At 43.9% G+C, this 71,922-nt stretch overlaps 2 protein-coding genes and 1 long non-coding RNA gene across 3 annotated transcripts; 1 reads left to right on the top strand and 2 right to left on the bottom strand.

The window, feature by feature from the left end:
- Positions 1-253: 253 nt before the first annotated feature.
- LOC149329993 (uncharacterized) lies at positions 254-17,418 on the bottom strand. The gene is made up of 3 exons (XM_089559703.1): positions 17,033-17,418; positions 2,192-2,357; positions 254-978 (listed from the first exon to the last, which is right to left on the bottom strand). The coding sequence occupies exons 1-3, from the start codon at positions 17,148-17,150 to the stop codon at positions 390-392; spliced, it is 873 nt and encodes a 290-aa protein (XP_089415829.1). The 5' UTR covers positions 17,151-17,418; the 3' UTR covers positions 254-389.
- A 17,899-nt stretch (positions 17,419-35,317) lies between these two features.
- Positions 35,318-68,946, top strand: LOC149329991 (uncharacterized). Its single transcript, XM_089560711.1, has 6 exons — positions 35,318-35,424; positions 44,065-44,214; positions 46,554-46,607; positions 47,313-47,408; positions 66,440-66,493; positions 67,197-68,946. Exons 2-6 carry the CDS (start codon positions 44,154-44,156, stop codon positions 67,835-67,837), a joined length of 906 nt encoding a protein of 301 aa, XP_089416837.1. The 5' UTR covers positions 35,318-35,424; positions 44,065-44,153; the 3' UTR covers positions 67,838-68,946.
- On the bottom strand, positions 51,777-52,751 carry LOC149329992 (uncharacterized). The gene is made up of 2 exons (XR_016285475.1): positions 52,546-52,751; positions 51,777-51,926 (listed from the first exon to the last, which is right to left on the bottom strand). It is a non-coding gene; the product is annotated as an uncharacterized LOC149329992 (long non-coding RNA).
- Positions 68,947-71,922: the final 2,976 nt, after the last annotated feature.

The following is a 71,922-nucleotide window of genomic DNA, read 5'->3' as shown; positions in this document are numbered from 1 at the left end:
CCTCCTCGTGGGATAATGGGATCTAAGTCGAATTGACATGTTCGTGAGTGAATTCTTTTCTCTCAGTTTGTTGATACGAACATGTTGTGTATAAAAGCAAGTGGTCTGGCTATAAAAACCTGAGTTGTTAACGCTCTGCCCTGTAAAGTTCCTTCCTTCTTGTGCTGTCTTTCTGTGCTAAAAGCTACTTTTTGCAATAATTCACGGCTGATAAAAATTTGCGCGAAAAAACACACACAGAACAGGGTCAAGAGCAAGAGCACCTTCGTTTTTGCTGTCCTTGTTTATTTAGACTTCGTTTCCACTGTGGAGGTGTGGCGTGTGCGCATGTGGCTTCTCATATCGGCCATGTCCCGAAAGCCTTCCCCGCAGTGGGGGCAGTGCAGCCTCTATTGGCGGTAATGCACCTCCCGCTCGTGTCTCATGGCGTTGCTGCGTAGTGTGAACAACACCCCGCACTGTGAGCAGGCGTGGGGCCTCTGCCCCGTGTGTGTCAGCAGGTGTCTGTTGAGGTTCCCCTTCTCTTTGAACCCCCTTCCACAGTGGGGACACAGATGCGATTTAGCCCCGCCATCCACAGAGTGCTGCTCCTGGCGGTGACGCGTCAGAATGTACTTTCGATTGAAGCGCTGTCCGCAGTCCGCGCACTGGTGCGGCATCTCCCCAGAGTGCATCAGCAGGTGGCGGGTGAGGTCATGACGGCGTGTAAAGCCCTTCCCACACTCCTGGCACACGAAGGGCCGCTCACCAGTGTGGATACGCACAGAGTGGACCAGCAGGTGGCGGGTGAGGTCATGACGGCGTGTGAAGCCCTTCCCACACTCCTCGCACACGAAGGGCCACTCACCAGTGTGGATCACAGAGTGGACCAGCAGGTGGCGGTTGAGGTCATGACGGCGTGTGAAGCCCTTCCCACACTCCTGACACACGAAGGGCCGCTCACCAGTGTGGATACGCACATGGGCGGTGACATGGGATCTGGGTGTGTGACAACGGAAGAAAATTCCAGTGATGCACTTGTCTGCTAAGGTGCAGCGGTGCGAAAGCATTTCTCTTACTGCTGCTGATTATGTTGCTGCGCGTCAGTTTCTTTATGCCTTTGCCATTTCGAAGTCTTGTTTTCGCTCTGACTCCAGTTCTTCCACTTCCGAGGGCGTAGGTGCCATTGCTAGTGTGTCTAGTATGCACACAAAAGTACTAATTAAATAATTATTTCAATAATTAAGCAATTCATAAATTTGATAAAATTCCCAACAAATGTGCAAAGTGGATTAAATAAGTAATTCGGTCAATTCTATGTGATTAAATTATCAGTGTGATGACAATGCAATTTAATTGTTTCTTTTATCAATTCAATAAATAAATAATTCATCGAGACAATTAATTTTGTTTACATGTTAGGTAATTAACAGAACACCGAAATACTTTGGCCAATTAACTAACCATGAAATTAATCATTTGGTGACGTAATTCATTCTTGCTAATTACATAATTATTGAATCAACTATTCTATTAATTACACCCATAATGGATGATTGACAGTTCGTGCGGACACGCTCTGCGAACAGGCCCTGTACACGACACTCATGAGACAAAAATGCTTTCACATTGAGAGAAGCTAACACAGTAAGCATCCAAGCCTCACTGACGACGCAGAGGATAAAAATTAAGATGCCCACAGCAAGAGTGTTGCCATCTGTGGCCGCGGATCCAGTCCTGCCTTTTCCACATGGCCGTTCCACGCATGCGCACCTCCACCAGCTCCAGCCTGAAAACCAACTGCCAGCTCTCACAGCGTATGCTCAGTTCATGTTAGTGATGGTCGCTTGCGACAGATGACAACTGTGCTCAAACATACTCTTGCCACTTAGCAGGCTCTGTTGGAGCCTCTGAACTGGATTCTCATTTTTTCATCGCCTGTTCTCAACCAGTGGCAATAAAATTTCTGCCTTTCCCCAGAGGGCGCCACGTTATGTCTAAAAAGTGGAGGAGGGCGCAGTATATGTTATATTTTTTCTCTGTAATGCCACAGCATCCTGTTCTAACTCTTGTCAAATCGTGCTATTGCTCCCATCCCCTCCCACCCTTCTTTAATCTAAGTAATGGAGAACACTTATTTGTTGCAAAGTCGTAGGTGTATATATACATATTAGCAGCACCCAAACAAGGCGAGTAGTCAAACCTGTCTTACTTTTTATCGCTGGAGTAGGGGCAGTAGATGCAACAGTGATTTCCCTGTGGCCTCTGCGGGTGCTTGCGCTGCCTGTGTTTCTCGAGGTGGTCTTGCTCGGAAAACAACTTGCCACATGTGTCGCAGGAGAAGACCGATTGCAGATCAAGTTTGTAGTTTCCATCGTCTGAGCGCAGAAAAAACACACAATTAACAGAGAGCTCATGAACGACCTAACATGAGGTTCCAGCATCAATCTCCAGTCGTCAGAAATTCACACATACAGACGCCGCCACAGTGGCACACTGGTTATGGTGCTCAGCTGCTGACCTGAAAGACGCGGGTTCGATCCTGGCTGCGGCGGTTGAATTTCTTTGGAGGAGAAATTCAAGACGCCCATGCACCGTGCGATGTCAGTGCACATTAAGGAACCCCAGGTGGTCGAAATTTCCGGAGCCCTCCAGTACAGCGTCCCTCATAGCCTTAGTCGCTTTGGGACGTTAAACCCCATAAACCAAACCAAACACATACAGATGTGCACAGAAGAGTTGTTATTGCTTTGTTTTCATTGCCTTGTGCAATTTCTTGTGCGAAGTACCACTGGTGCACCTCTGTAGTGGCAAGGACAACTGCATCAATGCCGATCATTCTTATAAGCTACTACCATATCTGGTGCTTGCCTCACGGTTCGGCTTTTCGGAAGGTGACAAAAGAGTGGAGGAAATCGGTGTTTATGCGAGTGACAGCGCCGAGGGGAGGTGAGGGTTGGCGGCTACCACCCCGTAAACCTGGCGGACCTTATTAAACATTTGCCCAGCGCTTCCGAGAGACACTGAATAGGAGGATGTTATTACCTAATGTAGGCCTTGTTAGGCGCTCTCCATGGCAGGCGATATATACCAAGTGTTTCAGGAAAGCATGGCACTGATTAAAAATATAGGTTTCTGAGATAACAGTATGGCTTCTGTGTCATAGTAATAACATGTGTGAATGGACATCAGAACAGTGATGAATTGTTTTAACTAGGGAGTTGATGATTTTAATTGTAACAGTTAATTTTCTATTCCCATGGCCTTCTCTGCCGCGCCTCGATTGGCTCTGCGAAAGCAGCAAGCAGCAGTGAGCGCCACTGACACTTGAGTGTACTCTAAAGAACGGACAAGACAGAAGCCAACAGACACTAAATCCAAGGAGTGTAAGGAAATTTTTTTAATTTGTGATGTTTATCAATGAAAGATTGTTTAAAGATAACATTTTAAAGATAATTCATTACAACACAGAAGAAAAACAACCACACGTCACCGGTTAGATCAGAACACATGGCCTCCGAATTTCATGTCCGGTGCTCTGCCAATTGTAGAACCTTCGTTATCTGTAAATGAAAAACTACTGCCGGTACAGTGCCACACCTAGACAGGTGTTCAGATATGTTTGTAGGCTGGCAGTCCACTGTGTTGCCACATGTTCAATTTTTTTATTTTACCATACAGTGCTCTATTTTGTGCTTTTTGTTCCACAAGGGGGAAGAGAGTTGGCATTTACAATGTATTTTGATGTTCCTTCCCCAACCTTCTGTTAACAAAAAAATATTACCATCGTATAATTTATTCCATTAACAAATACATTGCAAGCAAAGGAGCAAGCCTTGCTGCTATCCACAATTATTTTAAAAAAGAGGGGGATGATGATGTATCGTGGTTTCGATTTTGAGACCAAAAGATTACTCGCCTCAGAGGGCGCTCAATTAGCGGTGCTGAGTCTATTCAAGGGTCCGCGCTCAGAATAAATGAGACTCTCTCAATGGCGGTCAGCATCTGCGTCCCTGTATCTCTCTTGAGGCCGTTGTCCCGGCGTGCCCCAAGCTGCTTCGGGAACTTCGTGGTGGCCACGCCAACACAGTTGCTCCCTTCCCTTACAGTGCGTTTCAGGTGTCCACCGAGATGTGAGACAGATACTGCGTGATTTCCTTTCCTAAAAAACCAATTTTCAATTTGCCAATATTCCAACATTGACAGAGACACGCATTTTCCCTTCTGCATATGAAGCAAGAAAGCGGCGTTAAAAAGAAATTAGAACTATCTCGGCACTTCACAGTATGTGGCAGTTCTTTGCATACTCACGGCAGTTGGACTTTGTTGGAGGTTTAGCTAGAGCCAGTTTCGGTTTCGTGAATTCAGGATGCAGTGGTTTCCGTTCTGCAAAATTACAGTAAAGAGTCGTGTGTGTGTTTTCCGTAATTCTTTTTTTGTTTGTATCTCCATTTATGCTAGCAATCAGTGATGTCTGTTTTTGTGCACGACTGTGTGCCGTTGATTCTGGCCCGAAAAAAGTTTGGAAAGAGATCCTGCCACGTGCATGTCGACAGCGATGTAGGAGGGCTAGATCGCTCGTGACACGCACGGAAGTACATCATAAACACGTGACAACATATTAAACAAAAGGGCGCATACAATCGACATAAACTTTTAGAATATTCATTTACAGCCTAAATACTCCCCTGTAATAATACAACTGTTAAGTTTTGTTCTTATATTTAGTTGAAATGTTTTTAAAACTTTTTTAAAGTGCATGAGTTCAGGCGAGTCGGCGGCCATGGCGTGAGGTGGAGTTCGCACACACGAACGAATTTCGTGCAGGCCGTCGGCTCGAAGGCATTTGGTTCGTCCATACATTTATACTCGATGTTGAGCAAGCGTACACGACAGCATACCCCATGTCGTGCTTTTACCCATGTTTATGTTTTTACCTCCCTGCCTGACTAGGACATGGGGGCTCTTCTGCTGGCCAACATTCTACCGACTGTTGTGTAAATCAGAGAAAATCGAAAAAAAATTCTCTCGTCTTAACCGCACGTTTGTTCGAGTTCAAATTTCGCACAGAGGTTGCATTTGGTGGTCAGTTTTGTTTTATACTACAATTAGATGGGCTACTTGCCTGATTCGGTCAGAATTATTTGGAAATCTCCATCGTCTGTGGCATAGAGTCTGTGGCTTCGCAACCCTGGTACCCGTGGCGCCATCTGGCACCCACCGGAGAAACGAGCCCTCTACCGGGGTGGGCGGCGTAGGGAGTGACTAGATGTGTGTGCATGTGTTTGTGTACTCTGGCTGGGCACCGCACCAGCTGTGCTCATCTGATTCAAAGGACAAGGCCACAGTCATCATCAGGCTGTCTCGACTAACTCGGCTCCCACTGTTACACAGGGGTGAAAGAATTATCATGCAGGATCTCAGAATATTTGGCGTGCATAGCAATTTCATGGAGTGCAATTTCTAACTACATAGAGGGCTTCGATGTCACACTGCGCTCGATGCCGCTGTGATGCTTCAAGCTATTGAAAGGAAAGAAAGTTCCCTGTGCCCGTCTCTCAAAATTGTTTTTTTTTTTTGGGGTGGTTATGAAGATTCCGTGATGCCTTCCAATACGAAAGATCTGAATTGCTCTGGAGCCGGACCGCTTGTCAGGCTTTCATTGGTTACTGTCACATAAAGGAAGGCGCATATCTGCACATGTTGCTGTAAATAGGCTGTCCAGCAGTGCGGCCTGGAATAAAAGCCTCTCTATCCAACTTTTGTTTTTCAAATGGAGGCAGCCTCTGACTGATCCTTTGCGCGTTCTCATGCGCTCACCAACCCCGACCATGAATCTTGTCAACCAATCTTTTGGTCTTGAGCTGTTGCCTAGCAACAGTGACACCACATTCAGTTTGTTGTGTGTGAAATATATAATAAAATAAATATTGCTGCAACTGAAGTTTGAACCTGCAGCGGTGCGAAGAGAGCAGCTTTGCTGGCCAATGCTATAGGGTACTATGCTATCGCCACAGCTGATCATGCCTCATGTTAAATTGCAACACACCCTTGCACTCTGCATTGCACATTGTCGTCTTCGTCAGCCTTCAGGCGCGAATAGATCGGATCACCTTATCCTCGATCAGAGCTTAACCTAGTCTGATATCCTTGCCAGACTTGCTGACGACCCAGCAAAGCAAGACCATGAGCCAATCAGGCTAAACACATGCCTTTGCACGTCTATTCAGGTGAACTATGTGAAAACCCTATCGTTTTTAAGTCTATGTTGATCATTATTTCTTGTCTGACAAAGTGAGAACTGCATTTGGAAATGGTGCATTGCATATCTTGGTTGCACATATGAGGATGTATGCGCTGATGTAAAATATGTAAACTGGGTGCAGATAGCTTTGGGTTCTGTTTTTCGAAATGCTTGAGCAGATTCTTGTAGGGTATTAACAAGGAAAAGCTATGTACCACATTTTCCAAGCTTTGTCTTTGCAAGTTTCTTTTCTTTCTCGAGTCCTTTTCACAAAATTGTTTTTCCTGCTGCTGTTCTATCTACTCCTCCAACCTGAACCACGGGGTAAGCGGCCTTACTGCGGCACCTGGCTAAGTCAGTAGGATTTGAGTCAAGGAGAAATCAAGAAATCCTCAATATCTGTGCATTGCACGTGCACTCTAAAGAGCACCAGCTGGTCTAAATTAATCTGGTGTTCACCGTTATGGTGTTCCTAATAGCTAACATGTCACTGAGGAATTTTAGGTCACATAGTTTACAATTTAATTTTTTTTTTGGCAATTCTAGGGAGCTCAAGTTAGTCTTGCATCTGATGAAGTTAAAGTACAATCCCCCCATAGGAGATTAGGGACGCATTTACACACATTTACGTTTAAGTGTTATGTATGATGGGTGATCAGAGCAGAGCACAGAACTGCATGGGAACACTTAATTTCCTCACCCTCGTTGTCCTTCGAAAGGATAGAGCAGACCAAAGAAAGCTCCTGAAACATCTGTGTTCTAAGACACTTTAGCTGAGTCCCAGAGCCAAAAATTCTGTGCTCATATGACTTATTTTGCAGTTCTTATAGTCACTTCAGTATGCCTGTAGTGCCAAATTTAAGAGAAGAATGTTGCTTGGTTGGCGGAAAGACTCTTCGGAAAGCTGAAGAAAAAAACTAAGGCAGATTACATGCTCTGTAAGAATGATGACACAGGGATGCTATTTGAGTTTGGTTCCACTAAGTTAACCATGATTATACTTGTCATTTATATCTATGTCGTCTATTGTACCGCCCCCCCCCCCCCCAATTTCAATGAACACTCAGTCATCAGTATGTGCAAGTGTTTATTTATGTACCACCCACAGATAGACACTTGACATGCCCTCCCCCCTGAGTCACAACTAATACCACAGTTGTTCTCTGCGTAACACAACACAGCCACCCCTGGTGGCACCATTTGGCACCTCTTTCTCTCTTTCTTCTTTCACTCACACCTTCCTCCCTTCCCTTAGGATGCTTTCAATTTTTCAATTTTCTCTTTCTTCATTTATTCCCTCCCTCTCTCCTTTATCCCTTCTCTTGTGGGGCAGTTCCGGTGTCCCCAGAGATGTGAGCCTACTGCCCATTTTCTTTCCTCAAAAAACAATTTTCAGTTTCCTCTTCATTTCTTCTTTCAATCCCTCCTTTACCTGTTCTCTTGCACTGTTCAGGTGTCCCCAGATATGTGAGCCTACTGACCATTTCCTTTCCTCAAAAACCAATTTTCAATTTCCTGTTTCTTCACTTCTTTCACTCACTCCTTTATCTGTTCTCCTGCGCTGTTCAGGTGTCCCCAGAGATGTGAGTTTACTGCCCATTTCCTTTCCTCAAAAACCAATTTTCAATTTCCTGTTTCTTTACTTCTTTCACTCCCTCCTTTATCTGTTCTCCTGCACTGTTCAGGTGTCCGCAGAGATGTGAGTTTACTGCCATTTTCCTTTCCTCAAAAACCAATTTTCAATTTTCTGTTTCTTCACTTCTTTCACTCCCTCCTTTATCTGTTCTCCTGCACTGTTCAGGTGTCCGCAGAGATGCGAGTTTACTGCCCATTTCCTTTCCTCAAAAACCAATTTTCAATTTCCTGTTTCTTCACTTCTTTCACTCCCTACTTTATCTGTTCTCCTGCACTGTTCAGGTGTCCACAGAGATGTGAGTTTACTGCCATTTTCCTTTCCTCAAAAACCAATTTTCAATTTTCTGTTTCTTCACTTCTTTCACTCCCTCCTTTATCTGTTCTCCTGCACTGTTCAGGTGTCCGCAGAGATGCGAGTTTACTGCCCATTTCCTTTCCTCAAAAACCAATTTTCAATTTCCTGTTTCTTCACTTCTTTCACTCCCTCCTTTATCTGTTCTCCTGCACTGTTCAGGTGTCCGCAGAGATGTGAGTTTACTGCCCATTTCCTTTCCTCAAAAACCAATTTTCAATTTCCTGTTTCTTCACTTCTTTCACTCCCTCCTTTATCTGTTTTCCTGCACTGTTCAGGTGTCCGCAGAGATGTGAGTTTACTGCCATTTTCCTTTCCTCAAAAACCAATTTTCAATTTCCTGTTTCTTCACTTCTTTCACTCCCTCCTTTATCTGTTCTCCTGCACTGTTCAGGTGTCCGCAGAGATGTGAGTTTACTGCCCATTTCCTTTCCTCAAAAACCAATTTTCAATTTCCTGTTTCTTCACTTCTTTCACTCCCTCCTTTATCTGTTCTCCTGCACTGTTCAGGTGTCCGCAGAGATGTGAGTTTACTGCCCATTTTCTTTCCTCAAAAACCAATTTTCAATTTCCTGTTTCTTCACTTCTTTCACTCCCTCCTTTATCTGTTCTCCTGCACTGTTCAGGTGTCCGCAGAGATGTGAGTTTACTGCATGCCCATTTCCTTTCCTCAAAAACCAATTTTCAATTTCCTGTTTCTTCACTTCTTTCACTCCCTCCTTTATCTGTTCTCCTGCACTGTTCAGGTGTCCGCAGAGATGTGAGTTTACTGCCCATTTCCTTTCCTCAAAAACCAATTTTCAATTTCCTGTTCCATCACTTCTTTCACTCCCTCCTTTATCTGTTCTCCTGCACTGTTCAGGTGTCCGCAGAGATGTGAGTTTACTGCCATTTTCCTTTCCTCAAAAACCAATTTTCAATTTCCTGTTTCTTCACTTCTTTCACTCCCGCCTTTATCTGTTCCCCTGCACTGTTCAGGTGTCCGCAGAGATGTGAGTTTACTGCCCATTTCCTTTCCTCAAAAACCAATTTTCAATTTCCTGTTTCTTCACTTCTTTCACTCCCTCCTTTATCTGTTCTCCTGCACTGCTCAGGTGTCCGCAGAGATGCGAGTTTACTGCCATTTTCCTTTCCTCAAAAACCAATTTTCAATTTCCTTTTTCTTCATTTCTTCTTTCACTCCCTCCTTATCTGTTCTCTTGCACTGTTCAGGTGTCCCCTGAGATGTGAGCCTACTGCCACCCATTTCTTTTCCTCAAAAACCAATTTTCAATTTCCTGTTTCTTCATTTTTTCCCTCCCTCCTTTACCTGTTCTCTTGCATGGTTCAGGTGTCCCCAGAGATGTAAGCCTACCATCAGTTATCCATACTCCACATTACTCGCTGTGCACATTTCCTTGATTTTACCTAGAATTTCCTTACCTCTGCTTGCTCACAAAGCGATTAGGATCTCTTCATACCCTTTACTGCTACTCTGGCGTTTTACTTTCCAGGCTACACTGCACTGTCCTTAATTGAAATTCCACCCCCTGCCTCAATTCAGGATATTAGCCAAGTGCGCTTCATCCTACTCATCTCATAAAAGTGCGACTCCCTGTTCCACTTTATTATTCTATACACATCAACACATCACGAGAGGCACGTTTTGAAGACAGTGTCATGTGTCTGCACATGCTTAAGAACAATAAACGTTTTCTCTGACTTTTGGCCTTATTGCATTGTCTTACTTTTTCCACACTAAACATGAACAAGAATAAGCTGGATGGTCCCCGCCAAAGTTCACACCATATGTTTGAAGGTGGAAGTGATCTGGGCTAAATGGTGCTGTTGGTTCCCAAGATTTTCAAATTGCCAGAACACCCTCTGTTCACATAAACTCTGCTCCAGGGGCAGATTTATGCCTGGATAGGGAGGAAACTCTTTCCCAAGCAAAAAGTTTCACACAGGCAATCCAAACTGAACCCAATTTTTTAGACAAAAAAGGCTCATAAATACATTGCCCAAATGGGATTCTCCCCCCAAACCACCTCCTCCAAGAATGACCCATAAGCCTGCCTCTGCTTGGCCCATGCCCATATTCATAACTAATGACAATGGGGTGAGGAGCTCTCTTCATGCCCTATGTTATTTTTTTTGGGAAGGGGCGTGAAACTAAATTTAGAAATCAGCATTTTATTTTTGTCACATCATATGATTATTTTTTACACAGAGATTACAAAATGGTATTGTGATCTTGGACATTTCCCTTTTACAGACATCAACACTTTTTTAGCATATAAATTTGCTCTGTGTTTAGAGACTAGTGCGTTGTAATTGTTTCTCTTACGGTACTGAGTTTCCGTAGATTTGGGCTGAGCCCGACAAAAAAGAGATCGCTTCAGCAACCAAATTGTTCTTGCTTTAAATTTGCCAGCACACTGTATTAGGCAAGTTGGACATAGTTGATCTTGAAGACCAGCCCAAAACAAAGGACCAATGAAAGAGAAGATGACACGGGCACCGCCTAACAAACTGAAGGTTTAGTGGAAAACTCAGGAAATAAATAAGGTGAAAACGCGGGAAACCTAAACCGAAACAAAAAACACAAAAACATCAAGGATTACACTGCAGAGGAAAGACACTTATCAAGGACCACTGTCTGGTTTCTCTGCAATGCAACAGACGGTTTTGCCACACGCATGTTGGAGTTCTTAGCGAAGCAATATGCTCCAAAAAGTTCCCTGTTTATCTGGTTACTACTCTTGCATGCTACTGACAGATTATGCAAATCCGGCAGGCAAGGATGATATTCATGTTCTTTGCATTCATAGCAGTGCTGTGCGAGGTTAAAAGGGCAATTTTTTCTTGTGACGAGAATTTTCGTGCCCTTTCATTCTGACATTTCTGCATGTAGCTATTCGACCATAGTATATCTTTCTGCATGACAAAAGAATCATACACACCACCCTTTGCAACTAATGAACTTGTCTGCATGTGATACAGTGCATTTTGAACGTCCTTTCTGGAATAGGCCGGTTCCAGCTTCTCATTCACTGCAGCACACACTTTCCCAGCTTCATATTCGGTGGAGAACACTGCCTGCACACTGTGTCACACTGCGATTTTTTTTACACGATGAGAAACACTGTGCAGATATCCAGATGGACATGACCTCCTTCTTCTGTGTCTCTTCCTGGTGCCCATGAGGAGAATGTGTAGCCTTTTCAACAGCGGATGCTGTTTAAGCCACAGGTTGTGTGGCTGCCTCCACAGTAATAAGGTCAGGGCTAAAGGAGGGACTGAAAGAAGAAATGAAGAAAGAGGACATTGAAAATTGGTTTTTGAGGAAAGGAAATGGGCAGTAGGCTCTCATCTCTGGGGACACCTGAACAGTGCAAGAGAACAGATAAAGGAGGGAGTGAAAGAATAAAAGAAGAAATTGAAAATTGTTTTTTTTAGGAAAGGAAATGGGCAGTAGGCTCACATCTCTTGGGACACCTGAACAGTGCAAGAGAACAGATACAGGAGGGAAGTGAAAGAAGAAATGAAGAAAGAGGAAATTGAGAATTGGTTTTTAGGGAAAGGAAATGGACAGTAGGCTCTCATCTCTGGGGACACCTGAACAGTGCAAGAGAACAGATACAGGAGGGAGTGAAAGAAGAAATGAAGAAAGAGAAAATTGAGAATTGGTTTTTAGGGAAAGGAGATGGGCAATAGGCTCTCATCTCTGGGGACACCTGAACAGTGCAAGAGAACAGATACAGGAGGGAGTGAAAGAAGAAATGAAGAAAGAGGAAATTGAGAATTGGTTTTTAGGGAAAGGAAATGGACATTAGGCTCTCATCTCTGGGGACACCTGAACAGTGCAAGAGAACAGATACAGGAGGGAGTGAAAGAAGAAATGAAGAAAGAGGAAATTGAAAATTGGTTTTTAGGGAAAGGAAATGGACAGTAGGCTCTCATCTCTGGGGACACCTGAACAGTGCAAGAGAACAGATACAGGAGGGAGTGAAAGAAGAAATGAAGAAAGAGAAAATTGAGAATTGGTTTTTAGGGAAAGGAGATGGGCAATAGGCTCTCATCTCTGGGGACACCTGAACAGTGCAAGAGAACAGATACAGGAGGGAAGTGAAAGAAGAAATGAAGAAAGAGGAAATTGAGAATTGGTTTTTAGGGAAAGGAAATGGACAGTAGGCTCTCATCTCTGGGGACACCTGAACAGTGCAAGAGAACAGATACAGGAGGGAAGTGAAAGAAGAAATGAAGAAAGAGGAAATTGAAAATTGGTTTTTAGGGAAAGGAAATGGACAGTAGGCTCACATCTCTGGTAACACCTGAACTGCCCCATAAGAGAAGGGATAAAGGAGAGAGGGAGGGAATAAATGAAGAAAGAGAAAATTGAAAAATTGGCTTTTGAGGAAAGGACCCTAAGGGAAGGGAGTAAGGTGGGAGTGAAAGAAGAAAGAGACAAAGAGGTGCCATCTGGTGCCAGCAGGTGTGGCTGTGTTGTATTAGTTGTGACAGAGGGGGGAGGGGGATGTGAGGTGTGTGTCTGTGGGTGGTACAGAAATAAACACTTGTACCTACTAATGACTGAGTGGTCATGGATATTGGGGGGGAGGGGGGTGGTACAATAGACAACATAGATATAAATGACAAGTATAATCATGGTTAACTTAGTGGAACCAAACTCAAAATGCATCGCTGTGTCATCAGTCTTACAGAGGGTATAATCTGCTTTAGTTTTTTTGTTCAGCTTTCCGAAGAGTCTTTCCGCCAACCAAGCAACATTCTTCTCTTAAATTTGGCACTACAGGCGTACTGAAGTTTGGTTTGGTTTATGGTGTTTAACGTCCCAAAGCGACTCAGGCTATGAGAGATGCCGTAGTGAAAGGCTCTGGAAATTTTGACCACCTGGGGTTCTTTAATGTGCACTGACATCACACAGGATGCGGGCCTCTAGAACTTTGCCTCCATCGAAATTTGTGCAAAATAAGTCATATGAGCACAGAATTTTTGCCTCTGGGACTCAGCTAAAGTGCCTTAGAACACAGACGTTTCAGGAGCTTTCTTTGGTCTGCTCTATCCTTTCGAAGGACAACGAAGATGTGGAAATTAAGTATTCCCATGCAGTTCTGTGCTCTGCTCATGGCGCTTCTCACCCTCCATACATAACACTTAAACGCGAATGTGTGTAAATGCGTCCCTACTCTCCTATGGGGGGATTGTACTTTAACTTCATCAGACGCAAGACTAACTTGAGCTCCCTAGATGTTGGAAAAAAAAGTGAATTGTGAACTATGTGACTTAACATCCCTCAGTGACACATTAGCTATTAGGAACACCATAGCTGGGGACACCAAATTAATTTAGACCAGCTGGGGTTCTTTAGGGTGCAATTGAGATTTCTGAATTTCTCCTTGACTCAAATCCTACTAACTTAGCCAGGTGCCGCGGTAACGCCGCTGACCCAGTGGTTCAAATTTGAGAAGTAGATAGAACAGCAGCAGGAAAAACAATTTTGCGAAAAGGACTCTAGAAAGAAAAGAAACTTGCAAAGACAAAGCTTGGAAAATGTGGTACATAGCATTTCCTTGTTAATACCCTACAAGAATCTGCTCAAGCATTTCGAAAAACAGAACCCAAAGCTATCTGCACCCAGTTTACACATTTTACATCAGCACATACATCCTGATATGTGCAGCCAAGATACGCAATGCACCATTTCCAACTGCAGTTTTCACTTTGTCAGACAAGAAATAATGATCAACACAGACTTAAGAACGATAGAGTTTTCACATAGTTCACCTGAATAGACATGCAAAGGCATGTGTTTAGCCTGATTGGCTCATGGTCTTGCTTTGCTGGGTCGTCAGCAAGTCTGGCAAGGATATCAGACTAGGTTAAGCTCTGATAGAGGCTTTAGGTGATCCCATCTATGCGCACCTGAAGGCTGACAAAGACGACAATGTGCAATGCAGTGTGCAAGGGTGTGTTGCAATTTAACATGAGGCATGATCGGCTGTGACGATAGCATAGTACCCTAGAGCATTGGCCAGCAAAGCTGATCTGTTCACGCCGCTGCAGGTTCAAATTCCAGTTGCAGCAATATCTATTTTATTATTTATTTGATACACAACAAACTTAGTGTGGTGCCACTGTTGCTAAGCAACAGCTCAAGACCAAAAGATCGGTTGATTCATGGTCGGGGTTGGTGAGCGCATGAGAATGCGCAAAGGATCAGTCAGAGGCTGCCTTCGTTTGAAAAACAAAAGTTGGGTAGAAAGGCTTTCATTCCAGGCCGCACTGCTGGAGAGCTTATTTACAGAAACATGTGCAGATATGCACCTTCCTTTATGTGACAGTAACCAATGAAAGCCAGACAAGCGGTCTGGCTCCAGAGCAATTCAGATCTTTCGTATCGGAAGGCATCACGAAATCTTCATAACCACCCCAAAAAAAAACAATTTTGAGGGACGGTGGCAGGGAACTTTCTCTGCTTTCAATAGCTTGAAGCATCACAGCAGCATCGAGTGCAGTGCGGTAACGAAGCCCTCTATGTAGTTAGAAATTGCACTCCATGAAATTGCTATGCACGCCAAATATTCTGAGATCCTGCATGATAATTCTTTCACTCCTGTGGAACAGTGGGAGTCGAGTTAGTCGAGACAGCCTGATGATGACTGTGGCCTTGTCCTTTGAATCAGAGAAGCACAGATGGTGTGGTGCCCACCCAGAGTACACAAACACATGCACACACATCTAGCCACTCCCTACACAGAATGCATGCACACGCATGAAAACACACATACAACTGGAACAGCAATGACAGCAGCACATCGTAATCTTGCTGGCCATTTCATTGACTGCTTCCTCACGACACCCCAAACCAGTTTTTAGAGGTGCTCCTAGTATCGTCTGTACACAGCACCCACCACCCGGCAAGGTGCTTCTCGATGGTCTCCACTGGGGCTCAGATATTACGCTTGCTGCTGTGATCGCGATCCAGTACCTCTAGCTGGGCGTGAAATGGAGACCCAAACACCTGTAGAATTTGTCATCCGTGGTGGACTAGAAAGGCCTTGGCAGCAGGGAGCCAGTTGTTCCGCAGTTTTGTCTGCTTGCCCACACATTCAGGATAGCGTGCTCTTCACTGTCTGATGAAATCGGCACCGCATCAGGTAAGGGCAGCCTGTCGGTAGCCTTGTGAAGGCCGTAACTGAATTTCAACGAAGATCTCCACTCCCAGACATCGGAACTTTAAACACTGGGCAAAGGTGTTATTTTTCAAGGTTAATTCTTAATCCGCCGTGTTGGATCCAGCCAAACAGATAACCACAGCCTTCTTGGAACTGAGCTGTGGGTTCTGACGAGTAACCATATTCTGGCAGTTGTTTAGCAGCAATTGCAAATCCTTGGGGGGTATTCCACAGGCAGTACTAGATCGTCCGCGAAGGTTTTACCCGGCAGTCAGCAGTCGTCATCCATGCCAGCTGAGGCGGAAACCTACTGCGACCTAAGCAGCTCTCGCTCGATGCTCGCCATATAGAATATACGAGCGGCGACAACAGACACACTTGGTGCCGACCTTTCTTCACTGCGATGGGGCCGATCGAGGACCCGAAGTGCGCGACGACCATGTTTCCTGACAGAGACGTTGAATGTCGGCCAGCAGAAGCTCCGGAGCCCCCAGGTCCGAGTCCAATAGGGAGAAAAGCACGGCATGGGGTATGCTGTCGTGTACGCTTGCTCGACATCGAGTATAACCGTATGGGCGAACTAAATGACTTCGAGCCGACAGCCTGGACGAAATTCGTTCATGTGAGCGAACTTCGCCTCACACCATGGCCGCCGCCTCACCTGAACTCATGCACTTTAAAAACATTTCAACTAAATATAAGAACAAAACCTAGCAGTTGTATTATTACAGGTGAGTATTTAAGCTGTAACTGTATATTCTAAAAGTTTATGTCGATTGTATGCGCACTTTTGTTTAAATATGTTGCCACGTGGTTATGATGTACAGTCTTTTTCAAAAGTTTAGAGCCCAGGGGGTTCACTTCCAAGCTTTATAGTGGGACTCCAGGAGCATTCATGGAAGTCCTACCTACTGCAGGAGGCAGTGCCAGAAATCTTCTCATGTCCAGGAAATTTGGAGCGCTAGAGATCCATTAAAAACGACACAGTGTGGCCCGAAAGAAAACCCCCTGGGCTCCAAACTTTTGACAAAGGCTGTACTTTGCTGCGTGTCACGAGTGATCTAGCCCCCTGTTGACACACGCGTGGCAGGGGCCTCTTTCAATTTATGCACAGCTGTTTTCTTTGAAAATTGCGTCAACCTGGTAGCCACGAAATGTATTAATTGCGGGATAGTACACGCGAGATGTGTTTTCAAACAAACAGCTCAGGAGGAAGGCAGTGAAAAAAAAATTTCAGGGGGCACTTTGGCTTTCTAAAATGGTGCAAGGCGAAGCGTTTCCTGGCGCAGTTCTTTAGTTATTTATTTTTATTTATCATATTTTATTTGTTTTATTTTTCTTCTTTATCTTTTTTATTTCATATTTATTTTTCATATTTGATTTTTACTTGTTTCTTTTTAATTTTTTTTTACTTAAGTGGCAGTGAAAAAAGAAAGAGGGACCGTAATGAAGAAACTGAAAATTGTATTTGAGGAAAGGTAATTTCGCAGAAACTGTCTCACATATCTCGGTGGACACCCGTCAAAACATGGACACATCTGTTGACACGACTGCCGACACGACACACGGACGCAGACACGGCTGCCGACACGGATTGCTGACACCATGAGGCATTAAAGGCTTTCGCCTTAATAGTTCACTCACCCAGCTTCAGCTCGCAGCTATCTTTGATGTTCGCGTACCACGATTTCTCCGAAAGGCTCTGCCATTCTCCGTCCGTGAAATCTTGACGAATTTCTGCAAAGTCGTCTTCGTTCGCCATCTCTATCAAAGCACGACAGTCTCAGCTAAGATCTCCCTCAACTTCCGTGCGTAAACTGACGCTCGGAGAGGCTCTCGGCTGTTTGAACGCAGAGCGGTTTATGCAAGGAGAATACAGCTTAGGCACGCAGAATCAGTTTAGCTTTGCTATCACGCAACTAGTAATTTTTTCTAAAGGTTTTGTGATAAACGTTGCGTACACTGATCGTGTATTATGAGCACACGATTACAAATAATTACAAAGCCATTGCAGTGGTTGTCGAGGTCCTCATCTGGCCACAATGTTACTCAGGCCAACTTGACGAAGGGGAGGTTGGAGGATTGGTGGCGGAAATCAAGGGAGGCGTGAATTTCAAGGGTAATAGGATAGACAGATTAGATATTGTAAGAGCGAAAGGGAAAAGAAAATTAAATTAACAATGGGGGAAGTATAGGCTAGGTGGCGAAAGCTACCGCCCGGTACAAAGGGTAAAGCCATTATCATCCATCCATCTATCCATGTCCAAGAACGTTGACTCAGGCAACAACGGGCAACAACGACAAGATTGATGTAATCAGTCACAGCCTCCTCTATTTTTTAGCCTCCTAAAAAATAGAGGAGGCTATGAATCAGTTTATTTTGGCTTTTTATTACGGTGGTGGGATGAATGTGGGAGGCCCATTTGGTCGCGTTGTTGTGTGGTAGTATGTTGAGTCTCTGGAATCGCGCCTCGATCTTATTTTCACCGCATGAAACATAGCGCGAGCACCAACCGCGCCGTAGCCGCTTGTTTGAACAGCACGCGCATTTTAAGGCGAAAGCCTTTAATGCCTCATGCTGTCCTTAGAAATCCGTGTCGGCAGCCGTGTCTGCGTCCGTGTCGGCAGCCGTGTCCACAGATGTGTCCGCGTTTTGACGGTTGTTCACCGAGATATGGAGACAATTACTGCATAATTTCCTTTCCTCAAATACAATTTTCAGTTTCTTCATTACGGCCTCTCTTTCTTCTTTCACTGCCACTTCCTACCTTCCTGTACGGCGCAGTTAAAGTGTCCACCGAGATGACTGAGAATTACAGCGCCATTTCCTTTCCTCAAAAAGCGGTGCGTTAAAAGGGCAAGGCAGCGCGCTGAACGGCTGGCAGTGCTACAACACGCTGTCTCGTTCCACTCCTAAAGGCAAAGCTTAAGCGCCATTAATTAGCAGTCAATTAGTGCTGAGTGATTAATCAGTAATTAGTCACTAATTAGTAATTTGTAATTACTTCGACATCAATTACGTATTCCAGTGGTGACGTCACCAGTGTCACATAGGCAAAGTGGTGCGGAAAACGCTTTCGCCTCTACGCACTTTAGACAGTCAAAGAGCCCCCTGAATTATTTATCAATGGTACTTAGGTTCGAGATGCGCGGCGGGCACCTTCAAATTCGGCGCACATAATTTTGCGATGACCGATGCAGCGCTGTCAGCCTGATGCATACGATCCGACGTGGGTGAGTGATTTTTTTCTCAAGTCTGTGCCTCAGTGCCTCAGCTTGGCACAGTGGCTACGACATGTTAAGCTGGTGCTGAGTCATGGAGTCAAACTCAGTGTATTAAAGAATCAATATTATGGCAGTTTTTTTTTCTTTTTACTGCACTGTTGAAGAACTATTCAGCTTATATGGCAGTAGCGCTTAAGACAGCTTCGAAAGGTACTGCAGTTTCATGTGTGCAAACTCTTTATTTGTGCATTGCTCTTCAGGTATGTGCGTCGCGAATTGCCAGGTCCCAGTAGGAATTAAGCAGTTCTGTGTGGTCATCTGGTGAGAGGTCTGAATTAACAACTTCACTTCTCAATTGTGTAGAGACGTACGTATTTCCGTGTATTGACTGGAGCAGTATGAACTGCAGCCGCTTTTTTGTTGTTGGTTTGCACTTTCCAAGATCGAAAAATCACTCTGGGTCCAAATTGCGAGACTCATTTCTCTGAGCTAACCATTGCCTATGGCATCTAGCGAAAGGGAGTTGTTTGCATTTTCTCTGCTGTGGATATATTCTTTAAATATGGTTTTACGACTTTCTCAACAGTGTGGACATATTTTCGCTCCCTGAATGCATGCCACTGACATGTGTTGATTTGTGGTGTAGATCATGTAGGCAGCTGCAAGTCTCAATATCAGCTAATGCTTTATTCTTTGTTCACTGACTTTCCAGTTTCTTCTCCTGGACTGGTTTCCTGTTAATCTCTTTTCAGTCTCCTATGCCTTTTCTCTCACGCTGAACACGACGGGAGAGGGATTCATCACTTAGCATAATGGTTGAATCAGAGCGCTGGCCCATCTTCTTGGCGCATTAGAGATGTGTGCGTTTATGAACTTGATCTTGGAGAAGAAGTATTAACCGCTGAGTTCCACATTACTGAAGATTTTAAAAAAGCTTGTGCATGCATAAAAAATAAAGCAAGCCAGAAGACCAGCCTTGCAACAGCAGTGCAGTGTACAAAAACTAACCAATTCTAAACACAGCCCCATACTCTCAACACATGCTGTGGGAAAATGAATCAAGTATGATGTCGGCGCAAAGAATTCGCCGCAACTTTCAGGACAGACATCGCAAGTTGAATACAATCCATTCATAATTCAGCTTCAGCAGTTATGCAAACACTGATGCCACCATACTGTGGGCATTTGGCCCCTCTTTCTCGGCGTATAGGGACACACACGAGGCCCCCACGCGGTGGGTGGTGTTCTGTTGGGGGCGAGTGCACCCTGCTGCACTCAAATGATGGCAACCTTATTGCACATGTCGGGCAGGTCCCAGGACGGCAGCGCATAGAAATCGCACGTGACCAGTCCCACGCTAGATAAGCTGCAAGCAAATGGCCTCTCTCTCTCTCTCTCTCTGGTGCCTCGGCTGCCCTTTTGAGCTGCCTTTCTGCACGTGCAATTGCATGCCTTGCCTTCGCTTGCTCTTTTTTTCTTCTTTACCCAACCGCAGGTTGACAGTGTTTTCCTGATCCGCAAGACTTGGATTCTTCCTTTTGTTGCTGTTTGAATTAAAACAGTTTTTTTTACTGTAGTTGCTGGTGATTCGTCGCACAGAGTGTGGCTCACGAGCCCCCCTGAGCGAAGGCTGAGGTCTTCAATACTTGCCTGAAAAGTACAGATTTTGAACAGCGAAGGCACTGTAAGGACAACTGTGATTGAAGAGGTACAACACAATGATAAGGACAGTCATCGAATTCTTGTTCCTAAACCTATAGCCTTGCAATAGGAGAGATTAGGGGCTAATAGCCCTTGAAGTTGGTCACAGGAAGGCATAATTTTGAATAATGTCCAAGCTGCCTTCACGACGCAGGAAGTGGGCAGAACGAAAACTACCGCATTTATTACTATATGATCGCTTGTGTGGCTGGCTGCACGGAGGCATATTTCTGAACTAAATTCGTTCCATATTTCGGAAATGGATCAAACAGTAAAGAAACACGCACTACACAGATGAGAGATCTGTCAATGCTGATCTTATCCAGACTTTTATTTTTTGTGCTGATTGTTTATTCCTTGTCTCATCAATGTGTTTTTGTTTATTGTTACTCTTGCACTTAATCTTATTCTTTGCTCCTGGCCTGTGTCATGAAAGTAAGGTGAATGCATTTCAAATATTAAACAGCCACTTCACTGAATCTGATCAGGTCATTGATGAACTGTGTGCCCAGGTAACATATTTGTAATGTTACTGTGTCATCATCTTTGACCCAACTATGCCCTCTTCAAAACAATGGCCTCCCCCATATCCGTCTCTATTCAGACCCACCTGTAGCCTCTTCATTCCTGCAAGCACCCCAGTATAATCTCCTGTTTACCTGACTGTTGGTACCCTCTTGTATATCTGCATTCGCCTGTAATCCGCTGTTACCTAAGGAACTGTCGGTTAATGTCACAGCATGATAGACTCCAATTAGAGCTCACTTTTCTTCGAATAGTAAAGAGATGTGGCTGGTCATGATTTGGTATGCCATGCTGAGGGTCAGTGGAGTAAGTATGCGTTGCAAACATATGTGGAAAGAAATATTAGCAGTGAAATATGCATTGCATCCATGAGCAAGTAAAATAACACGAGTCTTTTCAAGCTTTTGCCTTAAACCAAAGCCATCCTTTGTGCTACAAATTTTAGTTTTGCCTCTATATCAATGATTCAAGGCTGATTTTAAGAATCATATTCTAAATAAAGAATAACTGGGGATCGTTTGTAGCGTAAGGTGTTCTTTTTTTCTTTGCTTCTTTTGTTGCCCTGTACTCTGTGTGTTTTCAGTATTAAAGTTCCACTGCTTTCTCCGTAAATCTATATGGCACCATTCAGTTCGAGCAGAAATTCTTCCCTATGCTACTTTACTTTGTGTGCATTGTTCTTGTGTTTTCCGATATGAACTTGAATTTGTTCTTAGCAGGACGAAAAGTAGCCGTGCCTCTGAGCCGGCTTTCTCTATCATACAATGTTTTTCCCCTTCCTCCCTGTTCTTTGCACTGCTTTTCCTCTTTTCAGTCAAGCAGAACCAACAACCTCAATGCTCAACATATGGGAACAAGCCTTAGGAATGTGCCACTGCTCTTGTAGTGTGTAGGTAAGTTGTGAGACCATGGTCCTGAGCATAAATGGGCTGGATCCACACACGCATGCTATTAACCATGCTTAATATGTACTATGTGCACTTTTTCATGTCCACTCTTCACTTCCGTCATCCTTTCCTCCCCCTGGTGTAGTTCAGGCATCCACCCAGGGTGAGGCAGTTTACGTTACCTTTACACTCGTCATAGCTTTCTTCTCCTCACTACAAAGATGACTATAGTTCTTTCAAAATGTCTGCACTGAGCTGAGGGGCCTCCACCACTCTCTTACCCCTGTGCTTTGTTTTTCTCTGTGTTCCTAACATGATTCCTGCAATCTTGTGATCAAGTCAGAAACACTAGCGTTCTGTTGGCAAGTGAAACAGGCTATGTTGTGAGCTTGGCAGTTTACATTAGTGGCTAAAAGAAGGTTGTTTCTTTGGCATTCAGCTTTGGGCTCTGCTTGCTGCTTTCTCGTCCTCTGAACCTGTTAATTAGTTTCTTGATCTGCCATTGTTCTGTGTATGACATGCGTGCTGCCTTCGAGATCTTCAAATGGTATTTGAAGTGGTTTCTGAAATATTTCCCTGGCCATGGCGAAACGAGGTGGGAAACAGAGGCATCTGTGTAAAGCATTGTGCGGAATGTAGTCAACATACTTGACTTCTGATCGAGGACACAGTGCTATCATATATATTCATTTGCAGATACAAAAATTTGGAGATGGCCCCCAACAAGCACTACAGTGCTTTGATGAGACTCTGCGGCTCAAAGTAGGTTCTAGGCTCATTAGCCTTCTTCCTTGCATCCTGTTTGGCTGTGATTCATCTTCCTGCTATTCGTGCATTAGCTACAGCTTGGCCCTTATACCTTTCGAATGGAGCTTGCTAGTTTTGTTTGAAAATAATTTTTGTTATTTTCATTTTAGTCAGCTTTCAAAACAATTGCAGATCTATAGAAGGTAAAATTTTTGATGTTTTGTGAAAAATCTTCAAACGCTCAATTATGTAAAGTGCAAAGTGGCACTTGTCGCACTCTCGACAGCTTTCACTCTTTTAATGCGGAAGTGTTGAGAGTCCCATGTTGCAGAAAAGTTGTCTTCGGCGTCGTTTGCCATGAGCAAGAAATCCACAAAAAAATCCTCAAAGAAGCAACCTCGGTGACATGTGGGCCACCTCTACTCTGTTTCGTGCATAGCAGGCGATGCTGCAGAGGCTGCAAAAGTAGTGCATCCGTGAAACCATATTACTCCACCTTGTACGATTTGTTCTTCTCTAAGCCTCGGTAAGTCTTTAAACTAAAACAAAGAGCGGTATAAAACGAAGTTGTAGCATTGAAAATCAAGGCAAAAGGTGCGAGGCGCTGAGTGTTCGAATCCTCTGGCTATAAATTTCACCGAGTGCGGACTACTTTTTAGGCACAGATGGAGTAAGAGCGATTCGCCCTGTGAGTCGCGTATCACAATATCGGATGTCATTTTTACTTCTTGAAGCCTTGATGAGTCGCAGGCTGAAAATGTGGCAAGAATAAAAGGAAGTGTAGGTGGTAAGCATTCACTGTACTTTTTACAGGCCGTACAAAATACATCATGATCACTGTGGTTGCATGGTGAACTACTTTTTGGGTGCGAGCTTAGCCTGCGCGAATAGGCGCTCTAGTTTTGGCAGCATTGCCTGCTATGTGTGAAAGAGACTATAGGCTATGTCCCCTTATGAAGTCTTCGCAACCTGCCCACGAGAATGTGAGCAAACTGCCCACCGTGGCAGGTGGGAGTTCAATTAATGGTTGTTTGCGAGAGGTTGTTCGAGAAGAGCATGGCCGCCCGGATCAGCGTGCAGCGGAGTTACAACCCTCCTGTGCAATCCGACCCGGGCAGCCGTGAGGAGAGCAACCTGGGTCGCAAAAGCCCCACAGGTGGCAGCACCTGCCATCACATGGCATTGGTGCATCGCTTAAATGCTGCAGCACTGCGTGAGTAGTAGTAGTGGTAGTGGTTTTATTAAAATAATAGTAAGCAGAAGAAAAAGATTTTTGCTAGCTCTGACATCTGCCATCGTTACGGGAAGCATCTGAGCTGGGGCAGCGGAAATAGGAGGGTAGCAGGCACACTGCCATCAGGCCAGCACCTGCCATCATATTGCAGTTACGCATCACTTAAATGCTGCAGCGCTGCATGAGGAGCTGTATGAGGACTCCTGAGATCTGTAGCTAAGAAATTCTGCATATATGGGCATTAACCAATTAATGTTCTCATACTCAGCACTTAAAGGCTTAACATAAGTGCTGCTCCTCCCCTTTTTTTTTCTGGATTTTTGCACGCCAAAGATCTGTAGAAAGCTTTCTGCTGTACGTAATTTCAAAGTATTTGGTGATCAGAATTGGGCCTTTGAAGAGCCTCTAGATGCATTTGGGACAGATCTAGACGTAGTTTCTGGTGTTCTTGTAATGGGGCAACATAGTCATGTCAGCAATTTGTTTAGACGAGATAAACTTATTACTTGGTGTCATAATCATCATCTACCTGACCATGCCAACTGCTGGGAAAAGGCATCTCCCATGCCTCTCCAATTAACCCTGTTCTTTGACAGCTGCAGCTGCCATATCCCCGCAGACTTCTTATTCTCATATGCCCACCTAACTTTCTGCCACCCCCTGCTACACTTGCCTTCTCTTGGAATCCACTCTGTTAGCCTTAAGGACAAGCGGTTCTCTTGCCTTTGCATTATATATACCCTGCCCAAGTCCATTTCTTCCTGTATTTCGACTAGGATGTCATTAATCCACGTTTGTTCCCTCAGCTGAGTCCTTTTTGTTAGCCTCCACGTTTCTTCCCCATAGGTGACTGCCAGTAAGATACAGATGTTCTATATACTTTTGTCTTGAGGGATACTGGTGCACTGATATTAATCACCTGAGAGTGCCTGCCATGTGCACTCCCTCTCATTTCTTATTCTCCTTGTTATTTCACTCTTATGGTGTGGCACTGGAGTCAATGCTTGTTTTAGATAGGAGTATTTTCTTGAACATTGATTAACATCAATTTTGGTAAAACCGGCCTGATGTCTTTCTGTGACAAACGTTTTCCTTTCCTTTCGAGTTACTCTTTCAGTGGCTATGCCGTAGATAAGGTTTCTGAGGAAAGGTTGCCTTGCTGTCATTTTTACGTATAACATGTCATGGTCTAATCACATTGATTACACATGTGGTCATGCTCTAACAAAACTAGATTATCAATGGTGAACACTAAACAAAAGACACAAAGATCATTGTTATGATCGTGACCTATCATCCTCTTGTGCACCTCTTTCCTAGAACTCGTTTTTGCTCTCTTCACGTTTTCACATTTAATGATTAAAAACCTTACTTTTCATTATGAGTCTTTAGGCTATGCTCTCAAATAATCATTATATATGCTTTGTGCCAGAATCATCAGTGAGAAGACATCGTGATCTAAACTTGATACCATACTACACATGTCCAATATACCATATAATATCGTGCAAAGGTTGCACCCCATTTTGGACCAGGTAATTGTGAAAAAAATATGGTATTGTGTTTTTTAAGTTGTGTATGGGTGGTACCTTCAAAATTCACATCAGAATTCAAAAATAAAAGTGCGGCCCTTACCTGAGTTTATACGCTGTGCTTCAATTTAGTTTTCCCCCACTCTATCAAAGTCTGCAATTCATTACCTGGGTCCATTCACCGGAGTTTATCCAAAACTTCTGCATCCGCTATTTGAGATGCATAATCACTGCACATCCGATCCATGGTGTCCAGTTGTAAACTTTCTCTTTTGTTTTCCCTTTCCTTTCCCTGCACTGTATTTCTTGTTTATGAAACCACTCAGTCTTGCATATCTCTGTTTGTTATACTCAAATGTGTACCTTGTACTTTTTCAACCCTTTCCTGCCGTAGCACTCGATGTGTTGTAGTATGTATAAATAAATAACTACATAGAGTAAAAACTTGGAGGACAACCAATTGTCATTGGCTGTGACAATGGGTTAACATAAGAACCTTGTCTATGCACGACCACACATGCCAGAGTGGAGAGTGAGATTCCCCTCTCCACTTCACCTGTGGCAAAGTGTGAGACACCGGTGGTGGGTCCAGATAGACATGAGTCCGTTCCTACGGTATCGCATAATAAATAAATAAAATCGAGGAGAACTCAGTGAAGGGCTATAGTTGGCATCACACAATTTCTTAACATAAAACGTGTGGAAAGTACAATACCTAAAGAGATGCAGACAGGATGGTCACAGACTTTCAGGTAGTTGTATATAAAAACCTGCGTTCTTCCTGTCTGAGTGTTTTCCTTGTCTGATATACCTTGCGTTAAATTTTCGTGTTTTAGAATCAAGTTGGATGGAATTTGACCTGCTCCCCTCTGGCATAAAAGATTCCTTTGATTTTCTTCACTGAGACTAAGCTTTAATCCAAGGATCATATTGCACCTAATGAATACAATTGTGTCTTAGATCATCAGCCTTGCTGCTACTCTGCACTGTGTGGTTGCTTGAACTGGGCCCTTTTTTTGCAGGCATGCCCGTCTGCCACTGCATCGAATTCAGCAGTGGCGGACCGAGGCAGTGAGTTGTGCTTCCAATATGGAAGCTAGTGGAGTGGAATCTCATTAATTTGGACTCACTTTATTCACTTTTCCGGTTCATTCATCAGATACCTCCAGCCACCTTTTTAACTTGCGAAGTTGCAACATAAAGTTCCTTCAACTGATTGATCGATCAATTGATTGACTGACTGGTTGATTGATTGATCAGTTGACCGACCGACTGATTGATTGACTGATCGATCCCATGAGGCTTCTCTCATCGGCTTCTGGTAGGTAGGTTGAAGCCTTTGCTGTGGTAGAGATTGGTGGGAGGATGACTCTACTGGAGGATGGTGGCTTCTGTCCTTTGCCGCTACAAGTCAGTGGTGCTAATTTGTGGAATGGTGCTACTATTACTGTTCCAGTAAAATGCCTTGAGAATTACCCATTTGGTAAACTGGTTAACATTCACAGTGGGCTTTTGAAACACCGAGCAGCATGGAAGCGGTCGTCATTAATGAGCGTAGCACTTGATACACTGATGCCAATAAAATACTTCATAAGTCTCTGCATTCTGGCCCCTTGCTTGATAAATAAACTTTTAGAACTGATCCCTAGATTAAGCCCTGCCATGCATAGTAAGGGTTCGAAGGAGATTTAACCCTTTTGTGACCAGTGTTGCAAATTCATGACACACTAAGTGTACACGACATACTTATTACCAAAAAGAGTATAGATGCGGATGTTGATGTCGATATGTTCCAACTAGCAGTGCTTTCTAGCAAAAACGCTTTGAGCAAGTTGCGTGAAGGAACAAAGCATGCCAATGTACAGCAGCCGGCCAGTTTTCAGTGACTCCTTGTGCCTCATTTTGTGAGAACCATTGCAGGGAAAACAGCCAAGCATTTGTCGCAGAAAAAGTCGGCACAGTATTGGGTCCTTAATTAATGGTTGCCTGTCTTGGAATGCTTTTTTTTTACTAATTATTATATTCCTAGTTCATAACAAATTTATGGCACTGGGAATGGCTGTCACTTTTTGTGAATTTGAGAAAATGTGTCAAAACATGATCCACTCGTGAACATCAAATTTCTCGCATGTGTTTTGTAGCACAAGCTTATATATGAGTGCAGTGCACAGAAGGATGCATGGTTTGTGTGTATATGAACATGTTTTGGATGCATGCTTGATCCTGTCCGGCCATCAAGCCCTGCCTCGTCTTGAACGCACACGGAGGACTTGTGGTACCACGGCAAGGAACTAAAAGCAACATCCAGATATTTTTATCTGGTGATAGTGAATGTCGTTCACTCTAACAAAAATCCTGGTAGAACTAATAGCCTATTTGCTTTTTGACCACTAATAGGCAATTTGACTAATGAAAGGTCCCTCAAAAAGAAAACTGGATGAGCTGTTACATTCCTCGACGCGAAGAAGCAGCATATGGAGGGCTGCCGCCATGCTGCGCTCTCCAATTGGAGCTAGTGTTCACTGACATCCTTTGGGAATGCTTCAACTCCATATAGACAAGCAGAGCATATGCAGGCATATGCATAAGCAGGTTTGCCTGTGACATTATTTGAAGACCGTAATAACTGCAGACGTCTAAGATTTTTGCACTGTTGTTTTTTGATACTGTACATGTTGCTACCCCTTAGACTGATACCATCTCGTATCAGAAATGGGTAACGATATAGCAATTACAAAAATGTATGTAGAATTTTCACTAGTGTTAGTTACTTCCAATGGGCAGAAATGGGGAAAAGTATCCAAATATTTGCTTTAAGCGGCACATTCATTGTGGCCAAATGGCAACTACACTTTAACAGCCACATTTAACAGCCAACATTTCATTCGCCATTTCAGAACTACTATCGAATTTAAAGTTCATAGGGTGCACCTGAAACATTTCCGGATTCATGCCTCGCTGCTTTTAAAGCACACTAGATCTAATTTGTGGCCTCCAGTTCTGTGTTCTATGACTGTCGTGTCCCACCTAAGTGTGTTTGAAACTGTTTTCATCAGCACTTGTTATTCTTCTCTTATTTCCAACCGCAAGTCTCCTCTGGAAATAAAAAGCCTACCATGAGCTGCTGTCTCCATCGATCTGTTCATTCTCTCTGTCCTGAAACTGGACATACAACAAAGCAGGCTCCGTGCCCTTAATTTATGTTCTTTTCGAAAGGGCACGTCGAACACACACATGCTCAAGGTTGTTCTATCTCGATAAGGAAGAAGGGTGCCTAAACGTGCATGGGTGTTATCGACTCTCCATAGGACTTCGAAATCGTCCACCCAGTGTGTATGTAATTTGGTGTGAGTTATTTGAGATTTCCAATAAAAATACTTGCAACTTCATCCGCACTCTTATGGTTGTGATTGCTGTCTACAAAACATCAACGTTATCCAAACTGCCAATCACCTCTTTGGTGAAAAAAATTGCTAGCGATATTGCAGTGCTTACTACGAAATATTGTGCGAAACCAGGTTTTCATTCAGAACACATACGTGGACAGAGGACAGATGTCCTCAGGAATCTGCTCGCAAGGGTGCTGTGCGACAAAATCCTCCAAGTTCGTGCCTACAGACTTTACAAACCATAAAGCACTCTTCTAATCGTCCCATAACGTAAACACATTCGCTGTTCTGTATCGTATGCAGCATTAATGTGTAAATCGTTTCATGAACCAGCTAACACGTATAAGTCGTCCTATACCCTTCTGGTAAGCAGCCATAATTTGTGCTCCAAGTGCACGCTGTTCAACATAATTTTTTTCTTTCACCTGCTGGGAACGCCCATCTTAGCGCCTCCGCTTTACAGCATCGCTGTGCGCTACATGTCTTTGACAAATTACTGCGATGCATCGGAGCCAAGATAACTGGTGCATTGTAACAAACTCCTATTTAACACATATGCAGTTGACGTCTACAGAGACTTCTATATGCTGGATTGAAAAATTCCTGTATGCAAGGTGCTGATCTTATCACAAGCAAACATTGCTCGCAAGGTCGGAAATTATGGTCTATAATCCTTGAGAAATAATTAAACATTGGTGCTTTTCTGCAGTTTCTTTAATTATGAAGAAACTCTTTTTGGTCTCGAGTCAAGTTTTCAGAGATGCGAGCCAAGCGTCTGATCCGACAGGCTGCCTCACCTGCCAGACGAAGAAGCAACCGAAATTCTGACTTGGTGGCTGGGCGAGTTGTGCGTCTGTTTTGAAGGTTACTGTTAGGATTTTCGTTGTGTTTTAGTTGGAGGAGTGGTGGCTCTTTTTTGGCTTTAATTTTAGCAGGAACGGCATCTTCAAGGAACCGCACAACTTGCCCACCCACCGAGCCAAACAATCGCTTGCTTCTCCGACTGGCAGTAGGGCACAGTCCATTGCTTTGGCTCCTCGGACAACCTCTCTGGAAACTGTACGTGTGTGTGGCACAAGTTTTTATCAGTTATAAAAATCCAGCCTAGTGCTGATGTTTCAAATTGCTTCTTAAAGACCATAAATGCGATCTTTTACATACTTCACATTACCACACATTACCACATTTTGAGAAAAAATAAGCAGGGAATGAACATATCAAGTTTTCAGGTTGAAAGCTGTTGAAGTTTGTTATGAAAGTTAATCATTCAAGAAAACTGTGTGAAACATGTACTGAATCCCATTAAATGTAAAGCCTGGAGGAATACACTATCAGATGAACCTGTGCTCACTGCAAAAATGATGCAGACAATGCCAGTGCCAATAGCCCATTGTAGAAGAATTTAAATGCCTATATTACAGTACAAATCAATCATAAATCAACATGTTCAGAACAATGCTCGCAAAGTTTCAAATCAGGTCACTTATTGAGCAGAACAGAATTCTCGGTATTGCACTCGTTCTGTATAGACGCTGATGAAAATGCTCATATGAATGCCTGACAAGTAGCGCTCCTAGTTCTTGCCTATAGTCATTGATTGAAGTCATTTTATGTTGTTTTTGCATATATGGGATGCACACACATCACATTGTTTTATTCTTTCAAAAGAAGAGACATCAACGTGCGAGTAGTGTGGAGAAGTGGTCTCCATAAATCATATTTTATGTTCATTCTCAAAGCTGGACAAAGTGAGGGAAATTCCGGATAAACTGACTAATTACTAAGTAATTATTACAAATGAATGCATGGCTAATTAATTAGCTGTTAAGTAATTACGCTTAAGCTTCGCCTTTAGGAGTGGAAAGCCAGCGTGTTGTAGCGCTGCCAGGGAGTGTTTTAAAGGAAAGGAAGTGGAGCAGTAATTCTCTGCCATCCAATGTCCGGGTTGACACCTGTGCTTTTTAAGGAAAGGAAATAACCCCAGTAATTATCTGCCATCTGGGTGGACACCTGAACTGCACTCTACAAGAAGGGAGGAAGTTGCAGTGAAGGAAGAAAGAGGGTAATGAAGAAAATGAAAATTGTATTTGAGGAAAGGAAATTACACGGTAACTGTCTCATATCTCACCCATCATCCCTTTGTAGAGGAAGGGAGGAGGTGGGAGAGTGAATGAAGAGGGACCATAATGAAGAAAATGAAAATTGTATTTGAGGAGGACATATCTCCGTGGACACCCGTCAAAAGCGTGACACCTCTGCTGACAGCCTTCTGTGGACGAGGATTTAAAAAACCCGCCACAATGAGATGTATCTCCCCTTACAGGTTCCTATTCGCGCAGTACGCAGTGGCGACGACCAAACCATCGCACGTACAAGTTGAGCCACGGATACAATATTTGGATGTAAAATTCAAGCATTGCTCTAAATTGGGTGCGATATTGAAACTCACAGTGTCAAAACTCGGTTTTTCTTTCCGTCATTGACAGTCAGCTTTCAATCAACTATACTTTGTGCACAGATAAAACTTTTCTGCGTCATTATTATTACTTAATTTAAGTTCCCTACATGTTCCTGATATTGCTATTTTTTATATTTATTTAAACGTGCCCCCGCCAACCTTGCAGGGAAAATGTACGATGGCGCAAGCTGCATCGCGGGCAGCATCAATTATCGCTCACATTTCATGTACAGCCACCATATTTCATGTGTTGCCGGTTGTACCAGTTCCTCAATTCGACACAGTCGATTTTGTGTGTTGTCAGCCCGTCTCCGGGAACGATCGGTTGAGTTTCGGTTGGTTGAGGTTTTGTTTTTCTCCCTGAGCCTTTGCCCTTATCGTTCTGTGGGCATCAAGCACACGGTGAAGCTGTAAGCCCGGGGCAGCCTGAGCTCCATGTACGCGAAAAAGTAAGCGACGCGACGACGGCTGGCTGTCGCTCCGTCGCCCACCGGCCAAGCTCCATGCGCAGCGACAACGCGAAACAGAGGCGAACGCGAAATGGCGACGGCGATCAGTGTTGCTGACATAATACACCGCAACCCTGTTTGAGCCTATAAGAAGAGTCACATTATTTGCAAGGATTAAAACTTTGAACAAAAAAAAATGCAAAATAAAATGTATGTACAGCTTTTTCATTGAATATAAACTGTTTAACTGACCGCTTACGTAAACTTTCGGTACTCGGTTGTGGAGTTTGGTTTTGGCGCTTTTCCCCGTGCGCTCTTCTCCCGCGCATTTCCCCCACGCTTTTCCCCGTCCGAAATGGAGCGGCAGCAGAAACTCGCAGCTCTGCGGTTGCGTTTGATTTTAAAGAGAAAGCAGGCTCTTGCCCGCAAGTGCTGGGCGCGGCCAGTCTGGAAGCGGCGCGCTGAGGAAAGCGAATTCTTCACAGCGGTAAGTTGTTCCTGGCGAAGAAATGAAAGCAGCGCAACTGCATATGCTTCAAATACATTCTTGCAGATGAAGGTAATGCAAGACGGCGATCCATCGCTGTTCCACAAGTTTTACCGGATGTCACCGGAGACATTTCACTCCCTGCACGCAATGGTGGAGAGTCGTCTCACGAAAGAGTGGCTGTGCAGAGAGCCGATATCGTCTGGCGAGCGCCTCGCCCTGACGCTGCGGTAAGGACGTACATACTGTTTCTGGAGGGACGCTGTGTGGCTACTGCGGTTTAGAATTTATGGCCGACAAGCGGCTCTGAGGAGACGACGCTTGTCTGGGGACATTGTACTGGATATTTCTTGGCTGTAATAATCCACAGAGTAGCACAGCGCGCGCGCGTGTGCGTGCGTGCGTTTTGGAACTTAATGAAATTCTTGTTATTGTCCATATTTTCAAGTACCTTTCATCAGGAATGCTGATTAAAGATGCCGCAATGGCGTTCAGGGTGGGGATTGAAACAGCCAGACGGGCAATCCATCTGACATGCACGGTGCTCTGGGAGGTGCTGGCTCCAATTTACATGAAGGTGCGTCAACACTACCCTCTGGTACAGTGTTTTTCATTAAGCACTAGTCGTCTGTATTGCAGGCTCCAACAGAGGATGAGTGGAAGGAGATTGCTTCAGACTTTTGGACCCTGTGGCAATTCCCTAACTGCCTGGGAGCAGTGGATGGCAAGCACATCGAAATCAAATGCCCCAAGAATGCTGGAAGCCTTTATTTCAACTATAAGGTATGAAAGCAAAGCATTTGTATGTTGTGATGTAAAAAAGAGAGTAATCCATTTGTTGCACTGCTGCCAGGGCCCAACGAGCATTGTGTAAAGGGCCACATATGACTGTGAAACAGTCACACTGAGCTAGTGCAAGAAAAAGCAGGACCTTAACAGCTACGAAAACATCAGTTATGGAAATGTGACATGAAGAACGTGCTTGAACAGACAAGGGTAGAGAAATTAGGGGTTTGTTATGACATGCATTTTAAGGAAGCCTGTAATAGCTGAAACCACGGATAGCATAGGCGAATAGCAGAATGTTGAGCTGGGCGAGGTGATAAACAGTCATAATGATTGAAGAGGGGAAAAAAACTACAGACGCAAAGAAAGGTCGACACAGGACAAGCGCTGTCCTGTTTCAATATATATTTTCAATGTGTGGTCTTGATAAGTAGGAAATTAGTAGTGTAATCATGTTATGGCAGAAAGATTGTTTTGGAAGTTTTGCAACCTTGAGGAGGGAAGGCAGTTGCGCTTTTTTTTGTGTGTGTGTTTAGGCAAGAGGCCTACAGCCCCTGAAACTGTTGGAAATAGAAGTTTTATAATCCGAATCAGTGTTTGTGAAAAAAGAAAGAAATTGTGCAGTAGTGGGAAACGCCAAATTCTAAACTTAATGCTACAGTGCAATGAATTTGTGAGTGGTCTGAACTGGTGTTTTGTGTGGCATGACTGCAAGTGTGTATTCTGAGGAGGCAAAGCAGTTTCCTTTTTTTGCAAAAACCACTAGGTTACAATAATTGTAACGCACTGCAAGAACAAAGTTCATGACACTCCAGCACTACGGGGGGGGGGGGGGGGGGTGAGCGTTGCCAACTGCTGTGGGTGCAGGGCGAGCATTAGGACGTTGTAGAGGGTAGGATGACATGCCAGGTCAATGCATTGGGTACTGTTCGCTGTAGTGACACCTGTGGACTCCAGCCTCCAGTGTTTGTATTCGCACTTATTTCCAGGGTACCCATTTCATCGTGCTGCTGGCCGTTGTTGACAGCAGGTACCTTTTCCGGCTGGTCGACGTGGGTGCACCTGGGAGGCTCAGTGATGGGGGCATCTTTAAGGATTCCCCCATTGGCCAACGTCTGCATGAGGGCAAGCTTAATCTGCCTCGTGCAGCTCAACTGCCAAAGTCAGAGAAGGTGTGCCCTCATGTATTCGTTGGCGATGAGGCCTTCCAGTTGCGCCCAGATTTCATGAGGCCACTGCCAGGGAGCCGCACAGACGCCAGAGAGGTGGTCTTCAACTACCGCCTCAGCCGTGCACGGTATGTATCACTCAAATGAGAACTTAACAGTAAATTTAACTGTGTTTCTGGTCACTCAGTTGGCATAGACTTGCAGGCATGCGATATATTAGAAGTGCTAGAAACAGTGTATTGAGTCACAAAAGGGCTTTGCTTGGTGTGAAAAGAGTGACACACACACATCAGTTTTGCAAGCAAAATTGTGATTGTTTCTTTTACAGAAGATGCGTTGAAAACGAATTTGGCATCCTGACATCTAGATGGCGCAGTTTTGAACGACAAATCAACCTGGAGCCGAAAAACGTCGACAACATAGTGAAGGCGACGTGCGTGCTGCACAACTTCCTTTGCAAGCAGAGCAGCTCAGCTAGCCACTACTGCCCTCCTGGCTACGCTGACTGCACAGACACATTCGGAAATGTTCGGGAGGGCTCCTGGCGAGAGGCAGCGTCTAGCCCTGCAATGTTCCAACTGCAGAGGACGAGGGCACGCAATTGTGCACAGAATGCCACTGTTGTGCGAAGCACATTTTTGGATTTTTTTAGCGCTGAAGGGCAAGTCCACTGGCAGTGGAGCCTGCCTGGTGTGAGCACGCCGTAAGGTTTGGGCAGTGGCTCAACCATGTTCAGATTTCTTTTATGCGCACAGATAGACGACACCATAAGACAAGGTAGACAGGACGCAGCGCACACTTTCAACTGTTTTATTCCGGAAAAAGTACATGACATTTATACTAAAACATAAAAGGATAATCATCAGTGCCACGTGCAAGCCAAAACCCGGGAAAAGCACATAGGAAGGGCACAGGTGACTCACCTCTTATGGTTATCATATATTGTCACAGATGGTGCACTGACACATGAAGTACAGCTTTTCCTTACATGGTAGGCCTCAGCCAATTCTCGCGCAAGCTCGTCATTGCTCCTGCACAAGATGCTGGTGCCTTGGAGCGTTGCATCACACAGTTTGCCTGCTTTCTGTTTTTTGCCGTTATCTTTTCCACACTCACTGATGTGCGCCAGCAGGTGCGAAGCGGTACTGTTCTTCAAAGACAAATTGTGTTCTCTTAAAGGTGCACAATTTCCCCTGAAGTCTTGCCCTTGGAGGCTTTTTTGCGCAGTGGCGTCGGCTGCATCCCGGTTGCGCTGGTGCCTAAGGATGGTGGCGCCATCAAGATGACCAATCCTGGAATTGTTCGGGCTGCGCTCCAGTCAGCCACTTCTCATTATGAAGCCATCAGTGAGGTCCGCCAGTTTGGACGCGCCGGTATTCTCTGCAGGTCCTCAGACCTCGCCTGCGTCAGAGATCTCCTAGCTACCTCGTCTTTCGCATCTCTCCGGGTAAGCTCTTTTATTCCACCACATCTGGCTTGCACGGAGGGCATTGTCCGAGGCGTCGACTCTTCGCTGTCTCCATTTGAGAGCCTTGATCTGCTCTCCGCCGCAGGTGTTGTTGCTGTGCACCGCTGTAACCGAGATGTTGGCAACATGCGGGTGCCCACTGAGTCAATAATTGCCACCTTGGCCGGCACGTCTTGCCCCAGTGAAATAAAGGCCTGGCCTCTAATTTTTCGGGTTGACCAGTTGTCGTCTAGGCCTCTGCAGTGCACCAACTGCTGGCGCTATGGTCATAGCGCCGGCGGTTGTAAATCCACCTTGCGCTGTTGCCACTGTGGAGATCATGCTTCGAGCACTTGCTCTGAGCAGAACGAGAAGTGCTGCCTTTGCGGTGGCGCCCACGCTGCTAATTCTTCCAACTGCCCCTCTCGTGCGCAGGAGATTCAGATCCTGGAGGTTATAGACCGGAAACGATGTTCGCGCCGAGAAGCTATACTGGAAATTAAGGAACGGGCCTACGGGTATGCAGGGGTGACCGCTCGTCAGGGAATGACTCATCGCTGACTCAGGCAATTGTGTCTGCTGTGGAAACGTCCTTGACAAAAATTGCTGCAGAGAAAATTGCTGCAAGCGTTTCGGAATGCCTCACCAACGTCCTCGCTTCCCAGCTCACTAATGCTGTGCAGACCAGTTTGGCTTCTCTATCGAACGTAATTACCCCTGCTCTTGTCCGTTCTTCTCTATCTGCAACATCTCAGCCCCAGGAACAAACTTATGCAACCAACGCTGTTCTTACCTCGGGTACTTCCAGTGACGCTGGAGTTATATCCGATTCCGAGATGATGGAGCCTGATATGCGGGTCCTAAAGCGTAGCGGGTCCGCGATATCTCCTTCATCTACTTCTCCTCGTTCACAATCCAAATCAAAGAAGAAGCAGCTTGGCAATATGCCGAAGGACACCATTTTAGAGCAAGCAGTTGCTGCTGCTCTGCTTTCGAAACCATAGCGTCGTTGCGAGTTTTGCAATGGAACTGTCGCTCTATTCTTACAGCTTCAACAGATTTACACTGTATTTCTTCCCAGCTTCATCCAGATGTCATTATTCTTCAAGAAACGTGGCTTTCAGCCGACAAACATTTTCACTTTAAAAATTATCGTTCATTTCGTCTAGATCGCCACTCACGAGGAGGGGGTTTGCTAACGTTAGTTTCTTCAAAACTTTGCCACAAGGCTAAGGTATCTTTTCAGCTAATGTCCCCGGACTGTGAGATTTTGGCATTAGACTTTGTTCTTCCTGGGTGCTCCCCATTTTCCTTAGTAAATGTTTATTTCCCCTGTGGAGTCCAGGATACTAGACCGCTAGATTCGCTTCTCGCTAGCTGTGGAAACCCACTTCTCATGGCTAGCGATTTCAATTCACACCATGTGTCTTGGGGCTACCACACAAATCTATGTGGGAAGCGCCTTTGGGACTGGGTTTCTGATAACAGCCTTACGTGTTCAAATTCTGGATCAGCCACTTACCTTTGCGCTCAGTCTAAATCTGTTTTAGATCTTAAATTCACCAGTCCTGGAATTGGCATAATGAATTGGTCGACTGTTGATTGCGGCTCCTCAAGTGACCATATACCTGTTCGTTTTGATATCTTATGTCGTGTAACACCTGTGGCTCGTCCGTTGCGGACGCATGTAAATTATGACAAATTTGAGACGATGTTGCGGTCTGCCCTCGCGTCAGTTTCTAACATCGCCGAAGATCACCAGTCAACAAGCATATGCCTGGCTTTAGAGAATTGCCGGAAAAAGTTGGAGTTCCTGGTGCGGCCCTCAAATGGGAATTCCTCTAATCATTGGTGGAACGCGGACTGTACGAGGGATTACAGGCGGAGGAAGGCAGCATGGAAAAAGCTTCTTTATAACCAATGCCCAAATAACTGGAAAGAATATAAATTCATAGCAGCCACCTTTAAACGCACAGTACCTCGTGCGAAAGAGAAATATGACTGAACATTTTGATTTTCTTTCAAAGTCAGGCAACCGACGGGCATTATTTGGCTTTTTACTGTCCAGAAAACAGGTCCTGCCTTCTCGTGATTTACAGTCATTAGTTATGTCACCAAAGGAAGCTATCGAGGTGGTTGAATCAATTGCTGCGGGCTTGCATAAGCAGTTCTCGTCTCTATTTCCTTTACGTCCCATGTTGTTTGCACAAAGGACGCCAGATAATTATTTCACTAAAGTCACTCTTTCGGAGCTTTCTGAAGTTGTTCAAAGATTACCAGCTTCTGTTCCCGGTCCTGATGGTGTTACTTCAAAGATACTCAAGATTCTATTTGAGGCATCTCCGGGCTCTTTGTTACACTGACATTGGTGAAAACAGCACGAAAGAAGAAGCCCGAAGGCGAAACGAGGAAGTGACAGGAAAGAGCGCTCGTTCGCCTTTCCTCGTTTCGCCTTCGGGCTTCTTCTTTCGCGCTGTTTTCACCAATGTCAGAATGGACCAACTAGCCCAGCAAAAAGTTCTGCTTGATTATCTTTGTTACACCTGGTCAACTATTCTATCAAACACGCTTGGATCCCTTCTGAGTGGAAGCTGGCCAAGGTGATCCCTTTACTTAAAAACCAGGGTGGAGGCTATGAATTGGAAAATATTAGGCCTATTTCTCTAACATCAAACGTGGTAAAATTAATAGAAAGGGTGTTACTTATGCGGGTTTCTGCCTTTGTGGACCGCAGAACTATTCTCAGCCCGTGTCAACTCGGCTTCCGGCCGCGATGTTCGATATGGAATGCACATGTAGATCTTGAGAGTCGTATTCTTCTAGCTCGTCATCAATGCCTGTATGCTGCTTTGGTTACGCTCGACGTCTCTAAAGCTTATGACAGTGTAGAGCATTCCATCCTCATACACAGGTTACAGTCCCTCCAGTTTCCAGAATTTTTAGTTGCTTGGATATCTGCGTTTCTCTATAACAGGGAATTCTTCTGCGTCCATAATGGGGAAAAATCCGAGAGGTACAAACAGACGAGAGGTGTTCCGCAAGGAGCTGTCCTTTCGCCTGTGCTGTTCAATATTCTGAGCTCCATTCCTCTCCACCACCATGTTCGCACTTACGTCTATGCGGACGACATAGCATTTTTTGCGGCTGCGCCTGATATACATTCCCTCTATGATCAGTTGCAATCATATTTGAGTTCTCTTGAGCTCTGGTTGAGCAGTTTACACCTCTCATTAAATGTTAACAAGTGTGCTGTCCTTGTTTTTCCTCTACAGGATCCTGTCGTGCTCTCTCTTTCATGGAAATTTCAACCAATACCTCAAGTTCAATCCCTAAAATACCTGGGCGTAATTTATGACTACAAACTCTCCTGGCGGCCTCACATTGACCATATTGCTGTAAAAGGGACTCGTGCCGCAGGCATGTTACGGAGGTTATGTAGTCACAGGTACGGCATGCGCAGGGATACGCTCCTAATGATTTACGTATTGTATGTTAGGCCAATTTTAGAATTTGACTCTGTGTTGTTTTCAGGCTCGGCTTCATACAAACTTCGTCCTCTCATCCTTTTGGAGAGGGAGGTGCTTCGGATGTGCCTTGGCGTCCTCAAATTCGTGGCTTCCAATGTGCTGTACCTTGAGGCCCGCATTCCTCCTCTGTTATCTCGATTTCACTTTCTAACTGTGCAGACTTTCCTCAAAATCTTTGAATCCCAATTTCATCGTTCGCAAAGCATTTTCTGTTGCCAGCTGACCTCCTTTTTTGGTGTCCACTGGCCTCGTTTTCATACCTCACAGGTTGTGTTCGTGCAAAGGTTGCTTGAGCCTTTATACGTGCAGATTTACAACATCCTTCCTGCATTAAGCAGTGTGTCCTCTGTCCACATTGTTTTCAACAAGATTTTTCCTCAAAACGCGAAACTTTTACCACCCCGTATTTTAAATGGTCTATTAGAGGATCATTTAAGGTCCCTACCTACAAAAATTGCAATAGCAGCCGATGCCTCTCAGTGCAACGAAAAGGCAGGGGTGGGAATTTACTGTCCGAGTTTAGACTGGTCCTTTTCGCTGCGCCTTCTGGATTTCACCCCTATTTTCCAAGCTGAGTTTCTGGCAGTAGTTCTTGCTCTGCGCAAGCTTGATCCTTCTATTTCTGCAGTGGCAGTCATTACCGATTCTTTATCTTTGTGTTCGTCCCTTGCATCGCATGTTGACTGTCCCACTTTAAGCACTTTCTTATCGCTTCTTCCTTCGCATTTGAGCCTTGTTCACTTGATATGGGTACCCGGCCACAGCAGCGTGACTGTAAATGAGATCGCGGATAACCTTGCAAAGGCTTCCCTAGGCGGCCCTGTGTTGCCCATCATCCCGGCTACAGCGTATATCACAGCATCTAGGTTCCGGCGACGAGCGTTATTAAGCATGCAAGACGCAACACTTTTAACATCGGTGGAATATCAGCATCTGAAATATTCCTGGAGCAGGAAAATTTGTCCATCTCGGCAGCTAGAAGTATCTCTGACGAGGTTGCGCTGCCGCATCCCCCTCTAAATTTCTATCTGCACAGATCCGGTTTGGCGTTATCTCCCCTCTGTGCATTTTGCTGTGAGCCTGAATCTATCGATCATTTTTGGCTCCATTGTCGTCGTTTCACCTCTTTGAGAAGAAGACTGCTGGAGTTGCCCTTACAGCAACTTGGCCTCAGTTTGAGCAGCCCACACTTGCTATCATTTGGTGCCACCACACTTGGGTTCAGCCGCAGGTCTGTTTGTGACGCTGTTCAAAATTTCTTGCTGGAATCTCATCGACTACCTTGCTAAAGCTTTCAGTATTTTCTTTTTATGCCTCATTATTTTTCGAATTATTCTCTTTTCTCTCTTTCACTCTCTATCCAATCCAAACTCCTTTATATATATATATATATATTTTATGATTATTATTATTATTTGTTTTTTTTTTGTTTCTTTTTTCTTTTTTTTTTCTTCATCCTCTCCGTGCCCTTCTTGTGGTAGACCCCCGGTGTTCCTCGCCCGTGTGCTTTCCTTTTGCCTTTACTACGTACAGGTGAATACCAACCTTTACCACCCGATTCTTGGCCGATCCCCCAGAGTGGGTATGTGCCATTCTGTCGTAGGCAACAACAACAAGAACAACTGCATGCGACCCGATGAACGTCACTTTTGCAGCGTGCATGTGTTATGACATGGTCCTTCTTTGTGCGTGCTTGCCCAAATGTCACCGCGCAATCACGAAATATCCGGGCTTATTAACGCCTTTACCACTATGATGGTTGGTTGGTTTATGGGGTCTAACGTCCCAAAGCGGCTAAGGCTATGAGAGACGCCGTAGTGGAGGGCTCCGGAAATTTCGACCACCTAGGGTTCTTTAACGTGCACTGACATCGCACAGTACACGGGCCTCTAGAATTTCTCCTCCAAAGAAATTCAACCGCCGCGGCCGGGATCGAACCCGCATCTTTCGGGTCAGCAGCCGAGCACCATAACCACTGAGCCACCGCGGCGGCCTTTACCAGTATGATGAAAGCCGCAGAAGTGTATAACCGCAATATCAGACAAATTTTCTCCAGTGAAACCTGCCGGAATTAATCCTTCAACTTTTGCTTCCGAGACAAGTGGGCGCAATAGGCTGCAAAGCTGTAATTGGCGTTAATTTATGAAAATTCATTAGTTGTGTATCTTCAGCCATGACCATCTCACTGACTTGGTCGCCAGTGAGCTTTTCAAGCCTTATTTCTCTTGTAGCAGGCTTTAGCAAAGGCGACACGTTCGTGAAGATCGTGCCGTTTGCTTTTCTTCTCAAATGTCTGCGTTCTTCAGTGTTCATAATCGCATAGCAAATGCAACAATTTGTTATTTTGCAGTCTAGAGCTTTGCGGTGAAAAGGGTGATGATTTATGAATTCTGTGCCGTTATGTGTGAAAACCGTTCGTGGTGCATTATAGTGACTTGTGGAAGCTGGTGAACCATATCCCGATGGCTGTGCCTGTAACCAGCAGTTTACGCCAAAAACTAATACAAACATCTTCACGGCATATCACCAGTATTTTTTTTTGTGAGTATAAAATTCTTTTTCCGCAACCTAGTATAATAACATCACAGGAATGAAAAATGCACGGTACCCTTCAATTGCACTAAATGGTCTCCTTTAAAAAGCAGGACTACATCCCATAGCCATACTGAACTATGCCCGTGTCTATTTTTGTGCGTGTGTGCTGTGTCTTTTTGTGTGTTCTCAGTTTTTCAGCCAATGAAGGAGCACCAGTAGCCAGGGGAAGAAGATTCCAGCGTAACTGCTGCCATTCTATGCCGACCCATAGCTTGATGCCCCTGTCCTGTAGAATATGTATTGCGGGACTTGTCCTTGTACTGTGCACAAAGATATCTCCCCTAGATAAATAGATAACTATTGGCATCCACTTTGTATCAGGCCTGTAGTCAGTGCCACCTTTCCTAAGAAGTTAAAGTGGTTCATTATTTTTTCTACTGGCACTTCCTTTTTTTAAGCTTTGATTAATCTTGGTACGTTTGTTTTTTTCCCCATTGAAGGCTATTATTTTATTCTATGCTGTATTTCTTCGATTTCTGTGATGTGTCATGCAATTTTTTTTTCTGATGTTTCTTGGAGTCTGATGGCACATTAGCCATTGTGTGTTTTTGTAAGAGTTCCTTGTAAGTTACACACTAGCTTCCCCAGGTTCATAAATTGTCCTGCCTTTCTTAGTTGTGATAATACCTCTACCTCTAGCCATAGTTTTATTTATTTCATATCTGCTTTTTTGTCTGTTTTTTGGCGTAATATTTTTGATAGGAATTTTCAGATGAAAAGATTGCATAAAAATAAGGCTGGAGTCAGTTTTGCATTGCAGTTGGATATTAAGCTTGAAATCAGAATTGAAGCGTTCTTTTTCTGCTTGAGCAAATCTTTGGTTGGTTGTGCACGCATTTCTCATGTCCCGAATTGAAAATACTACATTGGATTTGTATTGGCTGGTTGTAACGCGTAAATATTGCCATATTTTTATGTTTAGTCATACCTTCAAAAGGTCAGTAGAGGAAATCTCATCCTGATCTGCGTACTGTGTTGCCACATATCACGACAGGGATCATTAGGCCACAGCCACAAACGTAGTCATGTGGCGTCAGAAGTCAAAATTTTTCTCTGGCAAGACAAAGGGTTGCATTGCAAGCTGGCAGTCTGTCGATGCTGTTCAAAAGAACCTCAGTGTTGGATGCGCTGCATTATCCCCTGACGACCCTGCAGCCGCATATGTGGCCAGAAAGCATGACCAGTTTCTCATCTTATCTCCTGCCTGCTTGGTAATCTGGTCATACTTTTCGGCCGTGCATATGTTTGCATATAGAGGTCCGAATTAAGGCTCATGAACACATGTTCAGGGTCTGACGCTGTTTGGGTTAAGTTTTTGCCAAAGGTGGACAGCTTATCTACGTGTCACAAATGTTGTGCTGATTGCAAATCTTTGTACTAATATGAACTCTCAGCAGCATGGAGGGACTGAAACAAAGCTACTGGCTCATTACTGCACCCATGTAAAACTGGCAATGGGGATGGGACGAAATACCGTCTTCCTTGCTTTCGTGGGATCCCCTTCTTCGGTCACCCGCAGACATTACCAGACTGCCTCGCCCTCAAGCGACCTTAATAGCGGCAGTAAATAATTCCTCTTCTCAGCTGTTATTAAACAAGAGGCATAGATATCTAAGCTTGCACCGTCGTTGCAAAAACACAGATCATAATATGAGCCTGAACCCGGACTATCTCACGGCTTGGATCATAATCTGAATGTGGGTCTGGATCCGACTTGCTCACCACTCAGGTGATCTTCTGAATATGAGCCCGAGTGAGTCTCCTCATGAGTCAGTCCACTGATCTAGGACTGCATTATGCGTATTCAATAAACAAAGCATATGAGCAATGCAGTTGAGGCTTTGGAGACTTCTCCTTAACTACTATGTTCTTTTTCAAATTGCAGTCATGAGGAGCAGTATTACAAAGACACAGAGTACATGCTTGAGGAAGAACCATTGAATGCAGCCTACTGCTACAGACATATGCAGAACCTTACCTTCACTTATGTGCATTTGCAAAGTTAGGTGCATCAGAATCCATATGTCTGCACCAAGAGAACTATTCAGACCAGCTGGGCTAAAAATATCACATGTGACATTGCATTTTAGTTGGTAGAGAACATCAGTTTCAGAAATTTATACTGCATGTTTACAGTACATTTCCATTGCTCTTCTTATTCCCTGTCCATATCCTTTCACATTTTGTGCCTGCAGAACAAAGTACATGACAAAATGTTTAGTCAGACGTGGATTTCGTGCATTTTTGTTTCTTTGTGCATTGCCATCTGCACAGAAGCATACAAGCATGGCTGCTTGTGGCATTTGTGTTTGTTTTATTGTGACAAACAAAAAGAGTGCAGGGGCAGAACAGGGACAAGCAAGGACACACACGAGTGCTACATGGACACATACCAGCGCTTGTGTGTGTCCTTGCTTGTCCCTGCTTTGCCCCTGCGCTATTTTTGTTTGGCATGTTACCAACAAGCCCAAACTGCCACCTTTATTGTGACACTCATTTGTTCTACGTTACTTTGCAGGCCATTGTCGATAAGCCAATGTGTACAAGGTTCCAGAGGAAGAAACCTTCAATACCACACTTGCCAGCCTTCCCCAACTCCATTGCTTGATGCTCATAACATGGAAAATTGTGTGTGCAATGAACTCGGCGAAATGTGTCTATGTTCAAAGTGAGATAGAAGTGTTTTTAATTATTTCGCTTGAATTCTAGGGATTTAAATAACGAAAATGTGTGCTGCTCTCAAAACAAATTTTTTTAGTTAACGCGTTTTGTAAACAGTAAAATTCTTTCAGCGGAAATGACATCAGGCTTGGAATGGAGAGGGAACAAGGGAGTAGCGAGACTAAAAATAGGCACCAAGTTCTTTCTTCTTCTTAGCTCAAGGGTGGTGTAGCAGGACTCACTGGCGTGCAATGGTTGAACAGTTTAAATTAAGCTCTTAGTGGGATTCCCATTTCAGTTGTGGTACTAAAACAACACCTGACCACGTAGAGCAATGAGGTGAAGCCTGCAACGTGTGTACCCTTGTGGTGGGCAATTAGTTGTAGTCATAGAATCACATTATTTGGTCACTCAGAGGCTGAATGGCCTTGGGGCATTCTAGAAGACAGTGGGTCAGATTGGCATGTGTTTTAGGGCAGTTATAACATTCCGGAGATGTTGCATATTTTTGTAAGAAAGTCTGTGCTGGTGTCGGTAGGACATCGCATGTTCCTTCGTCATGTAAATTCGCGGCATGAATATTTGGAAGAAAAAAAGTATCTGGTGCGCACCTTTAATAAAGGAGGCCCATTGATTCCAAAGTATTATGCTCAATCAACAACACAAATTACAGAAAATGATGCCTTTATTTTTGGTAAAAAATGGGATGAATCAGACTTTATCATGTTATTCAGCATTGAAAGCAAGATCACCTCTGAGTTGGCGTTAATTGCAAAAAACTTCAGATGACATTGCATGAAAGCACAAAATTATGCTGGTACTTGTGTAATTGTGTCTCTTATGTTCACGAATTGATTTTTTTTTTTCATTTATGCAGTATTCTTACATTTTGCAATAGAAGAAGAAATAAAGGGTTAAAACTGTGTGCATTGAAATTATTGGGCTTTTGGTCACCTGTGTTTGACACATCAATCTTTATCCTGAATCTTGCACTGTATGATCTTCAATCTGCGAATGCTTGCTTACTTTTGATGCAACTTCACCACCTCGCACTCCTGCTTTGTCTCCTGGTCGGGCCTTTGTGGTGACTGTACCTCTGCAAAACCTGTGCTGTATCTTGTGGTGAATTTTATATTCTACTGTATCTGCCGCTGTTTACCGGTTGATGGGCATCCTTTTGGCTTTGTGAAGAAAACACTATGATTAGTGTACTCTTAGCATTAGTGACTTTCTAAACTAAGTTCATTGCTGTGTTCATTTAGCCCTCATTCTGAGGTATTCCATTTCTTTTTGAGGCCTTTCTACGAGCATGTTACATTTAGTTCTGTGTAGTGTACTGTGACAATGTTTGTTTTAGTCGTCTAACAATAGGCCGCTGCGGTGGCTCAGCGGTTATGGTGCTCGGCTGCTGACCCGAAAGACGCGGGTTCGATCCCAGCCGCGGCGGCTAGAATTTCTTTGGAGGAGAAATTCTAGAGGCCCGTGTACTGTGCGATGTCAGTGCACGTTAAAGAACCTCAGGTGGTCGAAATTTCCGGAGCCCTTCACTACGGCGTCTCTCATAGCCTTAGTCGCTTTGGGACGTTAAACCCCATAAACTAAACTAAACTCATCTAACAGTACTGAATGTATATCTGCACATCTGAAATTCAGTATGTATGGATTTCAGGTCATGCACGTTACTTCATTTCATTGACCTGGAAATTGTTTTATTTTAATGCGGAGCCATTTAAAAAAATTGGCCTATGTTTTTGTTAAGCTGTGTGCTGTAGTGATGCTATACACTGTTTCACAATGCAGCATCAGTTGTGCCATACTGATCTGCAGTGTTCATTTCTTTCCTTGTGCCTGACTGGTTGCTTTGCATCATAAAATGTCCGTAAAACGAGTATAGCGCTGCTATGATTTCTTCTCAAAATAACGCAATAACTGATCACAAGTCATACCGTTACTCGCTGTTTCTTGCCACATTCACTGTCACTGCAATGGTGGCCTAGTCATTGGAGCGTGCATCTCGCATGTAGGATGTGCAGGGTTGGATTCCCTATGCCACTGGGTACCCACCAGTGGTACAATACGCAAGCTTTTTTCCCTAGCTTTTGCTGAACGGAGTGCCTGAAAATGGGTATTAGACCCACCTTCTTGTGTTGACGAAAGTGCCTTGTCTGGAATGTTTCCTTTCAAGCTCACTTGTTTTCAGGCTCACCCTACTCAGTTTACTTAACCTGGAAAACCTGTTTTACAAGAGTGTATTCCATATTCACTGTGTCGTACTCATAACTCGACATGAGCTGTTGCACATGTAATCTTGTATCATAGTGGATGTAATCTGATTCTCACATGCAGGCTTGCGCTCCAGGGACCACAAACATGGTGTACCTTCTGGACAGAACTCACCAGGTTAGAATCTGCCCTTCTTCTCCATATATGCTTTCCTGAAGGTTTTCTTTCAAAGAGCAGGTTGTAGGATACGGAAGCTTTAGTTTACTGAACTGTGGTGAATGATGGCGATATCGGCCTTCGATATTCTGCAAAGTTGTTTTCTATGATATGTGAACTATACTAACCAAACTGTCTCCGCTGTGAGTTCTGTTCATTGTTGCAAGAAATTGTAGAGGGGACCAAGGGCCTGTCTGGCTTTTAGCCTTTAGCCTTTTCCTCCTATTAGACACTGAGGAGAAAATAAAAGAAAGAATGTGGCATTTTGCATTGGGCTAAGCATAGCTGACTGCGACTTGTTTAGCTAATTAAGCCCATCTGTGTGGACTTTGGACAGTGTCCGTCAAGATGTCAGTAATGTAAGCACTAGGGTCAAATGCAGCAACTTTGGATGGATTACAAAGGCTGCCCGTTTTTTTTTTGGCAATGATAACATCTAATGTAGCCTAAATGTTTTTTTTTGCCTGCGTGCAGAAATGACTGTAGAGACATTTTTTTTCAGGCCTGAGTTCTCTTAAGGCTGATCTGTTGAATGAAATTTTTTATATACATCCACAGCTTTTGATGATTGTGTCCTTCCCATTAAACTTTTATTGCTACTTCCAAGTGAACTTTGGATTGTTGGTTCATGCATCTTATTTAAAGTTCTCTGCCTGTGCAACACAGGTTCAGTCGTCACGCAGAGTGACCATGGCGCACCTGCTGTGCAAGATTCAACCAGTGAACGGCACCCTGTGAGCCGCTGCACGGAATCTACTCCTGGTACGGGTAACCGCCGGGGTAAACCCACAGGAAATAAACTGCACAAATGCACCTACTGCAAGAAGGGATTCAAAATAAAATCCGATCTTGTGCGGCATCTGAGAGTCCATACCGGCGATCGCCCATACCATTGTAACGACTGTGGAGATAGCTTTGCACGAAAGTTCACGCTAAAGCAACACCAGCGCATTCACACAGGCGAGCAACCTTACTTTTGTGACGACTGTGGTAGCAGCTTTACACAAAGGACGAACCTAGAGAGACATGAGCGCACTCACACAGGTGACCGCCCATACCATTGTGATGACTGTGGGGACACCTTTGTATTGAAGAATCACCTGGTGGTACACCAGCGCACTCACACTGGCGAACGTCCTTACCGTTGCGACCGCTGTGGTAGCAGCTTTACACAGAGGGGTCACCTGGTGGCACACATCCGTACCCACACGGGTGAAAAGCCGTTTCAGTGCCAGCTGTGCCCCATGGCTTTTCCGGCGCGTTCAAACCTTGAGAGTCACGTTAGATCCCATACGGGCGAAAAGCCCTACCAATGTGACTTGTGCCAAAAGAAATTCAGTGAGAGGAGCAGTTTGAGGAACCACAAGAAGGCTATTCACAAAAAATAGCAGTGGTCATCGGTGCCCCTGGTACAAATGTTTGGCTACTTCCCAATTTGTCTACAAGCATAGATGATTCTAGCTTACTACCCTATGAAAGGTGCCGGTAGCTGACCTGCATAATTAATTACATTTGTAAGCTTTGTTCATTTCGACAAACTTGTCAGGAAATTACAGTTTTTATGCCTTTTGACTACGCACACATACTCGCTCTGAGTCATTCCTGAAGACGGAGGGTGAGCCTGCTACGCTTGTAAACTTGCATGAACGGAAATTAAATCACGGTCACACATGAGTGGCATCACTTCTTGTTGGACCGAGACTTTCAAAAACATTGTACTCAGTGTTATTCTCTGGCGCTAGTTGTCACCCTGCCGTAATAAAGAGATTTGGGGGAGTGAAAGGTTGCACAATAATTCATTTTATTCGTGCAGTCTGAGTGGGATGATTTTTGTGACACTAATTAGAAATTTACTTATTAATATCACTGAACCTATAAATGTTTGTATGACAATAAAGGAAAACTTCTTCTTGTGTAAACCTTTGTGTTTATTCCAGCAGTATTAGTGGCTGGAATAAGTGAGGACAAGTAAGTGTTCAGCCTCAAAATGACGCATCTTGCATTAGTTTGAAGAGTTCTCTGTTGTTTGGAGCGACAACTAACAAATGAGTTCACTAACATCTGCTTTACCATCTGCTTAATATAAATGGCATAATATTTGTGGAGCATTGTTTCCACACCATGTTTAATCTATTTTGTCTGTCAGAATAGCAACTGTCTGTGACCGTTTCACATTCTGCTAGCTTCCATGTTGTGTTGGTGTTATTTGAAAAATCCTTCTTGATTTACATAAGGTGTTCATGATAACACGCTACAAGGGTCGTGGCTGGTAAATATTATGATTAGTGCCGACGATAAACATTGTATTGTAAAGCTCGTAATTTGGGTCCATTGTTTGAAATCAATTAGTGCACATTGGTATCAATCAAAAAATCAGTCAAGCAATAAATGTTAGAAAAACAGTACAAAATCATTTCTTTCGCATTATTTATCATGTGGGCTGGTCACATTTTGACACTGAGACGCTTGGACCTCCTGTGCAGTTCTGTTGCTGTACCTTCCCACTTGTGACGAGAATAAGATGGCCGGCCACCCCTTTCGAACAATCACAGAATGAGAGCCTGCAGTTTTTATTTTCATCCATAATGTGATATACGCTTAATGCCTGCACCCATATTAGTTGTCTCGTCCCTGTCACAGCTTTTCTAGCATGAGCTCCGCTATCTCTTGATAAACTGAGGTATGCAGGAAAGCCCACTTCCCCGACGGAGGGGTGGGGTTGAATCGAGGTGTCACCGGCAGTGCAAGTGATAGTGCAAAAATCCCGCCTATTGCATGCTGCATTATAGACCATGCACCTCTTATGTGCCTATAGCAGAAATAGTGCCGACAATTTTAGGAGAATCTTTGTTCTTTGTTGCTAGGCTAGGGAATAGTGTAGACATGTAAATTATGTTTCTGAGCTTAACTGCTAGCATGTGGCAACATCAACTGGCTTGTCAATTCTGATATCTTTATATATATATATATATATATATTAGCAGTCGTAGTGTTTTCAACACGATATCAGACTTGACAAGCCAGTTGACGTTGCCACAGGTTAGCAGTCTTTAAAATTAAACTGCATCTTCGAGGAACTGCTCAACTTGTATACCTACCGAGCCAAGCCTTCAGTTTCTTCTCTGACTGGTAGTGGGGAGCAGCCCATTCTTATGGCTGCTCGGACCGCCTTTCTGGAAACTGTAATGCGAGTCGCACCGCCCAGTGGGCAATAACGTCTTGTATGTCCGTGGGACGTGCAAGAGAGCGATGACCATTGGGCAGTTTGTCATCAGTTACAGAAAATCCAGGGTAGTGCCGATGTTTTCAATTGCTTTTTAAAGAACGTAGATTGTAATGCTATCTTGTACATACTTCACATTACCACACATTAACACATTTTCAGAAAAAATAAACAGCAAATGAACATATATTACAAGAATATTTAGGAAACAAAAAATATGAGGAATACGAAGCATTTTATGGTAATGTATCAAAATCAGCACACTATATGATGGAAGTGCCGTCGTACAAAACGATTGGGAAAGAATACTACGGCTATCTCGGAGTGAATCCATCTTTTCTGCAGTGTGTTACACTGTGTCTGTGGCTGGAGAAAAAATAGTAAATGATAACATCGAGAACAGCATCATTTCCACTGATTCTCTGAGGATACTCTCCTCACTTCACTATCTGAATGCAGTTACACCACTAATTAGAGGCATATCATACACAACATAACAAAAGTCACAGAGACATGAGAAAATTTTGCTGTGTTCCAAGCAACATCGGAGTCAGTGGCAATGAGGGAGTAGATCATTGTGCTGCACAAGCTTGGCACAAAGAAATCAAGAGTGAACATTCCCAGCATGTGGTACTCTAAGCTCTAGACTCTATAAGCTTTCAACCACCATCATTGAAATCATTAGCCATGTTACATTTGTATGGTCCAAACTGGAGTATGCATGCGCTATTTGGGACCCTGATTGAAATAATCTAATACACTAGAAGCAAGACAATACAACACCACTAGGCTCATCTTCTCTGCTAATTAGTATCATGAAAGTGTCGCCAATCTAAAATGCAATGCTCATCTCACAGATTTAGCTAACCGACGTCACATCGCAAGACTGTCTGTCACCAATTCATTTATCATGTTCCGCACGAGTCTGTTCTCATGTTATCATTCCACCCTACTGCACCTCCAGCCGCACGAACCATGAAAAGACCACCTTTCCTCTGACTGCCCGCTCATCTGTCTTCATTTTTTGTACGCACTGCAAAAGACTGGAAAGACTTGCCCGTCCACGTCACGCCCCATACTGACCTGTTGATCACTATTCAAGTCATGAATTGAAGCAATGTTATGCTCTTTAACCCATTCCCGCATGTAATACCCGTTCAAAGGGCCTTTAAGGTAGTAAACAATAAATGAAAATGTTGAAATTAAATATTGAAGTAAATCTTACGATACACTTAGTAAAACCTATTATGGCAGAATGGAGGTCATGGTCACTCCAGAAATGATCCATTGAAGTCACTTATATGAATATACATGGAAAAATAGGTTTAAAGGTCCTTCAAGTAAGTGCTAAGGCAAAATAAGACCAACTCCATTTTCACTGAAGTATGGCATTTTGATCAAGCAGAAAGAGAGAGAGCAAGGATTAGAACTGCAATGTGGGACTTGGGTTATATGATTACTTGGGCATCATAAAAAAATAAAAGCTGAAATAATTTGCTTATTATTTTCACTGAAGTATGGCATTTTGATCAAGCAGAAAGAGAGAAAGCAAGGATTAGAACTGCAATGCGGGACTTGGGTTATATGATTACTTGGGCATCATAAAAAAATAAAAGCTGAAATAATTTGCTTATTATTAAGTTTTCAGGTTGACAGCCCCAAGCAACCACCGATATCCTTCGGACAGCCGACAGAGGTCTGTTTCGGATGTTCTGTACGTCCGCTGAACATCCGCAAACAGCCGGTAGACGTCCGTCGGCCGTCCGAAAGGTGGCCAAAGGTATACGGTTCGCCCGCCGACGGACGTCCAGTTGAGTACGTCCATTGGCGGATCTTTCTCGAATATTCGCATATATGGTGCATGCGTGCTTTCTACACTCCGCGCGATGCAATAAAACCAAAAACAATTTGATGCATAGCACGCATATTTTATTGTGGTTGATGATACATCAGCAGCAGCAGAGCAATGAGTTATATTCGGAAAATTTCTAAAATGTGACTCTTCAAATGTGGCAAGCTTGGGACACACATCCGTAATCTTCCCACCCACAGGATTTCTGAAATAAAAAAGAACGCGGCAAACATCAGTCATGTGAAACAAATGGCACAATGCAGCAGCCCAAGTAAAAACATTGGAGCCAATTAATAGAAGTGTTTAATGCTGCAAGTATAACAGACAATGCACTTTAACAAACACCTCAATAAGTATCAGGCAATAACAGCTCTCACTTTTCCACACCATAATTGACAATGCATCTGTTCTTTATTTATTCTCATGGGCCTTAGGGCACTAACCTGCGCAGCACTGTACACGACTGTGCACAGAAAGCCGCAAAGCTTCCGTTGAGAACCACTGCGAACTACACGTGCTTCCTATGGGCTGCCTTTCGCGCGTTGTCACTCTTTATATAGGCACAGTGAACCTAGCGATGCCTTAAAAATTAACAAGATGCGAAAATACTCCGTCCGGCATCTTTGAAGAGGAGTGGGAATTAGCCGCGCGAGTTGAGTGCTCCCGCCTCTGTGTGATGTAGGCTCCCGAAAGTGTGAGAACAGCACACACTTGTGGAAGCCATCTCCTCGCGCTTACTGCTCCCACTGTCCTGTGAACGAATGTTATATGAGCATGCTGCATTGTCCTAGAAGCAAGTTCCAAGAAGTGTACTGGATACATACCTTCGTAGGCAATCACATGTGCACTAAGCCTTCTTTAAACCAAGGTCGACGCAGTACGGGATTCCGGTGCTCCAGAAGAGCTTCAGGCGCTTCCTGTATCTTTCGAATTGCTTAAGTTACATACTACTTTCGTCCACAGACCGAACAAAGCCACACATTATAACAACAGAGCTATAAAGCTCTGCGCGACAACACTACGTGACCAATCAACAGCGCTGCGGAGCCGTACTGATGGATTGGATTGGACTGACCGCGAACTGACATCTATGATGATAGTGATAGCAGAATGCACGGGAGTTTTGATTCTTACGAATGGTTTCAATGGGTTTCAATGGCAAGTTTAGCTAGCAAAACGGTGGACATGTCGCACAACTCCACTAATTTGGAGAAGTTTTATAAATATAAAACTAGTCATTGAGTTCTTGCAAAATTCTGCAACACCTGCTTCTCCTCTTAGATAAATTTAGCTCGTTGGCGGCTCTTGCACTGCAGGTAGGAGTGGAATCGCACCAATTTACAAACGTCTTCGCGTCAAACCCTCCAACTGATGCAAATAAAACAGTATACATACACGAAAGACGCGAATTTTCTGTGAAAAAACGTCCATATGGCCTGGGAAAATACTCGGCCTTACATCCTTCGGACGTACACCCCGTCTCGCATGCGGATATACAAAAGTGGACACTGCCCGTATGTCCGGCGGATGTACGAATACGGATATCCGAAATCGGATTGTGTTAGTACGTCCGATGGACGTCCGATTTCGGCAAAGGACGTTCGGATCTAGCTCGTACGTCCGACGGATATCTGTGGTTGCTTGGGGCTGTTGAAGTTTGTTATCAAAGTTGATCAATCAAGAAAACTGTGTAAAAAATGTATTGTATCCCATTAAATGTCAAGCCTGGAGGAATATGTTATCAGATGAACCTGTTCTCACTGCAAAAATAATGCAGACAGCGCAGTGCCAACAGCCCCCTATAGAAGAATTTAAATGGCTACATTACAGTACAAACCAATCATAAGTCAACACAATATGCCAGCAAGGTTTTAAATCGGGTCACTTATTAAGCAGAACAAAAGGCACAAATGCCTGACAAGCAGCGCCCTTGGCTCTTTCCTATATACATGTCACTACACAGTTTTATTCTTTCAAAAGAGGAGTCGTCAGCATGCGACTTGTGCGGGGAAGGGGTTACCATAATCACGTATTTTATGTTCATGCGCAAAGCTGGACAAAGTGAGGAAAAAATATTTTCAGCTGTTTTATTCTGAATGCCTGCCAGTCTTTTCACCCTTGTTTGCTCATTGGAGAAAGTGCGCTTGTGGAAATGTCTCGTTTTTATATATCTAAAAAAAAGTAAGCTTAACAAACTATGAGATTTTATAAGCATCCCAGAGGTTTCTCAAAAGCAAACAAATTTAATCCTTTGGTGGACGCATGGTAGTCGTAGTCGCGTACGCGCCGTAAACATCAACGCGAAGACAAGCACGTACGCGATATATCTTCTTGAGCGATATATATCTGCTTTTGAAATTTGCTTCCTGGAATATTTTTTGTCAAAATCCGGCAGATAAATATGGAAGTCTCTGTATGTTGTGGAAAAGGGAACGTGGAGCCCGCATACCAGGGTAATACTTCCGCTACTCCGCAACGAATGCGCTAAAATCCATTACAACTGCTGGAGTAGAACGTTATACCATATACAATCGCAATTAGCGAAGTGTCCCTCCAAAGGATCTCATTGCATAGCGTCACCTTACCGCATTTTCTGAAAATAAGCACGGACAGGAGCTGTATTTTAAAACTGTACACATGATCAGGTCCTCGTAACAGGCGTTTAGAATAGGCGTGATATGCGCTGTGCGTAGCGGCATCGGGCTGGACAGGTTCTAGTGCTGCGCGTTCAACGCGTCGGCGGAGTGTAGTTTCAATACAGTGGAGAGGAATCGCCGCATATGGTTTCTATTCAGGCAGTTAGCAGTGGCGACGAGCAAACCATCGCACGAGCAAATTAAGCCAGACATAAAATTCGGATACAAAATTCAAGCATTGCGCTGCAGCGGGTGCGATATCGAAACCAACAGTTTTGTTTTCGATCACGCTGGAAGGTCACCGCTGACAGCCAGTTTTCAATCAACTATAGTGCAGTGGAAAAGTATCTCCACATATGGTTTCGTTCGCAGTGGCCCTCAGTAAACCGTCGCACGTACAAGTTAAGACGCGGATATAAAATTCAGATACAAAATTCAAGCATTGCGCCCATCAGGTGCGATATCGAAACCAACAGTCTCAATTTCGGTTTTGCTTTCGATCGCTTTGGAAGGTCAGAACTAAAGTGTAGTCAGAACTGCCAGCCAGTTTTCCATCAACTATACTTTGTGCACAGATCACACTTTTCTTCGTTAATAATACTTAATTGAAGTTGTCTAGAAGGTTTTCATAATGTTTTTTTTTATACATATATTCAAACGTGCCCACGCAAATCATGAGAGAAGATGTAAGATCGCACAAGCTGCATCGCCGGTGGCATCAATAATCGCACATTTTTCATTTCTAGGGGCCCTACTTTTTGTGTGTTGCCGGTTGTGACCGTTCCTTCAGTTTCCTCTAGCTGTTGCATTACATAATTTGTGTGTTGTCGGTCTGTAAGAAGAATAAGATAGAAGGAGTGCGCTGACGTATCCTTGCGGGCTGCTGCTGTTTCTGTGCTTCTGGCGGTTCCGGCTCGTTCATCATTGGTGAGGCCGTTCTACGTTGGGGGGTTTTGGCCAAGGCTTCGGTTAAGACGCAGTTCAAGTGAACCTGAGGGCGTGTTTCGCTGAGAGATGTCTTTGACCTCCCCAGGTGGAGGGTTGGCAGCTTGGTTTGCCAGCTTGCCAGCCCAAAGCCTGCCGCTTGAGTCCTTCTAAAAAAATGGCATTGATGCAATTCCTGTGGCTCTCGTCCCAATTGGTGAGGGTGCGATCAAAATGGAAATCCCCAAACTGATTTAACGGGAGCTAAGATCATGCCGTCGAGGCATTGTCTGCAAGTCCTCAGACAGCGCTTGTGTAGCAGACTTGCTCCAGTGCAAAATTTTCAGCTCATTCCCGGTGAAAGCATTCATTCCCGAACAGCTTGCATGTGTCAAAGGTATTGTACGCGGTGTCGACCCAGCATCATCCCCGCAGGAAATACTGTTTCAGGATGCAGGAGTTGGAGTCCTTTCAGTCTGTCAATGCAGTAGAGATGTCAATGGGTCGCGTGTGGCTACTGAGTGTGATAAAAACTTTTGCCGACTCTTCCTGCACTGATGAGCTAAAAATCTGGCCGATTGTAAATCGTGTGGACACTCTGCAACCGCGCACTCTGCAAAGCACCAACTGTTGGGGGTTAGGGCATTGCGGTAAAGCATGCAAGTTAGAGACCTGCTGCTGTTTTGTTGGAGAAGGTCATGCTGATGATAACTGCACCCCAGATCAGCCTCATTGCTGCCTCTGCAGCAATAACCACCCAGCAGATGATGCCGATTGTGCAACACGCTGTGAAGAGCGTAGCTTGTTAGACATCACCAAAGAGAAGTGGTGCTCCAGAGCTGATGCTTGCACTCTTCTTAACAGGAAAAAAGATTCATACGCTAGTCATGTGCGCGCTTCTGTTGAGGGCATTGAGTCCAACTTGACTGCCTCCATTGTCACCACTGTAGAAAAAGCCCTTAAAAATGTGGCTGAGTGAATGTTAAACGCATTTTCTGAGGCATTGGCTCAGTATGTTGCGGTTCAACCTGTGTCATCATCAACATCCGTTCTGGCAGCAACGTCTGCATCTGTTTCAGCTTGTGCAGCTAGTGCTAGCCGCTCGACATCACCTGCTGATGCTTCCCAAGTCCCACCTAACATCTCTGTTCCTGGCAGTGCATGTCGCCCCGACATCTGCTCAACAGATGTCGAAATGTCCTGTCCTACGCAGAAGTGTTGTGTTTCCTTGTCACCATCTAAATCTGGTTCTTCCCAGATGAAAGCTAAAAAAGGACCACCTAAACTTCCTCCGCCTCAAAGAGGTGGCTTCTGCCTCTTCAATTGGTCAATAATCATGGCAGGTAACAGTGTTACAATGAAACAGGGGATATTCAAAATTCCGTAAGTGCGCTTTCCCGCATAACAATGTTGCCCCAAACAAGATGTCTGACTATGCGTTTCCAGCTGAAACATAGCAAGAAAGATTGTTTTTTTGTTTGATTCTTCCAAAATACGTTTCTTACATTCTATCTACACCTTTAGTGCCTGTCCTGTATCCCACGCAGTTCCTTTATAGCGAAGTCGGCCATCTTCTTTGGGGCAACATTGTTATGCGGCAAAGCGCACTTGCGGAATTTTGAATATCCCCTATTGCCACTCTGTACTCTCTTCTCTTAAAGATCTAGATCTACTTATTCACAAACATAACCTTGATGTCGTACTTTTACAAGAAACATGGTTATCACCTTGTAAATCATTTTCAGTGAGAGACTTTCGGGTTTTCATATCAGATCGAAATACTGGTAGGGGAGGTGGATTGGTAACCATGCTATCTAAACATATATGTTGTCAGGCATCTATCTCTACGAAAATTCTTCTCCCTGACTGTGAGCTTTTAGCGATCAAAATTTCATTTCCGCAGCGTGCCGATATTACACTTGCTAATGTCTATTTTCCTTCAGGTGTACACGGGACGGACTGTTTAGACAGCTTGGTGGCTGCGAAAGCAGTGTGTTCATTGCAGGAGGTTTTAATTACCACCATAGTGATTGGGAAAGTCGTGCTGACTCCTGCGGCCAGCTTCTCTGTTCGTGGCTGTCTGCAAATGCTGTACACTGCTGCAATTCAAGAGAAACAACTTTTATGCGAGGTTTTTGCTCGCTCAGCCATTGACTTAACATCATCAGCAGGCAGGCTGATTGGTTGACAGAAGATTCGGGTACATCTAGGGACCACTTTATTATAACTTTCACTCTCCGGTTATCTCCGCTCAAAAATAGTTATGTAACCCATAAATTTGTTAACCATAATATTTATAAAAGTTTGATGTCATCCTCGCCTCTATAGTCAGTACTAGCCGGGATGACAGAGCTCAGCAGACGGTTTCATTTTTGCAAAGTGCAGTAGAGCACTCAATATTCACTGTGCACGCAGCGGCCTCTAATAAACAGCTATCTCCTTGGTGGACAGAAGAATGCGAGAAGGCCTATCGTCGCAGAAAAGCGGCCTGGAAGAGGCCATCCTGCAACCAGAGTCCATCAAATTGGTTAAATTACAAATTTTTCTCTGCATCTTTGAAAAGAACAATCGCAGAAGCCTAGGAGGAGTATAACCGAAATTTAAACGCTTATCTTTCACATCCTCACAATTGGAAGGCTCTGCATAGATTCATGGAATGCAACAAGAGTTCTCCAGTCCCTCACCTCACTTCTTCAACAGTGTTATCACCACAAAAGGCTCAGGAAACCCTGAAGGGTATTCCTCAGGGACTGGCGTTACATTTCCAGACGCAGAGAAACGTCCCATTGTGCACAGTCTCACCCTCTTCAGATTACACCGAGGTTGACGCATCCGAGCTCCTCTCAGTCCTGGCAATGTTGCATCCTGCAGCTCCAGGAGAAGGTGGTGTCACTGTTGGTACAATTAAAATTTTAACCCAGGATTTTACAAGCAACCTCTTAGCTATTGTCAGTGCTTGATTGAAAAATGCATGGATTCCAAGCATTTGGAAGATAGCGAACATTATTTTATTGATGAAAGATGCAGGGAAAGGATATGTCTTAGATAATATTCGGCCAATCGCACTAACTTCAAATTTAGTCAAATTAATAGAAAGAATAGTGTTCAAGATGTGTTCAAGATAGTGTTCACAAAACATGTTCAAGATGTTAATGGCACTAGCTCAGGACAGATTGGCTTTCGTCACATATTTTTTATAGGGTCAGCACATGTGGATTTAGAGAGTAGAGTCCGGCTCTCGATATGTAAAAGGGAAGCTTCAGCTTTGGTGACTTTTGATGTAGCAAAGGCCTATGATAGTGTAGAACATACTATTTTACTTAACAGACTTGCGCAGTTACATCCTCCAACCTAGATTTAGGCGTGGATATCTGAATTTCTGAAGGACAGATACTTTTACTGCACAGAGGGAACCCTATGTTCTAATACTTATTATCAGTCGAGAGGAGTGCCGCAAGGTTCGGTTGCATCACTGCTGCTTTTTAAAAGAAAATTCAGGGGGCACTTTGTTGACCTAAAGTTCAGTGAGGCGAAAGCCTTAAGCGCAGTGTTGCTGCTTGTGTCACTGATGTGTGGTTAAGATGTTAAGGTTCGCCTGTAAGAGTGGAACGCGACAGCGTCTTGCAACGCTGCCAGGGAGTCCACAGTACGCCATTGCCCGTTCGGTTTTACGCCTTGCTCGTCGGTAAATTGGTTTGTGTGGGAAGGGAATGCATCTGTCTCGCATACCTCAGTGGACACCTGAACCTCGCCGTAACGGGAAGGGAGGAAGATGGAAGTGAACGAAGACATCATATTCACCAGACGCGCCTTTGTTCATTCCGAACCATCGAGCTGGCATGGCGGAGTGGTAGTGTGCTCGTCTCGCACTCCGGAGACCGGGGTTCGATTCCCGAGCTCGACCGGTTTCCTACTTGGTTTTATTTATTTATCTGACCTTCCTAGAAATGTTAATTGGGCTAATTAGGTAATTAAGCAATTAACTCAACTCATTCCCACTTACTTGGAGCATCACTATACGATCCCTGTAGTTGGTTGCATGGTTACTAGCCAAAGTACAATTAGCCCCGTTTGAAATTCGCGCGCTGTGGCGTCACGACCATTTCAACCAATTGAAAAGCGTGACATTTCTGTCGACAACTTCTGCTTACAACGATGAGGCATTAAATGCTTCCGTCTTAATATTTTTGTCAGTGACATCCCCATTCGTCCTGATATAACAGTTTTTTTTTGCTTCGGCCTGGGATATCTATTCCCTTTACCAGATTCTGCAGGGATATTTGGATGCTCTTGGAGTTTGGTGCACCGTATCAATTTATCCCTGAAAGTTAAAAATGTGGCATACTGGTATTTCCTCCAGACATGCTTTTGCACATTTCATTAGTGTACCACTCTAACCAGATTCCAAAAGGGTAATCCGTTAAATATCTAGGTGTTAATTATCGCCCAGCATTAGATTGGAGCCTTCATATAAAGAACAATGTGTTTAAAGGAGAACACTCTCTAGGCCGGCTGAGACGAATCGCCAATAAAAAGTTTGGGATGCACCGCGACACATTATTGTTTCTATACAAAGCCTATGTACGACCTGTACTTGAATCTGGTTGCATTCTGTTCTCTGGTAGTGCAAACTACAAGATTAAACCCTTAATATTACTGGAAAGACGAGCTCTACGTCTCTGCCTTGGTCTCCCAAAATCAGTTTCAAACACCCTGCTTTATCTCGAAGCCAGTATCCCTGATCTAATTTCCCGCTTTCAGCTACTTGCGGTGTGAACTTTCCTCAAGTCGTTGGACCCGATGACTGATGTCAGTACTCAGAATTTTGTGTCGCATCCGGCGTTATTCTTTTGCCATGAATGGCCACGTTATCGAATGGCACAAATTACCTTAACGCAGAACCTTTTAACACTGATTGGTGTTGATCTCAGTTCTTTGCAGTGGGTTGACGACACGCTGGCAGCAGCGGAATTCCATTTTGACCGCATCTTCCCATCTGATGCGAAACACATGCCCTCAGACATTTTAAACAGTATTCTTTCTGATCACATAGCGGAATACCCCCATCATATGGTGCTTTCTACCGATGCCTCCGTCAGTTGCAAAAAGGTGCAGTTGGCATATTTTCGTAAGATTTGGCATGGAGCTATTCTGTCCGCATGCCAGATTGTATTCCTATATTCTTTGCAGAATTCTTGGCTCTTAGAATGGCCTTGCGCAAAACTCCATGTCATGTATCCCACGCTATCATCCTAGGAGGCTGATTGTTTGTCAGTTTTAGTCTCCCTTGAAACTTCACAAAGATTTTTTTAGCTGTTTCCTGCGATTTTTTGTCCCGTCCACTTTAAAGGAGGTCCGTTTTGTCTGTGTTCCTGGCCATGCAGGCATTCATTCAAACGAGGTGGCTGATTACTTAGCAAGGTCAGCTCTTGACGAGTCAGTGACACATCCTGTCCCGAATTTCAGTCTGCTGGCGATTTCCAGGTTTCAGCGGTTCCAACATATCAGCCCGGTTACGCAATCTCTTACTAAATTCCACTGACTATCAGCTCTTAGCATATAATTGCAACGTCCGTTCGTGTAAAACCAGGCTGTGTGAGGTATCAATGATGCGGTTGTGGTGCAGGATTCCTAGTTTAAATTTATACCTATGCAGATGCAGGTGGTCACCGACAAACCTATGTGACTCATGCGGGGATGTTGAATCTGTAGACTATTTCCTTCTCTACTGTCCAGAGCTCGCACTTCATAGAAAGATTTACCTGGAGGTCCCTCTCTCCAGGTTAGGGCTCCCGTTATCTCTGCCAGTGTTGTTGTTCGGTGCGAGCGCCAAAGGATTTGCATTGGGTTCTGTTTATGAGATTCTTTGTGATTACATAATTGCAACTGGTAGGCTGATTCGCTAACTCTTTTAAAATTCTTGGAGTTTTTCTTTTTTTTTCACCAAATTGTTCTGTAACTTTAAATATTCTTCTGTCGTTTTTCATCGATACATTTTTCAAAATTCACGCTTGGCTCAGATGTTTTGTCGTAATCGCCAATGAAAATTTCCTTGTTTATGTCACTACACCTTGGCCAATGCCCCCACGTGGGTATGTGCCATTTTTAAGAGGATGAAGAAGAAGAAGAAGAAATCTATGTGCATACAAAGCAAGGATAGCTTTATTCGACCCGGTGAACTTCCCTTTTGTAGCGTGCGCGTGTGAAGACATAGTCCGTCTTTGTGCGCGCGTGCCCAAATGTCATCGCGCAGTCACGTAAGATTCAGGCTTGTGTACGCTTTTTCCACCAACATGAAAGCCACAGAAGTGTGTAACCGCAATACCAGACACATTTTCTTCAGTGAAATCTGCCGGACTTATTCCTTTAAACCTGCTACTTCAACACTTGCCTCAGTGCGCAAGTAGATACAATAGGCAGCAAAGCTGTATTTGGTGTTAATTGATGTAAATTCACATGGGGTTATTTTTAAGCCATGACCATCTCACTGACTCGTCACCAGTGACCTTTCCACGCCTTATTTCTCTTGTACAAGGCTTTACCAACGACAGCACGTTCGTGGAGATGGCACCGTTCGCATTTCTTCTCGGATGTCTGCATTCTTCTGTCTTCGTAATCACATAGCAAATGCAACAGTTAGTTCTGTTGTGCTCTAGAGCTTTTGGTAGAAAGGGTGATAATTTATGAATTCCGTGTCGTTGCGTATGAGAGCCGTTCATGGTGTGTTGGGGTGACTTGTGGAATCTGGTTAACCATATCTCGATGGCAGTACCTGTAACCAGCAGTTTACGTTGAAAACAGGTACAAACAGCTTCTACTTACGATATAGTAGGCTTTTTTTTGTCTGTACGGAACTAATCACCTTGAAATGGAAGTATAAAATCCCTTTTCCGCGTCCTAATACAGCTGCTTGACAGGAATGAAAAATGCTTAACACCCTTCATTTCCACTAAGTGGTCTACTTTAAAAAGCAGGACTACATCCCATAGCCATATTGAACAATGCCAGTGTCTTTTTTTTGTATGCGTGTTCTCGTTTTGCAGGCATTGGAGGAGCACCAGTAGCCAGAGGAAGAGCATTCCAGAGGAACTGCTGCCAACTTACGCAGACTCGTAGCTTGATGCTCCTGTCCTGTAACACAATTTTTTGAGGGACGTATCTTTGTGCCACACACCAATAGATCTCCCCTAGATTAATAGATAACTATTGGCATCCCCTTTGATCAGGCCTGTGGCCAGTGCCACCTCGCTTAGTAAGTTAAAGTGGTGAATTGTTTTTTCTACTGGCTCTTCCTTTTTTTAAGCTTTGATTAATCCTAGCCTATCTATTAATTTTTTTTATTCAAGGCTATTATTTTATTCGCTGCTGTATTTCTGACATTTCTGTGCTGTGTTGTGCAATTTTTTATTCTGATGTTTCTTGGAGTCTGGTGGCACATTAGCCAATGTGTTGTTTTGTAAGACTTACTTGCAAGTTACACATTATCTCCTCTAGGGTCACAAATTGTCCTGCCTTTCTTAGTTGTGGTAATGCATCTTCTTCTAGCCGTCACTTTATTTATTTCATATCTGCTTTTTTGTCTGTTTTTTATGTAACATTTTTGATAGGAATTTTCAGATGAAAAGATTGCATAAATAAAGGCAGGAGTCGTTTCTGCATTCCAGTTGGCTATTGACCTTGAAATTGCAACTCAAGCATTCTTTTTCTGGTTTTTCTTTTTCTGGTATGGTCATACTTTTCGGCCACGCATGTGTGTGGCTACAGAGGTCCAAATTAAGGCTCACGAATGCATCTTCTTGGTCTGACGCTCTTTGGATTAGGTTTGAACCCTAATGTTTTCAATTACATTTTTCAAGTTGCACGGGCCGCATTTTTAACCGTAATGCAGATAAGTGCTATTTTGCCTTTATGTCAAAATTAGATAGCTTATGTACATGTCCTGAATGTTATACAAATCGTCGTGCTAATGGAAACTCTAAACAGCATGGTGTGACTCGGTCAAAGCTATCGGCTCATTACTGCACCCGCGTAAAACTAGCAATGGGAATGGTGGGACGAAATGTTGTCTTCGTTGATTCCGCAAAATTCTCTTCTTCGGTCACCCACAGACGTCTCCAAACTGCCTGGCCCTCAAGCGTTCTTAATAGCGGCACTGAATCATTCCTCTTCTCTGCTGTTATTAAACAAGGAGGCATAGAAATCTAAGCTTGCATCGTTGTTGCAGAAACACAGATCATAATAATATGAGCCTGACCCAGACTCACCCACGACTCGGATCATGATCTGAATGTGGGTCTGGATCCGACTCGCTCACCACTCATGGGATCTTCTGAATATGAGCCCGAGTGAGTCTCCTAAGTCAGTCCACTGATCTAGGACTGCATTAAATGTATTCAGTACACAAAACATATAAACAATGCTGTTGTAGCCTTGGAGACTTCTCCTTAATCTACTGCGCGTTGTTTCAAACTGCAGGCATGAATGGCAGTATTAGTAGGACAGAGAGTAAATGCTTGGGGAAGAACCTTTGAATGCAGCCTACTACCACGAACATAGGCAGAACTTTACCTTCACTTATGTACATGTGCAAAGTTAGGTGCACGAGTCCATCGTTCTGTGCTAAGAGAACTTTCCAGACCAGCCGTGCTAAATGCATTTGAGAGAGTGAGATTGCATTTTAGCTGGTAGAGGACATCAGTTTCAAAAATTTGTACTCGAAGTTTACAGTAGATTGCCATTGCACTTATTTTTCCCTATCCATATCCTTTCTCATTTTTTACTTGCAGAAGGAAAACGGCAGAATGTGTAGTCAGGCGCAGATATTTTGCATTCTTAGTTCTTTGTGCTTTGCCATTTGCACAAAACCAAACTGGCCCCGGTGCTTGTGGCATTTGTGTTTGTTTTATAATGGCGTTCAATTGTTCTCCGTTACTTTGCAGGCCATTGTCGATAAGCCAATGTGTACAAGGTTCCAGAGGAAGAAACCTTCAATACCACGCTTGCCAGCCTTCCCCAACTCCATTGCTTGATGCTCATAACCTGGAAAATTGCGTGTGCAATGAACTCAGCGAATTGTGTCTATGTTCGAAGTGAGATAGAAGTGTTTTTAATTATTTTGCTTGAATTCTATGGATTTAAATAGTGAAAATGTGTGCTGCTCTAAAAACAAATTTTTTTTAGTGAACGCGTTTTGTAAACAGTAAAATTCTTTCAGCGGGAATGACATCAGGCTTGGAATGGAGAGGGAACAAGGGAGTAGCGAGATTAAAAATAGACACCAAGTTCTTTCTTCTTCTTAGCTCAAGGGTGGTGTAGCAGGACTCACTGGCGTGCATTGATTGAACAGTTTAAATTAAGTTCTCAGTGGGATTCCCATTTCAGTTGTGGTACTAAAACAACACCTGACCACGTAGAGCAGTGAGGTGAAGCCTGCAACGTGTGTACCCTTGTGGTGGGCAATTAGTAGTACTCATAGAATCACATTATTTGGTCACTCAGAGGCTGAATGGCCGTGGGGCATTCTAGAAGACAGTGGGTCAGATTGGCATATTTTTTAGGGCAGTTATAATATTCCGGAGATGTTGCATATTTTTGTAAGAAAGTCTGTGCTGGTGACGGTAGGACATTGCATGTCCCTTCGTCAAGTAAATTCACGGCATGAATAATTGGAAGAAGAAAAAAGCATCTGGTGCACACCTTTAATAAAGGAAGCCCATGGTTCCAAAGTATTATGCTCAATCAAAAACACAAATGGCAGAAAATGATGCCTTTTTTTTTTGGTAAAAAATGGGGTGAATCAGACTTTATCCTGTTATTCAGCGTTGAAAGCAAGATCTCCTCTGAGGTGGGGGTCATTGCAAAAAAACTTCATGTGACATCGCATGAAAGCACAAAATTATGCTGGTACTTGTGTAATTGTTCTCTTATGTGCACGAATTGATTTTTTTTTTTAATTTATGCAATATTCTTACATTTTGTAATGGAAGAAAAGGGTGAAAACTGTGTGCATTGAAATTATTGGGCTTTTGGTCACCTGTGTTTGACACATCAATCTTTATTTCCTGAATCGTGTGCTGTATGACCTTGATTCTGCGAATGCTTGCTTACGTAATTCGATGCAACTTCACCACGTCGCACTCCTGCTTTATCTCTCGGGCTGGGGCTTTGGGATCACTGTACCTCTGCAAAACCTGTTCTGTATCGTGTGGTGAATTTTATATTCTACTGTATCTGCCGCTGTTTACTGGTTGATGTTCATCCTTTTGGCTTTGTGAAGAGTGCACTATGATTAGTGTACTCTTAGCGTTAGTGACTTTCTAAACTAACTTCATTGCTGTGTTCATTTAGTCCGCATTCTGAGGTATTCCACTTCGTTTTGAGGCCTTTCTACCAGCATGCTAAATTTAGTTGTGTGCAGTGTACTGTGAAAATGTTTGTTTTAGTCTTCTAACAGTACTGAATGTATATCTGCACATCTGGTATTCAGTGTGTATGGATTTAATTTCATGCACCTCATTTCATTTCATTGACCTGGAAATTGTTTTATTTTAATGCAGAGCCATTAAAAAAAATTGGCCTATGTTTTTGTTAAGCTGTGTGCTGTAGTGATGCTATGCGCTGTTGCACAAGTGTTGCACAGTGTTTGTTTTTTATTTTTGCCCGACTGGTTCCTTTGCATCATAAAATGTCCGTAAAACGAGTGTAGTACTGCTGTGATTTCTGCTCAAAATATTGCAGTAACTGATCACAAGTCGCACCTTTACTCGCTGTTTCTTGCACACATTCACTCTCCCTGCAATGGTGGCCTAGTCATTGGAGCGTGCATCTCGCATGTAGGATGTGCGGGGTTGGATTGCCTGAGCCACTGGGTACCCACCTGTGGTACAATGCGTAAGCTTTTTCCCTGGCTTCTGCTGAATGGAGGGCCTGGAAATGGGTATTAGACCCACATCCCTGTGTAGACCAAAGTGCCTTGTCTGGAAATGTTTGCTTTCAAGCTTACTTGTTTTCAGGCTCACCCTACTCAATTTACTTAAGCTGGAAAAGCTGTTTTACAAGAGTGTATTCCATATTCACTGTGTCGTACTCATAACACCACATCAGCTGTTGCACATGTAATTTTGTATCATAGTGGATGTAATCTGGTTTTCACATGCAGGCTTGCGCTTCGGGGACCACAATTATGCTGTGCCTTCTGGACATAACTCACCAGGTTAGAATCTGCAGTTTTTCTCCATATATGCTTTCCTGAAGGTTGTCTTTCAAAGAGCAGGTTGTAGGATACGGAAGCTTTAGTTTACTGAACTATTGTGAATGATGGTGATATTGGCCTTCGATATTCTGCAAAGTTGCATTTTATGATATTTGAACTATACTAACCGAACTGTCTCCGCTGTGAGTTCTGTTCATTGATGCAAGAAATTGTACAGGAGACCAAGGGCTCGTCTGGCTTTTAGCCTTCAGCCTTTTCCTCCTATTAGACCCTAAGGAGGAAATAAAGGAAAGTGGCATTTTGCATTGGGCTAAGCATAGCTGACTGCCACTTGTTTAGCCATTAAGCCCACCTGTGTGGACTTTGGACAGTGCCCCTCACGATGCCAGTAATGTATGCACTATGGTCAAATGCAGCAACTTTGGATGGATTGCAAAGGCTGCCCAATTTTTCTTGGCAGTGATAACATCTAATGTAGCTTAAATGTTTTTTTTTTTTTTGCCTGCGTGCAGAATTGACTGTAGAGACGTCTTGTTTGAGGCCTGATTTCTTCTTAAGGCCGATCTGTTGAATGAAATTCTTGATAGATATCCACAGCTTTTGATGACTGTGTCCTCCGAATTCAACTTATTCGTTCTTCCAAGTGAACTGTGCATTGTTGGTTCTCGAAGTTTATTTAAAGTTCTCTGCCTGTGCAACACAGGTTCAGTCGTGACACAGAGCGACCATGGCGTACCTGCTGTGGAAGATTCAACCAGTGGAAGGCACCCTGTGAGCCACTGCATGGAATCTACTCCTTCTGGCATGGGGAACCACCGGAGTAAAGCTGCAAGAAGTAAGCTGCACAAATGCACCCACTGCAGCAAGGGATTCAAAAACAGATGCCATCTTGTGCAGCATCTCCGAGTCCATACAGGTGACCGCCCATACTTTTGTAACGACTGTGGAGATAGCTTTGCACGAAAGTTCACCCTAAAGCAACACCAGCGCATTCACACAGGCGAGCGTCCTTACCATTGTGAATGCTGCGGTAGCAGCTTTTCACGAAGAGCAAATCTGCAGATACACCAGCGCACTCACACAGGGGAACGTCCCTACCGATGTGACCACTGTGGCAGCAGCTTTACATTGAAGTGCAGCCTGATGGGACACATTCGTACCCACACGGGCGAAAAGCCATTTAAGTGCCAGCTGTGCCCTATGGCTTTTGCGGTATGTTCAAGCCTTGTGACTCATGTTAGAACCCATACTGGTGAAAAGCCCTACCAATGTGACATGTGCCAAAAGAGATTCACTCAAAGCCATGGTTTGAACTACCACAAGAACGCTGTTCACAAAAAATAGCAATGGTCCGTGTTGCCCCCTGGTATAACTGTTTTGCTAACTGCCAATTTGTGTACAAGCTAGCAAGATTCTAGCTGACTACCCTATGTAAGTTGTGGGTAGCTAATCTGCATCATTAATTACATGTTAAGCTTTGTTCACTTTGACAAACTTGTTAGAAAATGACATTTTTTGTGTCATTAGACTACACACCCGCTCTGAGTCATTCCTGAAGATGGATAGGAAGCCTGCTATGCTTATAAACTTGCGTGAATGGAAGTAAAATCACCATCACACGTGAATGCCATCACTTCTTGTTGGGTTGAGACTGTAAAAAACATTGTACTCAGTATTATTCACTGGCGCTAGTTGTCACCCTGCCTCAATAAAGAGATTTGGGTGAGTGAAAGCTCGCATAGCAATTCATTTTATTAGAGCAGTCTGAGTGGGACAATTTTTGTGACACTAATAATATATTCACTTATATTAATATCACTGAACCAGTCAAGTTTGTCTGCCAATAAAGGAAAACTTGTTCTTGTGTAAATCTTTGTATGCTTATTCCAGCAGTGTTGGTGGCCGGAATGATTAGCGACAAATAGGTGTCCAACATCAAAATAATGTGTCTTTCATTAATTTTCAGGCTTTAAGAGATCTTTCTTCCTTGGAACGAAAGCCAACAAAAGAATTCACTAACATCTGCATCATCAATAGAAATGGCATAATATTTGTGGAGCATTGTTTCCAAGCCATTTTTAATGTATTTTGTCTGTCAGAATAGCAGCTGTTTGTGGCCATTTCACATTCTGCTAGCTTCTAGGTTGTGTTGGTGTTACTTGAAAAAGCCTTATCGATTTACATGAGGTCTTCAAGATAACACGCTGCAAGGGTCATGGCTGCTAAAACAAAAAAATACTGTGATTAGTGCCTATGAAAAAGATTGCAATCTTATAGTGTATTTTAAAGCTTGTAATTTGGGTCCATTGTGTGAAATTTCTTAGTGCCCATTAGTATCTTATTGAAGTTACCATTACAAAATGTACATTCTGTGGAGTGAAAGGTCGTACAACAATTTATCCCGGCTGCTGCAGTCAATTTTCAATGCAGGCGAAATTCTAGAGGCCCTTGTAATGTCAGTACATGTTATGAAACAGCAGGTGGTAAAAATTTCCGGATCCCTTTAATACGCCGTCCCTCATAGCCCGAGTCTTTTGGGGACATTAAACCCTCATAAGCTAAACTAGCTACAAAGCCAACTCTGTACACACACTGCCCTCTCTTTGATTGCATAAAAAGCAAATCAGGTGCTTTTGAGTTGTGCTGGCTCACGATTTCATGACATCCGAAAGGGCTCGTGAGGAGCGTCATTAAGGTGATGGTTCTCACTTACAGGGATCCCATTTGTTGTTTTAAAATTGCGTGGACAAGTGAGGAATCGCTTCTGACTCTGCAGAATGAACCAGTGGCTATTTTTCAGCCTACACACCACAACATTGAGATGCTTCGTCACTATAGGTGATGCTGAGTGAGTGCTCACACGCATACCACTGCATCCCTTACACAGCAGAACCACAGGAAAGGGATCTAGCTGCTAGCCTTGAACCACCACGGTAGTTACATGTGAAAAATACTGTGGTGTAATAGTGCACAATGCTGGCACCCTTGTTTTGTTAGAAGGTGTGCAACACCATGTTCTGAGACATGTTTTATCGTTGGTCTGAAGTCGACAAGCAGATGAGCAATGCAGGCTTTAGTTTTGAGTGGATGTGCATTGTTGTATGTTAACGTGACAGCAGTGTGACAAGGTGCACTCGTGCGTCACAGTTCGTTGTTCGGCTGCACGGGCAGAAGCTGACATCGCTCCGTCTAGTGCACTTCTGCACAGTTCACAGCTGTATTGTTGGAGTGATTCATGAGATTGCTCACATAGATGGGAAGGCTATCTTTTGGTTGATTATGGCAATGCTGAAAGACACAGAAAAGATAGTCGTTTTTTGTTATATTATGGGTGTGAAAAAAGCACAATATCTGAGCAGGTACAATCAATCAAAAAATAAGTCAAACAATAACTGTTAGTTAAACTGTACAAAAGCATTGTCCGTGTGTTATTTATCATCACGTTCGGTCACAATTTGACGCTGTGAGGCTTGGACCTCCTGCGCAGTTCTGTCGGTGTACCTTCAGACATATCAAATGTGTTGAGAATAAGATGGCCAACCACCCCATTCGAACAATAACAGTGTATGAGCCTGCAGTTTTTGTGTTATCGATAATGTGATGCATGCTTAATGCCCACACCCACGGCACTCGTCGCCTTCACAGCTCTTCTAGCATGAGCTCCGCTATCTCTTCGTGAATTAATATGCGAGAAAGCCCTCTTGCTAACTTTTGCGTGGGGTTTAAAACGGACGGGGGAGGGTGATACGAGGTGTTGCCGGCAGTGCAAGCGATAGTGCAAAAATTCCACCTATTGTGTTGCGCATTGTAGTCCGTGCACCTCTGATGTGCCCACAGTGAAATAAGTAGTGCCGGCGATAGAAGGGTCATTGCTGCTAGCCCAAGAAATCGCGTAGAAATGTATATTCAGTTTCTGAGCTTAACTGCTAGCCCCTGGCGATGTCAACTGTCTTGTCAATGGTCATATCTTTTTTTATATACATATATGACTAGTGTCAACATTCGGATGCAAACTTGTGTTCCCCTCGTTTAAGTCCAGTTTTTTCTTCCAGCACGCTGAAGCTGATCACTCGTCACATGCTGTTTGTTGTTTGGGCAATGGAGCCTCCTCTTAACCTGTCACCGCATCATTGGCAGTGTTTATGTTTACTTTTTTGAGGGCGGGGATGGCATTTCATGCATCGACATGCAGATAACTGAGGCATTTCTTCCAGTCTCTTGAAATACGAATTATGAAGAGTTTACTACCCATCAAGCTATTAATTAGTGGCCACTTATGTGTCGGCTCATGAATTTCAATTTGTCACTCATTTTCATGACTAACCGCAGTGATGGCCTAGTCGCTTGAGCATCCACCTCGCATGTGGGTGGTGCGGGTTTCGATTGTCAGCGCCACCGAGTACGCTGTCGTACAAAAATGTGCCTGCGATGTTGAATGGTAAGTGCTCTATGTGCGTGCAGGCCTATAAAGCAGAAAAAAGTCTTTGAAAGGGAAACACAAAACACCACACTTTATACTTGACTGAACAACAACCAAAAAGCGCACTACACCTACACCAAGATAACACTACAGAAAACTCCGTAGTCCTACCACACTAATGATCGTCATGCGTAAACCACAAAATCACACTCGTACAGGCTTGCTACCAAACGCGTATAGTTAGCACGCTAGCTCGGACACGGAGCACAGACAAAAACCCAGGAGGAACATTGTTTCAATAGACGCCGCTGTTTCAAGAGAGTAGTGTTGAAGAGGATCAGGTAACGGGAGTCGTTGCGGCCACGTCACCTTAGCTGGATGTTGCCGCTGGAGCGTCCTCGTATCGGTGACGAGGTCTGGGAGGAAACAGCAAACGCAGGCTGGGTCGTCGTCCCTGAGGCATTGACACAGGGCCCGTGTCCCGAAGACTACGTCAGCGTCATGATTAACGGGGACTGGGCATCAGCCGGTGAGGACCATTCCTGGTCAGTAGGCCTCACAATCGAACACCTCTTGCAGCAGCTGACGGCCTTGTGCTAACGTCTGCACCTATGAAGTTACTCCTCCTGTCCACGTCACCACCCCTCCTTTTATACATTCACTTCATTTTCTTCTTCTTCCGCCTCTTATTCGGTTCCCCTGTCGTCTTCTCCATCTCTTTCATAAATACCACTGCACTTTCTTTTCTTCCCTCATCTCTTTCTCTCAAGTTCCACGTGCCAATTAACGTGCCTTACCTTAGGTACAGTGTTTCACTCATCCCTCTTTCGCCTGGCAGTCTGCAATAGTGCCTAGCGGTCTGCTAGATTTAGCTATCTCGCAAGCTAATTCAAAGATGAATACGTAAGTTTATTAGACCGTTAGCAGTTTTTTTTGTGTTTACTGCTTGTAATTGTTTTCCTGCACAGTGCCTTGCGATTTTCCAAACATATCCTATTGTAAATTAAAA

The sequence above is a fragment of the Amblyomma mixtum genome, chromosome 9, assembly GCF_055824585.1.
Source record: "Amblyomma mixtum isolate Tamu chromosome 9, ASM5582458v1, whole genome shotgun sequence".
Lineage (NCBI taxonomy): Eukaryota > Metazoa > Arthropoda > Arachnida > Ixodida > Ixodidae > Amblyomma > Amblyomma mixtum.
Note: the sequence above shows the minus strand (reverse complement) of the source record. Positions and strands in the feature narration are given on the sequence as shown.

Coding starts and splice junctions, on each gene's coding strand:
- LOC149329993 (XM_089559703.1), bottom strand. CDS start 17,150: ATGGCGAACGAAGACGACTTTGCAGAAATTCGTCAAGATTTCACGGAC. Junction 2,358..17,032: donor TAGCTGCGAGCTGAAGCTGG/GTGAGTGAACTA, acceptor TTCTGCGCTCAG/ACGATGGAAACTACAAACTT. Junction 979..2,191: donor CCCTACTCCAGCGATAAAAA/GTAAGACAGGTT, acceptor TCACACACCCAG/ATCCCATGTCACCGCCCATG.
- LOC149329991 (XM_089560711.1), top strand. CDS start 44,154: ATGCTCATAACATGGAAAATTGTGTGTGCAATGAACTCGGCGAAATGT. Junction 47,409..66,439: donor CTGCACGGAATCTACTCCTG/GTACGGGTAACC, acceptor TTTCACATGCAG/GCTTGCGCTTCGGGGACCAC. Junction 66,494..67,196: donor TTCTGGACATAACTCACCAG/GTTAGAATCTGC, acceptor TGTGCAACACAG/GTTCAGTCGTGACACAGAGC.